Consider the following 72,089-nt stretch of genomic DNA (forward strand, 5'->3'; position numbering starts at 1 on the left):
CTTGCATCAGTGAATGAATGCATATTCTGCGACCATAACAGTTTTTCAATTAGGTGTGCAGAATACACATGCAATTTACATCCCAGTAATATATCATAGGACTTCTTGACCATTAAAGCAGTAGCTACTACACTCCTGAGGCAATGCACCATTCCTTATGAAACCATGTCAAGGATAGAACTGTTAAATGCAATAGCACTCAGATTTAACCCAAAATACGGTGCTAACATTCCAGAAGCAATGCCTTTTGCTTCATGGACATACAAATGGAATTCTTTCTTATAATCAGGTATTTCCAAAGCTGGAGCTAATAGAATAGCCCCTTTCAACTGTGACAAAGCATGCAAATGTTCCTTATTCAATTGTAATGGTTCTTTGATGTCTTTCTTTGTCAAATCAGTCAAGCATTTGGAAATATGAGAATACCACACTATGTGCTGCCTCGAGAAACCAGCAACCCCCCAAAAATCTCTAAGTTCTTTCTTAGTTATAGGGATAGCTAGCTTCTGTATGTCTGCTATCCTTTTATTAGAGATTTTCCTGGTGCCCCCCTCCTGGACAAATCCTAAATATTCAACTGTTGGTAGGACCCATTGAATCTTCTTTTTAGAAACTTCTGAGTTAAAACACCTGAAGCTACTCCTCTTCACTCATGTACATACAGGTGGCACTGACTCTGTCTCTAGAGGAGATGATCGAGCAGATGCCGCTGCAAAGCTAGCAACCATAGAAGGACCTGAATTAATTTTAACATTAACAACAACTGATGATTTAAATTTATCACTTTCCTATAATGAAAAGGAAGTGGAAAAATGGAAGAAAAAATTCAAAGCAAAACAGATAAATGGAGTATGGGTGTCATCTGAAGGAAAACCCCTGCTCCCTAGAAGTTTTTATCACCAAATTTGCCAATCTATTCATAAAAATGGTCACTTTGGCACCCAGGGCATCGTGGACTCTGTCAAGAGAGCATAGATAGCCCCTGGTATAACTACTATAGCCTCTAAAGTATGTTCAGCCTGTTCTATATGTCAAGCATATAACCAACATGCATTTCGTGGAAAAGCCTTTGGTAGACGTCCTCTGGCTTACACACCTTTCGAATGTCTACAGATAGATTTCATAACAATGTCAAAGTCTGGATGTCATAAATTTCGCCTAGTCATTGTAGATCAACTGACCAGATGTCCGGAAGCATTTCCTGTGACCCAAGCCACAATGGATTTTGTTGCTAAGATACTTTTAAAAGAAATTATTCCTCGCTTTGGACTGCCAGCATGTATTGATTCAGATAGAGGAATTCATCTTACTGATTCTGTCCTAAACCAGATATATTCTTTCTTGGAGATAACTCCCAAATTTCATGTTCCATATCATCCCCAGAGCTCAGGCCAATTTGAGAGCATGAACAAAGAACTTAAAACTATAATGGGAAAATTATGCACTGAGACCCATTTAAAATGTCCTGAAATTCTCCCTCTGACCCTATTTTATCTTAGAAGCAGGCCTAGAGAAGACCTACACATCTCACCATTCGAGATGCTTTTTGGACATCCATCTATACAGGCTAAACCTTTTCCCCCTGAATATACATAACTATTAGGAGGAGATACTTCTATTGCTTCCTATATACAGGAATTACAGCACAAACTATGTGAACTTCATGCGTCCGGAGCTGCAGTACAAGCCAGACCACTAGACTTTTCTCTTCATGATCTGAACCCAGGAGACAAAGTGTATATTAAGAATTTCAAGCATACTGGAGCAAATCAGCCTTTGTGGGAAGGACCATTCCAAATATTGTTAACTACTCCAACATCTATAAAGGTTGGAGAAAAGGACTCTTGGATTCATTGCTCACATGTGAAGAAAGCATCTTATGTTGGGACTGATTGACCGTACCCTATCATATGCTTTGGAGATAATAATCCATTGACAAATGGATGCTGTTTTTCGAAGATACATTGAATTACTGGTTTTTTCCCTTATTTTTATTATTGCTTTTCTTTTATTTTGATTAGAATAATTGATTTTTTCTTCTTTTTTCATATCTTGTACTAAAGGTAAATATTATTAATATTATTTTTTCTGCAGTAATAGAAGTTTAATACATATATATACTTGCTATAATGGCAATGCATTCCCAAAAGCTTTAAACTATGGGAAACTGCCATTTATTGATAAAAATGTTATGAGACTGAGATTAATGTTTGTGTATGATTCCAGGAAATGGGATAAAAACAAGGACCACAGACTTAACCTGAATAGTGCCAAAAAGAACACACAGGTCAAAATGAAACCAATCCATGTGGGATTTATGAACTTCTACACCAATATGGAAGGAGTTGAAATTATGTGGACTTGAGGTTGCGATGCTTGAGACTTCCTTGTATCTACACTCTTTGTGAAGTACTCATACAAGTACAAAATTTGACTATTATTCTGGCTCCCTATATCCATGAGAATGTAAAAAATCAGACAAGGGAATGACACTTCCCTATCAAGATAGAATTCTAGTTCTTTTTCTTCTTATAGTATGACAACTTCCTGTGGTCTTGGCTACAAATGGGTAAGTGAAATATCACTGCATTCTGTCCTACAGACTTGTGGGATAGAATTACTTTAAATTGGACCTGTACAAAGGTCTATTTTTAATTTTTTTTCTTTATGTTTTTGATTGTTTTTCAATTCTTTTGATAATTGACTCATATATCCCCATAACTCAACATTGCATCCTGAGCTGAACTGGATGTTTTTTTTTTTTTAACACCTACTTCAGGAGGGATTGTATTTTAATTTAAAATCCAGGATTTTTTTTTTTTTGTTTGAGATTGTATTTTTATAAAAATCCAAGATTTTGATTTTGCTTGAGAAAAGATCTTCAAGGAAGAAGCTTGATAACTCCTAAATCTAGAGAATGAATTGTTGCAGAAAGATGCTGGAAAATCCACACTACATCAAGAAGATCAAGAATGAACTTTGGATATGGTTGATTGAACTGAAGTTTGATTGAACATTTATTGTAAATGTACACATTTATGCCAAAAGGGACTGCCCCTAATTTGGTTTTCTATCAATGTGCCTAGCAAAACATTGGTTTTGCTTTCTTTCTTTTCTATTCCTCCATTAATACTCTAATTTCCTCTTAGAAAATTGAATATTGTATATATCTATAGTTAGAAGTGCATCTAGGACTACAAAATGATTATGTTAAATGATCAATGGGGAGACTAGTCTCCCAATGATCATCAGGGGGGATTGTGGATCTTAAAATTTCTCAGAACTGTGAATCTTAAAAATTCTCAGACTCTACTTCAGAAGATTTGATTAAGCTAAACCCATTTTAAACAATGAAGGTACTTGATCAGGAATGTGGAGACTTCTAACATTACTCCACCCATTCTTAAGCATACTTTAGGGGAAGATAAAGATGTAAAACTCCTGATTGACCAATGAAAAGTCCCCAACCCATACTTAAAGTGAAGCAAACACCCTTAAGCTAGGTCTATTTTTAGATCTAATACAAAGGGGTGCTAAGTACCTATGAAGATCAAATTAATCAGGCAACTTGCAAAGGACAAGATTAGTCTACTCAGGTGTGAATTACTCAAAAGTTTTAGTCTACTCAGGTGTGAATTAAGAATGGTCAGTCTTTTGGAAAACATCTACTGTGATTGGTAGACATAAAAACTTAGGGGAGGTGACATAGGAGAAAATTCTCTTTAAAAGGAGGTCAAAAGGCCTCTGAAAGTTAATTCAGCTTTGGAGCTGAATTGAAGGCTGGTCTCTCTCTCGGTAGCTGAACTGGAGGGTCTCTCTGAACAGTAGAGTTTTGCTTGGGACAATCTTGTGGTGAGTGATTAAAGACTGACTTAGTCTCTCTTAAGGCTCAAGCCTAGGCCATGTTGGCCTAGGCCCTTCATATTATATTTCTCTTATTCTCTCTCCTTGTTCTTAATTCCTTTATTTGTATTAATTAAAATCTTTATAACACCCAGCTGACTTGGGTATTTAATAATATTTTGGGAATTTTCCCATGGCGACCACTTTATTTTTAATATAAAATCAAGACACTAAAAATTATCTTTACAGTTTTGGCAATTCAAAGTCTTGAAACCATATTTTCATGGTCACAGTTTATGGCAACCACTCTTTTGTCTGTAACATATTTTAAACCTTGTAATATGGAGATGAGATTTATAAATAAGAATAGATATAGTAAGGTAGATTTATAGATAGAATAGTTAAGTGTAGCCCTGATTTGTCAGGGGAGAAGACTTTCCTTGCAGTAAAGATTTGGGTGCTGGGATTTATTTAGAACTGATTAGTTATACAGAAACATTTCCTATCAATATTTATCTTTCCTTTTCCTTTCCATGCATCTTTTATAGTTTAACAAATAGGATTTTTTGTTATAACCAGTTTCTAGCCAATTCCATCAACTGCTAATCCAAACATCTCCTCAACTGTCAACAACTGAATCTCCATATTAGCTATATTTTATCAATATTTATTGCCATCTATAAATACTAGATCAATTTCCAACATAACAAGTGGCAAGCCAATAAGGACAAGAACATACAAAGAGATACAACTAAAAGGAATTAATAGTCAAAACAATATCCAATAACATGAGTTTAGGGAATATCATCCAGGCTTTTACAAAAAAAGATTCCTGGATATATTAGGGAGATCCCAGTCCTACAATCAATACTGGACATACTCTGTCTTACACTTTTGTATATTTTAAAATTAACACCATTAGGGGGCTGTAGAATATTCTTAATGTTTATGATTAGGATGTTTATTTATTACATCCTAAATCTAATAGCACTATGGAGAGAAAAACAACAAAAAGAAAAGCAAATTGACATGTCATTTGAATATCTAGAAAAGGTAATAAATAATGAGGCAAGGCAAATTAATGGAGCAATATTTTCAAGGTATATATCCTATATATATATACATATATATGTATATATATATATATATGTATTCTTGATAAAGACAAACATTAAGAAGGGAATAATGAGTTAGTTGAAGAACTGAGACAAGACATAAAAGATCTGAAAATAAAACAACAAAGTAGAAAAACAGGAAAAAAAACTATAGCTGCTGTCAGAGAATATAAATCACTGAGGCAGTTTAATGTTCTACAAATAAATTACAATGATCAGAGCCCTAGGTATTATATGTGTGGCTGAAGAGGACATTTAATGATGGATTGTAGATCCTGTGGACAAGTTTTCAGGCAAAATGGAGGATATTTCCTCAATAACCTTAGGAATAATGGCTATAATTGCAGGGGAAACCGATAGAACAATGGAGTTAGAAATGAAGGCAGGTACAACAACCAAGGCAATGGGTACAATGGATTTAGATATGGGTATCAAGATACAAGAAATGGCTTTGTAAATGGCTATCCAAACAGATATCCAAATCATATAATTACCAGGGTACTAATCAAAATGAGGCAATGCAAGTGTATATAAAGAATGGTGCATGCCCTAAATATTCAAAAGTTGTCAGTACCAATACCCAGAACCAAGAAACCTAGAAAGGTCAATTATGAAGATTTACTAGGGGAGATGGAATTGTAGATAGTGACAATGATAGAATTGGAACACAGACATTAGAAACTAAAGTAAATAATTTAGAGAGTGAAGGACAGACTGATGAATATAGGTTTCCTGATCTAGATATAATGACATCAATAATACTTGTTCACTGACCCCAGAACAGTACAGAACTGCATGTCACATTGAAAATTGGAAAAAAGTATTTATGATTGTTTACTGGACATGGGGACATCTAAATCTGTATTAATAAATTCCCCAGATGACCAATGCAATACAGTGGGATCTATAAAGGTTGAAGGAATTTATGAGACACCTTTTAAGGTGAAAAAGCTGCCACCCAAGATGTTTTCCATGGGACCATTGAGTGTAGAGCATTCATTTTTGTTAATGCCAAACTCTCCTGTCAATCTTTTGGGGAGTGATTTATTGTGCAGATTGAGGGCAATGATAGTGTATACCCCAGCTGGTGATATTTCTCTGGAACTGCCAGAGGAATCACTAAATTTGTTCCCAGTATTGTTCTTAGAAGATCAAGAAATACAAAAGACGCAGATTTATGAAATTCCTACAGATATCCCAGAAGCATCGTGGGTCACATCTCTATAGATGTGGGATTACTAAAATCATCTGTGCCAATGACCAGCTCTATCAGCAAGACAGTATCTCTTGTCAAAAGAGGCTAGAGGGAATAACACCAGTGATAGAGTCTTTGTTAAAGCAAAAGATTATAATCCCTTGCAAGTCTGAGTACAAGCCAATCCTGCCAATCAAGAAGCCTGAGTTAGATGCAAATAGGAAAACAGTTTACAGATTTGTGCAAGATCTCTGAGCCATAAACAACCATGTAGTATAGAGGCATCCAGTTGTACCAAGCCCATCAACAATAATTTCTCTGCATTCTTCTCTATTCCAATTACAAAGGTTCCCAGAATATCTTTGTGTTTACATGGAAGGGCTCTCATATACCTGGTGCTGTTTGCCCTAAGGATTCATGGAAAGTGCAATGAAAGCCTCTTCTCCCAAATTTTAACACAAGAACTTGCAAATATAGAATTTACAGAGAGCAGATATCCATTTTGTTGATGACTTTTTGTTGGTTTCTCCCTTGGCTAAAGCATGGCAAAGGGATAGTAAACATCTTCTGCTAGTTATTTAAAAGGGGACCCAAAATTTCAAAATAAAAAATACAATGGTGTCTTCCTAAAATAGAATACCTAGGATTTGTACTAGCAGAGGGGTCAAGATACATCTCAAAAAAAAAGAATTTCAGAAATTCAAAAATTAACCACACCAAAGATAAAGAAACAGCTGAGAGTTATATTGGGAACAGCTGGGTTTTTCAGGCAGTGGATACCATGCTATGGGGAAATCACCAAGCCCCTGACAGAATTAAAAAGAGATACAGTAACAGAGCCATTGAAACTAAGTGCTGAACATCTAGCAGCAATAGTAAAATTGAAACAAGCCATCTTGTCAGCACCTGCACTGGGAATACCAAATTATGACAAGCCATTTGTCTTGCATTTCCTTGAAAGGAAGGTGTTGCTTCTGGTATGCTTACACAAGCTTTAGGACCACTGTATAGACCAATCACTTATTATTCAGAACAACTAGATCTTATTGCAACAGGAGCTCCCCCATGCCTCACAGGAGTGGCTGACACTGTTCTGTTAGTCATCAAAGCTGTAGAACTGGTATTAGGATGTCCACTTACAATTATGTATCCTCATGAAATGGAAGCATTGCTACTGAGACATAGAACCCAAGCTTTCTTGGATCAGTGATTAGCCAAATATGAGATCACTTTCCTAAGCAATGAGAACATCACATTAAAGAGATGTAGTACCCCTAACCCTAATCCTGCCTTATTTTTGCCAGATTTGCCCACTAATGGAGAACCTCTATATGACTTTGAAAAAGTGGTAGAAATTGCAGAAAGACATTGGGAAAATTTCTCTGACACACCTTTAGACAATGCTGATCTTATACTTTTCACTAATCTTATCTTATACTTTTCACTAATGGCTTATCTTTCATCAGGGATGGCATAAAATACACTGGAGCTGCTGCAGTTACAGAGTTTGAAACAGTTTGGTATGCAGCACTTTCACCAAATCTGAGCGCTCAAACAGATGAGTCAATTGCATTGAAGCAAACTTGTTTAATATCAAAGGACAGAGATAGTACGATCTACACAGACTCTAAGTATGCATTTGGCATATGTTAAGCAGTTGGAAGTCTATGGTTACAGTATGAATTCTTAACATCTTCAGGAAAAACTATAGCTGATGCAAAGATCATCAATGAACTTTTAGTTGCTCTGCAATTACCAAGGTGGTTATCTGTGGTTCACTGTCCAGCACATACTGGGAGTGCTGACTTTGTAGCACGGGGAAACCATAGAGCAGACACAATAGCAAAAATGGCAGCTACAGAAGGTCCTTCAATGATTTTAAATCTCTCTATCATAAATAAAACAGACTTGGCAAAAGCCAAATAATAAGAAGGAAGTTAAAAAGTGAAGACAAAATTTTAAAGTATAGATGATAAATAAATTTTGGATAGCATCTTATGGAAAGCCAATATTTCCAAGAGCTTTTTATAACCAAATATGTCAAGTTATATACAGAAAGGGTTATTTTGGCACACAAGGCATAGTGAATTCAATGAAGAAATCATGGATAGCCCCTGGTATAATACAGCTTCTAAGACCTATTCATCTTGTCAAGTATGCCAACAGTAGAACCAGTCTGTTTTCAGGCAAAAAATATTTGGAAGAAGACCACGAACTTTTATCACTTTTGAGCATTTGCAGAGAGATTTCATATCAATTCCAAAAGCAGGAAATTATAAATACTGCTTGATCATAGTAGATCATGGAAAATTTAAATTCCACAAGGAATGTATAATGATGTTTTTAATCCAAGGAATAAATATAACAAACTCTCAGAGTTTTAATTTCTATACTTCCACCTTCTTAAAATGAGTAGGATTTGTTTATTTCATAAACAATCACCTCATAACCTTGACATCAAAAATTAACTAGTTATTTCACTATATAGGGATATGGCTATAAAAGGCAAACATTATCAGAATAAATACAATAACTTATTTTTAAAAGAGTTTCTGAATTTTTAAGTATAATTGTTTGCCAAGTAATTTTTGCCAAGTAATTACTCTTGATGACAAAGGTCTTTCTGTTGAAACATTAATCTAATTTCATAATGAAGTTAATAAGAAAATATGACACAGTAGAATTGTGCATTTAATAAATTATGCTCCAAGTCATATGTTATATTAACAATCTAAAAGAAGTACTTAACTGCTAGACCAAGGAGTTTGAACTTTATTGAACAGGAATCAAACTTCCACTGGAAAAAGTGAGATATGACTAACAACACAGTTTGTCATTAAGATACACAATTCAAGTAACAGATTCATCAGTAGATAAATGGTACAGGGATATTAACTGGATTCTGTGCAAGAGAGAAATGCTGAAGTAAATGCAAGGACTGGATTTGCAAAGTTATCTCATGAAAAAAAAAGAGGTAGAACTCTGGATGCCAACAGGGGATGGGAATGGAACATTCAGCTAAGAAAAGGAGTGGAGACACACAAACAGTAAAAGAAAGAGGAGATTGTGGGAAATGTAGTCTCTAGGGTTCAAGATTCTAAATCAACACAGTAACAATGGATGTAACTTGCCTTAGGGGCTCTAAGCAGTATTTTCTATAGGATAATAAATCAATCACATGTCAGCATATCAATATATGACTCGATACAGTATGTTCTTAGAACTCCTGTATTATTTTATTGGCTGGACATCTAGTATATGGGGAGGGGAGAAAATTCACTTTTCTCATGCTGAGGAGCATACTACATGCTTTGTGATTTCTAGATGTCAATATTGAGAGTATAGGAAAGGATTTCTGGCAAGGAATAGCAATGCAGGCTAGCAGCTAAGAAGATCAAGATTCCACAGACTTGGCTGGGTGAGGATTCTAAGGCAGTTGGAAACCTCTCTCACTCTGCAGCCCGTCAGAAAAAGATGTGCCTAGTGGTCTCTCTGAAGAACCACTTGAGGAGCCGCCAAGGACTTTTGGATTATCAAAAGGTTGAGTGAGTGTTCCCCTTCACAGTGGTCGACATTGTGAATGGTGAGAACTTTCTCCCTTTTTGGACCTTGTGAAGACTCTACAACTTGATCCTACTGTCAGACCCTACCATCTGATTCTGGCCTTGTGGACATTGATAATCCCTTATTAATTTGTATAATTTAGTTTAGTTTGGGGTGTATGGGGTGCTCAGGGAGGAGTAATATCTTTGGTATGGAGGGCTTGTCATGCCCTCCTAAGGCAGCTCTCCAGCCTCTGACACTCACCTGACACTTAGCTCTCACTTGTGATTCCTAGTAGCTGCTAGCATGTGGCAGCAGCCACATCCCGGGCAACGGCTTCGACAGGCCGACTAAACCTTGTAAGGGTAGCCATTGGGTCGTCGACCCCTGGTGAACTAGGGCTTTGCTCACCCAACATGTGAAGACTATTTTGGTGGAACAGGCGGAAGAAACCAACAAGAAGGTTCAATGGCTGAGATGGCAACAGAGCAAGGCACTGTGGAGTGCTTAGGGCATGATGAAGCACAAAAGACAACACGGCCATCCAATGCAGCTGAGGAAGTCTCCAGACATAACAATTTTTCATGCCACTGGACCCAGGCTTCCAACGTCGAGAGAGTGGGACTGTCTGTGCATCAACTTTTCCACTTAAATCTTCACGCAAAAGTGTCTGCACAAAAACACACAAAGAGAATTGTCATCCTCAGTTACCGAGAGACTACTACTATTACTTAGTTTAGTTTAGTTTAGTTAAATTTATTTTATTACTTGGGTGAGTTATCATTATTAGTAGACACTCCTAATACCCTTTACCATTTAAATTAAATATATCCTGTTTTATATATATTATTTTTATCATCTGTTACTCTTTCCCTAAAACCATCACCAAATCCATTACTTTAACAATTTGGCTGAGCCAGGTAGGTTAGAGAGCAAAGGGGTAGTTAAGCTGTCTGGAAGATTCCATTTTCACTCCCAGCACTTGGTACCTTCTAGAGGAGTGGCCACAGAATTCACTGACTCTTGCTGAGGTCTGAGGGGTGTTTAAACTATAAAAGGCCCAATGGCACATGTACTAGGTGGCCATTTTGAATTGTTTTAATTGAATTTTTTTGTTGTTCTTTTGTTGAGTGTCACTAAATATAATCAGAGTGGATAATATTACATATTCTGGGTTATGTAGAAACATTGTATATAATATTAACATAATGTCTGCTGATATGGTTAAAGCTGATTTGATATTTATATGGGAGTATATATTGTATATACTGTATGCAATTTTTATTCTTTCCCCCCAATGTTGTTTTATGTTGCTGGAATATGAGTAGATGATGCCATTTATGAAAATTACTATACAATCTATTATAGCTCATGTACCTTTAATTTGTTTATGCTTGTTTGTATTATATAAGTATAAATTTGTGGTTTTGGTGTTGGAGATAGAGTAAAAACTATTATATTATGGTTTAATAAGGATTCTGAAATGAAATCAATGATGATGATTATGAAGAAAAAGATTGAGGCTATGGAGATATGCATGAAAGAAAGAATGATTTTAAGAAATTATTTTGAAAATGATGTAAAGGATAATGATAGCAAAAATATGAACTTATCTAGATTACAACAGGAGGAGGCAGAACACAATAAAAATCAGGCATCATTGTTTCCATTAAGGGATATACTGGTTGTAAATGATGATGAAATTTATAAAGTAAAGACTCATAAATTGTTTACACCAGAGAATTTAGATTCGATTAAGTGTAGGACTCCAACATTTTCTGAAGAACCAAATAAAGTGAGAGAATTTTAAAGAGCAATAGATATATTTAACCTGGATTATAGTGATTTTAATATATTAATGAAAGAATTATTGACAAAACCTGAGAGAAATAAGTTTTTTCAGTTGATGAGAAATTATACCTTATTGACTCCATGTACAGAAACATTTCAAAATATTGATGTGAATAATACTGATGATTATGAACATGTGAAAGAGGCCAGAAAGTCAATCATGAATGTCATGAAGAGGCACACAAAAAGACAAAATGCCTGGGCTAAATTTGAAAACATCAAACAAAAAATTAATGAAATACCTACTAACTTTTTAGAACAAATCATGAATGCAGCTGAAATCTTTTTAGGTTTAGATGTTTTAGAGGAAGGAACTATTTGTCATATTAAGAGAATTTTTGTGAAAATGCAATTCCTAAGATCAGATTGTTTTTCAGAAATAATTGTCCTGGTTGGGAGGAGATGGAATTAGAGGAATTGAGAAAAAAAGCAATGTATTTACATATTGATAATGAGGATAAATATGATGAAAGAGATAATGTAGTAGAAGATTTGAAAAGAAAATTGAGAGAAGCTTAATTGAAAGCAAAGGAAAGTGAGATTAAGAAGGTAAAAGCAGTAGCTGCTTTGAGATCTATGCAGTCTAGAAATAACAACAATAACTATAGACCTAGTGAAAGAAGATCAGGGCCTAGAAGGTGTTTCCTTTGTGATAGAATTGGACATCTGTACAGGGATTTAAGGTTCAGAAACCAATTCAGAAGGCAATCACATAGAAATGGAGATAAGGACAATACAATAATAACAACAGGAACAATAATAGACAGTATAACAATAATAACAACCAGAATAGAGGTTTTCAATGCCAAAATGCCTGCTGGCAAGGCCAACAAGCACCAGATCTTGCAACTATGCAAAATTGGGTAAATTCAGGAACTAAACCAAAATACAGTCAGGTAGTAAAAGGTGACCAGAGTAAGGGAGCTTGTAGCTTATGGAGATTTACACTAAGTCCATATGAAAATGAATCAGGTAATAATGAGTGTGGTGTAAATGAAAATGAGTTGAGGATAAATGAAAAGTGTATTGAATATAAGATAGATGGTGATTCAAATGAATTAATTCATTCAAAAATAATATAATTAGTGTAAATAATTGTACAGAGAAAGAATATTATAATATGAATTTAATAGAAAATCCTAATGAAGGTATAATAATGGAAATTACTGAGGAATATAAACTGAATAATACTAATGAAATTGTAAATGAGAACAATGATACCAAGGTAGCAAATATAAGGACTAATGAGAGTAATATAAAAACTGATGATGAAAAATTCTGGGAACTTCATGTAATTCAAGCAGATGTAAGTTTGGATGGAGAAGAAATGGCTGAGCTTTGTACTGATGTTACTGTGCTTGCACCAGTTCTTGAAACCTTCCAACCTCCAAACAGTACTGAACCCTATGTTTCTGTAACTATAGGAGATCAGATATATGATCTTTTGGTGGATACTGGAGCCAGTAAATAAGTTTTGCAGAATCTTCCTAAAGATTGTAAAGCTGTTGGTACTATGGAAGTAATTGGAGCTACTGGAAAAGCAGAGAGAGTAGTAAATTTACAACCTAAAATGATAACTTTAGGCCCTTTATCTGTGGAGCATGCATTTCTTTATATGCTAGACTGCCCCATGAATCTTCTTCGTAGGGATTTACTGTGTAAATTGTGAGCAATGATTCAATGTACTGACACTGGGGATATATCATTACAACTCCCAGAAGAATCTCTGAAAGTTTTTCCATTGCTGTTCTTAGATTCAGTCAGTACATAGAATGAGTTGCATTCCATCTATCCTATTCCTGAGAATATCCCTGAAGACTTGTGGCCAAAGTCTTCCACAGATGTAGCTCTATTGAAATCAGCCACTCTAGTAAGGGTGAGAACCAAGGAAGGACCAGTTCCTTGTGTACCTCAATATCCCTTGAGTAAAGAAGTGATAGATGGTATCAGACCTATCATTGAGTCCCTAATTCAATAAGGGATCATAATACTGTCCTTCTCAGGATATAATACACCCTTACTTCTGATAAAAAAAAAGCCAAACCTAGATCAAAATTGCAGAGTCATCTACAGATTCATCCAGGATCTGAGAGCTGTAAATGATCATGTAATAAAGACTCATCCTATAGAATCAATCCCTACTGCTATAATCTTTTCAACCCCAAGCCAAGCAAGATATTTCACCATGGTAGATTTACGCTCAGCATTTTTCTTGATACCAATCCATGAGGATTCTCAAAAGATATTTGCTTTTATATGTGAGAAAACACAGAAACGTGGACACACCTGCCACAAGGATTCTGTGAGAGCCCAAGCCAATTTTCACAAATTTTTAACAAAGACCTTAAAACAACATTCAAAGTGAGTAAAATAGTACATTTTGCTGATGATATCCTCCTAGCATTTCCATCTGCTAAAGTGCGTTTAAGAGATAACAAGATTCTTTTGATTGAATTATAAAAATGTGGGCATAAAATCTCTAAAGCAAAACTACAGTGGGTATTGCCTCTCATTGAATATCTTGGATTTGTGTTGTCAGAGGGTTCCAGAAGTATCACTCAGAAATGAATAGATGATGAAACTGAGTGCACCTAAGACCAAGAAGCAACTCAGAACTGTTCTTAGAACAACTGGTTTCTGTAGACAATAGATACCTGGGTATACTGAAATTACTAAATGTTTAACAGATCTAACCAGGAACACAGACCCAGAACCTCTGAAACTCAAACCTGAACATCTGCAAGCCTTAAGTAAGCTTAAGGAAGTGATTTTATCTGCACCAGTCCTTGGAATCCCAGACTATGCTAAACCTTTCCAATTGTTTGTGAATGAGACCAAAGGAATTGCTTCTGATGTACTGACACAGATCTTAGGATGAAGTTATTGTCCAATTGGATACTATAGTTGTCAACTAGATCCAATTGCTGCTGGTACAGTTCCTTGTCTAAGGGGTGTAACAGCTGAAGCTGTGTTAGTCCAGAAGTCATCAGATTTAGTTTTGGGATGTCCATTGACTGTATATTGTTCACATCAAATAGAAGCACTAATGAGGAAATTTCATACTCAAGCATATTCAGAACAACAGATATCTAAGTATGAAATTATACTTCTAAGTAGTGAAAATATCGAGTTGAAGTGGTATGGTGTATTAAATCCAGCTACCCTTCTTCCTGATTTGCCAAAGAATGGTTTTACCATTACATAAATGTGTAGAAGTAGTAGATCTACTGGATATGCCGAAGATGGATTTAAAAGACACTCCAATCAAAAATCCGGATTTGGTTTTATTCACAGATGATTCTTCATATTTGTGTAATGGAATTTGATGTACAGGTTCTGCAGTTGTCACAGAATTTGAGACACTGTGATATGGATCATTACTTAGCAAGCTTAGTATTCAAGGCTCAGAATTGGTCCCTTTAAAGCAAGCATGTCTTCTGGCTGATGGTAAAAGTGCAAATGTTTATACAGACTCTTGTTATTCTTTTTCTGTTTGTCATGCTACAGGAATGATCTGGAAACAATGAGGTTTTATTACTGCATTGGGAAAATCAATTGCTCATGCAGAAATAATAACTGAGTTGTTGGATGCTATCCAGAAAGCTAAATAGCTAGTAGTGATCCATTGTAGAAGTCATACTTATGGCAGGGATTCAGTCTCTAAAGGAAATCATAGAGCTGATATAACTGCAAATTTTGCTGTTAAAAATTCTCTGGTGTATATCATGAACTTATCAATACAGAATCTTATGATCTAGAATAAGCTTATATAGACTCAGAAATATAAAAATTCAAGGAGAAGTTTGGAGCTAGAAAAGAAAATGGTATATAGGTTGCAGATACTGGAAAACCGCTGTTACTTAAAGACCTGTATGCCTATTTGTGTCAAGCCATCCACACAAAAGGTCATTTTGTTACTCAAGCTGTTATTGACACTGTAAAGAGACAATAGGTAGTGCCTGGAATAAGTACTGTAGCGAATAAGATCTGCTCAAGCTGTTCTGTTTGCCAAAAATTCAATCAAGGGGCATTCAGTCAGAAAGGTTTAGGTAGTAGACCTTTAGCATATTATCCATTTGAGAGTCTGCAAATTGATTACATCAGCATGCCATAGCAAAAGTTGGTAGATATAAGTTTTGTCTGGTCATTGTTGAAAGATTGACCAAATGACCTGAAGCTTTTCCATCAAATACAAATACAGCTAGTTTTGTGGTGAAAATGTTGATTAAGGAAATTATACCTAGATTTGGAGTACCACTAACCATAGACTCTGATAAGGGATCTTATTTCACCTAAGACATTCTGAAAAGAAAGAGTCTATGAGAATCTAGGAATAACACCAAAATATCATGTTCCTTATCACCCACAAAGTTCAGGTCAGGTGGAGCATGTAAATAGGGAACTCAAGACTATGGTGGGGAAGATCTGTGCTGAAACTCATCTCAAATGGCCAGAGATTCTTCACATAGCTCCTACATATGAAACCAAGTGCAGATTTACATATATCATTTTATGAAATGCTCTTTGGACATGCTCCACTACATGCAAAAACTTGTAAGACAGTCTATACATATCTCTTAGGAGATTGTCAACTTGCTTCTTAAGTGCTTTACAACAAAGATTCAAAGAATTACATAATATAGGAGTATTAATTCAAACTGGTTCTTTGGATTACTCTCTCCGTAATTACAAACTAGGAGATATGGTATATGTCAAAATTTTTGCTAAAACATCAGAAACACAAGAGAGTTGGTTAGGTCCTTATACTGTTATGTTAGTTTCTCCATCTTTCATAAAAGTTTTGGGTAGAGATTCATGGTATCAATGTTCACATATCAAATTAGCACATGGTATAAATAATGAAAATGTACAAATCATCGAAGAAGAAAATGAAGAAGAGACTGTAGAAAGTTAGAATCATCAGTAAAATTGAGTCTGCAGTAAAAAAGATCAGTGAGGAGAGGACCATTCCTGCAGAAGAGGATAGAAAAGGACAATGCAGATCAAGAAAAGAATTCAGGAATTAAAGGACATTGTTAAAAGACTGAAAATTTATAAATTTAAAGACTTTGAGAAATTTGCAATGAAGAGGATCACAGGATTAATGGACTAATGAATTGATACTTCGGGGTAATATATTATAGCACAAAATGACATATCACTTATTCACATACAAACACAAATATATTTATTACTATGGAATTGCAGGATTCTTCAAGTAAAAGATGAACAGAGAAGGAAAGATCTGAAGTAGTAGTAAGTATATATTGCATTCAACAGTAACATAACACTAACATAAGAGCAACACGGACATTACACTAGCAAAACAACATAACATAGCAAAGGTAACAACATAACAAAACATAAACATGTTTAGGTTACATTGAATCACTACTTAAGTGAGTGAAACACTGTATAGTTAGGGTTCTAACATTGTTATAATTAGCTATAGATAAGTTAGTTACTAACAAAATGTTGTTAGATACTTAGATTTAGTTTAATTATAGAAATCTAGTTAGAAGAATTTTGAAGATAGGGATTAGTTAAGTAGGATTAAGTAGATAAGAAAATTAGATGCTGACTTGCACTACATCATACATTACACAACACAAATAACATATGACATCACATAGCAAACAAAATTATAAATAGATATGTAAATATATATAAATAGTTTGTATAATATGATATTAAACTAATTGTATTACAGTGCATGTATATGTACATATGTAATATATGTAACACATGTACACATAAGAAGTACACATAAGTATACATGTACATATGTATAGCTTATGTGTTTATATTGTATGTACATACTATATTATATATGTATATATATGTAAATTATGTACATAGCTCACTTATATCTATTGTTACATGTATTTGAATAAGTGGGTTTAATGTTTAGTTTGATTTTCAATGTAAAACTTATTCATTGTTGTGTTTAGTGTAATTTTCAAAATTTTTCTCTAAGTATGATGTTAATGTAGTACAATAATAGTAGAATGTTCTGTATTAGTTAATGAGTTTGATGTTTGCATGTATTTGTATTTTGATTTGATGTTATTTGCTAGTTGTGCTTTTGCATATGCTTGATCTACATTTTGAACTTTGTAATTGTTCATTGTATATTTTCCCCTTTTTTCCTCCTTTCTTCCTTTCCTTGATTAAATCCCTAAAATAGGATAGTATTAGACAGGATAAGATAGTTGAGTGTAGGATGTTCATTATTTTGAGTAGATATTTTAGTTTAGGTTATATGTAAGTAAGTTAGTGCACAAATGCCAAAATTGTTTTTTTTAACACGATTTTCATTTTGTTCTAAGGGGGAATGTAGGAAAGAATTTCTAGCAGGGCATAGCAATGCAGGCTAGCAGCTTGCAAGATTAAGATTCCATAGACTTGGCTGAATGAGGATTCTAAAGCAGTTGGAAACCTCTCTCTCTGAAGCCAGTCAGACTTGAAGATGTGCCTAGTGGTCTCTCTGAAGAACCACTTGAGGAGCCACCAAGGACTTTTGGATTATCAAAAGGTTGAGTGAGTGTTCCCCTTCACAGTGGTGGACATTGTGAATGGCGAGAACTTTCTCCCTTTTTGGACCTTGTGAGGACACTACAACTTGATTCTGCTGTCAGACCCTACCATATGGAGTTTGTGAGAATCTGGCCCTATGGACATTGATAATCCCTTAGTGTTTTGTAGTTTATTTTAGTTTAGTTAAGTTTGTTTTATTTATTACTTGGGTGGGTTATCATTATTAGTAGACAATCCTAATTCCCTCCTAATACCCTTTACCATTTAAATTAAATATACCCTCTTTATATATTTTTTGTTATTATCTGTTACCCTTTCCCTAAAACCATCCCCAAATCCATTGTTTTTAAAAAGAGAGAACTGTGGGAGTAGAAATACAAAGGAAAAACATATGATTTATCACTTGTTTATATGGGTAAATTTGTTTAATAGCTACCAGAGAGAAGAAACAAAGAGAGACAGCTAAGACTAAACTTTGTAAATATGTTTATATAAGAAGAGGACAGATGGAAAACAGGACTCATATGTAAGACTGAGTGTGGCAAAATCATAAAACAAAATTAATTTTACATATTAGGGAAATAGCATGCAACACTATATAACTTGGAAGTTGCTCTCTCTCCCTGTCTCGGGATAGAAGTACCTCTATTCCTGATTTTCCCAACTCTTTGCTCTACCTGGATTCCTGTGATCATGTAATCAAACAAAAAGATTTCAGGGGAGCAGTTTAAAGTGTAAAGCCAGTCTTTAGGTGCATCGCCTCAAAGAGACAGGCAGAACCAGCTCTGAAGGTCAGAATCTTTTTTTTTCCCTTTTGCTGTCTACTGCTAAAGACTTTGAACTTGAGAAAACTAACATAGATTAGCATAGACAGGAATAAAAGAAACCCTCCACCAACCTACAAGGCTTGGCCTCAGGTCAAAAGTTGACCTTTGTCTGGGGTGGGAGGCTTGTCCCTCCTGGGCCTCTATGCTTATTTGCCCTGGGATATATTCAACATCATTCAGTAGAGAAGACACCCTTTCAGGTTATCATAGTTGGCCCATTTCTCAGGACCCCCATTTTTCAAAACAGCCTTTCAGCAGGAGGTATCTCTTTCCTTTTACTTTGCCAGCATCTATATTCCCTCTATCCATTCAACTCCTCCATTCCCTATTACAAAACCTTCCTTATCTCCTGTACTTGTTCAATCCTTTGCAATTCCTTTAATTATTACAATATGAGTATATGACTTGAGGTTTTGGTTTTAAAAGATTACTCTATTACCAAAATGAACAATATGGATAAAGGTTTATGAGGAATAATACTTGGAGCCATCAAAGATCATGCTGTTTAACACAGTCCACATGGAGACTGGGGACTGCAAAGCAGCCCCTAGGAAGGATGGAAACACCCACTGAAATCCACCTAAGTGACTTTCCTAATCAACATCCCCTTATTATTGGAATTGCTATGATTATTATTCTTACTTATCCCCAGGAAAATAGACAAGAGCAACATGCTTGCAGGGTTAATACAGATGTCCCACTCTGTCCCCCTAGGATATTATGAGGAGAACCTACTTACAAAATTAAACCTAAGGATTAATATATACCCACTTAGATAGGACCCTCTTTTCTAAGCATAAAAACTTCTGGCAAATCTATGCTCTGAATTCCCTAATCTATATCTGGGTCATGTTGATTCTACCCTCTGGCCCTGCACTTAGCAACAATGTTTTGTTGACTATCTCCCTAGGCTTCCCATATGTTGTTAGGTTCTATGGAAACATGTATGATGAGAATGAAAATGTGTGCCAAGTAGATGTGTGATCATGAGGGTATAAAATAAAGCCAGGCCTCAGCCAAGGCAGAGAAATTTATACTGTGAAATCAGTGCTGCAGGTTGAAAGCAAAAGCTTTGTCCCATCCATCATTTTGTCAACACCATCCCACTTCCAAGACCCTATCCCCTGTGGGAGGCTGGCCCACCCCAAAGCAGGATAATACATATATAACCCACTGGAATTGCTTGTCAACTCCAGGAGAAGGACAAGGGAAGAGAAGAGGGAGAGGACTTCAATCATGTAACCATGGAAAAATACTTTAAAATTAATAATTTTTTTAAAAAGAAGAGCTAAAGCCAAGAATATCAAAGGAAGTAATAAAAAATAACAAAGAGTTTAACTGTATTGAAACTCTTATAAAGCAGCAACCATCAAAATCATCCTACAATGGCAAAAAAAATAGAGTAGTAGATCAATTGGATAGATTAGGCACTCAACACACAAAAGTAAATAACGAAAATTAATCTAGTGTTTAACAAACTCAAAGATCCAAGTTTTTGGAAACAAAATTCACTCTCCAAAAAAAAAACTGCTGAGAAACTAGAAAACAGTATGGCAGAAATTAGGCACAAAAGAACTCCTCATTTCACAAGTCAAGACAAAGTTAAAATAGATAGATGGTTTAGAAGTAAAGAGTAATATCATAATCAAATCAGAGAAGCATAGAATAGTTTACCTGTCAGATCTATGGCTAAGGAAAGAATTTATCCTAACAAGACATAGAAGACAAAATAAAATGTAAAATAGATAACTTTGTAGCCCTTTAAATTAAAAAGGGGTTGCATAAAAAACCAATGCAACCAAGATTAAAAAGGATACAATAAAAATAATAAATGTTTATAATTATCTCTGACAAAGACCTTATTTCTCAAATGTATAGAGAACTCAGACAAATTTTGTGAGAATAGAAAGAATTCCCCAATTGACAAATGGCCAGAGAATAAGAACAGGTAATTCTCAGGTAAAGTAATTCAAACTAACTTTAGTCACATTTTTTTAAACATTATTTTATTTGGCAATTTTCAAACATTATTCATTAGAAACAAAGATAATTTTCTTCCCCCTCCACCCCCCTAATGGTAATGCGTGATTCCTCTGGGTATCAACATGTATCCTCAGTCCGAACTCTTTTCCATGTTGTTATTTTCATTAAGGTGTTCATTTCGAGTCTCTCCTCAATAGTATCCCCTCCATGTCTGTAATAGAGCTGTTGCCTTTCCTCTGTGTTTTTACTCCCCCTGTTTGTCTTCTGTTTGAGGGTAGTGTTTTTATTTTCTCCTTGATCCCAGCGGATTGTTCAGGGACATTGCATTGCCATTAATGGAGAAGTCCATTATGTTCAATTGTACCACAGTGTATCAGTTTCTGTGTACAATGTTCTCCTGGCTCTGCTCCTTTCACTCTGCATCACTTCCTGGAGGTTGTTCCAGTCTACATGGAATTTCTCCACTTTATTATTCCTTTTAGCACAATACTATTCCATCACCAACATGTACCACAATTTGTTCAGCCATTCACCAATTGAAGGCCATCCCTTCATTTTCCATTTTTTTGCCACCAAAAAGAGCTCAGCTATGAATATTTTTTCTACAGGTCTTTTTCCTTATTATCTCTTTGGGGTACAAACCCAGCAGTGCTATGGCTGGATGAAATGGCAGGCAGTCTTTTATCACCCTTTGGGCATAGTTCCATGTAGCCCTCCAGAATGCCTGGATCAATTCATAACTCCACCAACAATGAATTAATGTCTCAACTTTGCCATGTCCCCCCCAACATTCATTATTTTCCTTTGCTGTCATGTTAGCCAATCTGCTACGTGTGAGGTGATACCTCAGATTTGTTTTGATTTGTATCTCTCTGATTATCAGAGATTTAGAGCACTTTTTCATGTGCTTATTAATAGTTTTGATTTCTTTGGCTGAAAACTGCCTGTTCATGTCCCTTGCCCATTTATCAATTGGAGAATGGCTTAATTTTTTGTAAAATTGATTTCGCTCTTTATAAATTTGAGTAATTAGACCTTTGTCAGAGGTTTTTGTAATGAAGATTGTTTCCCAATTTGTTGCTTCCCTTCTAATTTTGGTTACATTGGTGTTGTTTGTACAAAAACTTTTTAATTTGATGTAATCAAAATAGTTGATTTTACATTTTGTGACTCTATGTCTTGCTTGGTTTTAAAGTCTTTCCCTTCCAAAAGGTCTGACATGTATACTATTCTGTGTTCACCTAATTTCCTTAGAGTTTCCTTCTTTATATTCAAGTCATTCCGCATTTTCAATTTATCTTGGTATAGGGTGTGAGGTGTTGATCCAAACCTAATGTCTCCCATACTGTCTTCCAGTTTTCCCAGCAGTTTTTGCCAATGAGTGGATTTTTGTCCCAAAAGCTGGGGTTGTTGGGTTTGTCATGGACTGTCTTGCTTAACTCACTTACCCCAAGACTATTCCACTAATCCTTCTTTCTATCTCTTAGCCATTACCAAATTGTTTTGATGACCACTGCATTATAATATAACTTGAGATCTGGGACTGCAAGGCCACCTTCCTTTCTATCTTTTTTCATTATATCCCTGGATATCCTTGATCCTTTGTTCTTCCAAATAAACTTTGTTATGTTTTTTTTTCTGATTCAGTAAAAAAAAATTAGAAGTTCAATGAGCATAGCACTATAAAGATAAGTCTGGGCAGGATGGTCATTTTTATTATGTTGGCTCGTCCTACCCATAAGCAGTTAATGTTTTTCCAGTTGCTCCTCTAGTTTTAGTTGTGTGTAGAGTGTTTTGTAGTTGTGTTCATATAGTCACTGTGTTTGTCTCAGGAGATAGATTCCTAAGTATTTTATTTTGTCTAAGGTGATTTTGAATGGGATTTATCTTTCTAGTTTTTGCTGCTGAGCTGTGTTGGAAATATATAGAAATGCTGATGACTTATGCTGGTTTATTTTGTATCCTGCAACTTTGCTAAAGTTGTTGATTATTTCCACTAGCTTTTTGGTTAATTCTCTAGGATTCTTTAAGTAGACCATCATATCATCAGCAAAGAATGATAACTTGATCTCCTCATTGCATATTTTAATGTCTTCAATTTCTTTTTCATCCCTGGGCACCCAGACAGCAGGGAAACAGGGGGGGGGGGGGAGCCTGTAGCCCCCTGACCAGATCCTTCCATCTGAGTCTCACTAAAGGTCCCTGCCTCAGGGCATACTCAGTCTGAGGTTAATCCTATCACCAGCTCTTGGAGCTCCAGGAAGCCATGGCCTTTCCCTCTCAGAGTGCAGGCTACTCTGGCCAGCAAAGGCATTGAAATACATCTGAGAGTGTCAAGCCAGGTGCAAAGCATAGAAGTAAGGCAACAGAGAAGCATCAAGAGGGAACTGAGGAGGGTAGTAACACCGAAACACCAAAACACCAGCAATTCCGGGCTTCCTGGGGAAGACAGACAATATGCCTGGGGCTAAAGCCACCAAACACCAGACAGATAACAGAAGAGCCAGCCCCCCTCACTCAAATAGAGATGGCAAGCAGCACAGAAGCAAAAACGCCTCAAAACAACAGGAAAAATAAGAAGGGGGCAACATTGGACACATTTTATGGAGCAAAAATACAAAATACAGAGGAGATAGAAGAGGAAACACAAGCAAATGCGCTAAACCCTTCCAAAGGAAATGGAAACTCTTCACAAACTTTTGAAGAATTTGAATCGAAAATGATCAAAAAGATGGAAGCCTTCTGGCAGGAAAAGTGGGAATTAATGCAAAAGAATTTCACGCAACTACAAAACCGGTTGGACCACTCTGAAAAGGAAAACCAGGCTTCAAAGGTCAGAATTAGGCAACTGGAAGACAACGAGCGGTAAAAGAGCAAGAATAAATAAAGCAAAGCCAAAACATCAAGAAATTAGAGGAGAACATAAAATATCTCACTGACAAGGTGACAGACTTGGAAAATAGAGGAAGAAGAGATAATTTAAGAATAATTGGACTACCAGAAAATCCAGAAATAAACAGCAAACTCAACATCGTAATACAAGATATAATTAAAGAAAATTGCCCAGAGATTCTAGAACAAGGGGATAATACAGCCACTGAAAGAGCTCACAGAACACCCTCTACACTAAACCCCCAAAAGACAACTCCCAGGAATGTAATTGCCAAATTCCAAAGCTCTCAAACAAAAGAAAAAATCCTACAAGAAGCCAGAAAAAGACAATTGAGATATAAAGGAATGCCAATCAAGGTCACACAAGACCTTGCAAGTTCCACTCTGAATGATCGTAAGGCATGGAACATGATCTTCAGAAAGGCAAGAGAGCTGGGTCTTCAACCAAGAATCAGCTATCCAGCAAAACTGACTATATACTTCCAAGGGAAAGTATGGGCATTCAACAAAATAGAAGATTTCCAAGTTTTTGCAATGAAAAGACTAGAGCTCTGAGGAAAGTTCGATATCGAAAACCAAAGAGCATGGAATACCTGAAAAGGTTAATATGAAGGAAAGGGAAAAGGAGAAAAATCTTATCTTCTTCTTTTACTCAAACTCTCTTCTATAAGGACTACATTTATATCAATCTATGTATACTAACATGTGGGGAAAATGTAATATGTAAATAGGGGGAAAAGAAAGACCAAATAGAATAATCTTTCTCACACAAAGATTCACACGGGAAGGGGAGGGAAAGAAAACTCCTATAAGAAGGAGAGGAAGAGAGGGTTTTTTTTACTTAAACCTTAATCTCAGGGAAATCAACTCTGAGAGGGAAGAACATCCAGATCCATTGGGATCTTGAATTCTATCATACCCAACAAGGGTAGGGAGAAGGGAAAACCAAGGAGGGAGGTGGAAGGGAAAACAAAAGGGGAGGGAAGGAGAAGGGGGGAAGGGGAGGAAACAAAAAGGGAGGGGATAGAAAGGGAAACATATCAAGGGAGGGGACAAGGAGGACTGATTTAAAGTAAATCACTGGATTAAAAGGTTACAGCTAAAGAAGAAAGGTTAGAATTAGGGAAGGATATCAAAATGCCAGAGAATTCACAAGTCACAATCATAACTTTGAACATGAATGGGATGAACTCACCCATAAAATGTAGACGAATAGTAGAATGTGTTAGAATCCTAAACCCTACCATATGTTGTCTTCAAGAAACACACATGAGGTCGGTAGACGCCCACAAGGTCAGAATTAAAGGATGGAGTAAGACGTTGTGGGCCTCAACTGACAGAAAGAAGGCAGGAGTGGTAATCATGATATCTGATAAAGCCAAAGCAAAAATAGACCTGGTCAAAAGGGATAGGGAAGGAAATTATATTTTCTTAAAGGGGACTTTAGATAATGAGGAAATATCACTAATCAACATGTATGCACCAAATAATATAGCACCCAAATTTCAAATGGAGAAACTAGGAGAATTAAAGGAAGAAATAGACAGTAAAACAATATTAGTGGGAGACTTAAACCAGCCATTATCAAATTTAGATAAATCAAATCAAAAAATAAATAAGAAAGAGGTAAAAGAAGTGAATGAAATCTTAGAAAAATTAGAATTAATAGACATATGGAGAAAAATAAATAGGGATAAAAAGGAATACACCTTCTTCTCAGCACCACATGGCATATTCACAAAGATTGACCATACACTAGGTCACAGAAACATGGCATACAAATGCAGAAAAGCAGAAATAATAAATGCAGCCTTTTCAGATCACAAGGCAATAAAAATAATGATCAGTAACGGTATGTGGAAAACCAAATCAAAATTTAATTGGAAATTAAACAGTACGATAGTCCAAAATCATATAGTTAGAGAAGAAATCACAGAAACAATTAATAATTTCATCAAGAAAAATGAAAACGGTGAGACATCCTTTCTAACCTTTTGGGATGCAGCCAAAGTCGTAATCAGAGGTAAATTCATATCCCTGAGTGTATATATTAACAAACTAGGGAGAGCAGAAATCAATCAATTGCAAATGCAAATAAAAAACTTGAAAGCGATCAAATTAAAACCCCCCAGCAGAAAACCAAACTTGAAATCCTAACAATTAAGGGAGAAATTAATAAAATAGATAGTGATAGAACTATTGATTTAATAAATAAGACTAGAAGCTGGTACTTTGAAAAAACAAACAAAATAGACAAAGTACTGGTCAATCTAATTAAAAAAAGGAAAGAAGAAAAGCAAATTAACAGCTTCAAAGATGAAAAGGGGTCATTACTTCCAATGAAGAGGAAATCAAGGCAATCATTAAAAATTACTTTGCCTAATTATCTGGCAATAAATATAGCAATCTAGGCGATATGGATGAATATATACAAAAATACAACTGCCTAGACTAACAGAAGAAGAAATAGAATTCTTAAATAATCCCATATCAGAAAATGAAATCCAACAGGCCATCAAAGAACTCCCTAAGAAAAAATCCCCAGGGCCCGACGGATTCACAAGTGAATTCTATCAAACATTCAGAGAACAGTTAATCCCAATACAATACAAACTATTTGACATAATAAGCAAAGAGGGAATTCTACCAAACTCCTTTTAGGACACAAACATGGTACTGATTCCAAAACCAGGCAGATCAAAAACAGAGAAAGAAAATTAGAGACCAATCTCCCTAATGAATATAGATGCAAAAATCTTAAATAGGATACTAGCAAAAAGACTCCAGCAAGTGATCAAAAGAGTCATCCACCGTGATCAAGTAGGATTTATAACAGGGATGCAGGGCTGGTTCAATATTAGGAAAACCATCCACATAATCAACCATATCAACAAGCAAACCAACAAAAATCACATTGTTATTTCAATAGACGCAGAAAAAGCCTTTGATAAAACAAAACATACATTCCTATTGAAAACACTAGAAAGCATAGGAATAACAGGGTCATTCCTAAAAATAATAAACAGTATATATCTGAAACCATCAGCCAATATCATCTGCAATGGGGATAAACTAAATGCATTCCCAATAAGATCAGGAGTGGAACAAGGATGCCCATTATCACCTCTACTATTTAACATTGTACTAGAAACACTAGCAGTAGAAATTAGATAAGAAAAAGAAATTGAAGGCATCAAAATAGGCAAGGAGGAGACTAAGCTATTGCTCTTTGCAGATGACATGATGGTCTACTTATAGAATCCTAGAGAATCAACCAAAAAGCTAGTGGAAATAATCAACAACTTTAGCAAAGTTGCAGGATACAAAATAAACCCACATAAGTCATCAGCATTTCTATACATCTCCAACATAGTTCAGCAGCAAAAACTAGAAAGAAAAATCCCATTCAAAATCACCTTAGACAAAATAAAATACCTAGGAATCTATCTCCCGAGACAAACACAGGGACTATATGAACACAACTACAAAACACTCTCCACACAACTAAAACTAGACTTGAGTAATTGGAAAAAATGTTAAAGGCTCATGGGTAGGACGAGTCAATATAGCAAAAATGACCATCCTACCCAAACTTTCTATCTATTTAGTGCCATACCCATAGAACTTCCAAAAAATTTCTTTACTGATTTAGAAAAAAACATAACAAAGTTCATTTGGAATAACAAAGGATCAAGGATATCCAGGGAAATAATGAAAAAAAAATACAAAGGAAGGGGGCCTTGCAGTCCCAGATCTCAAACTATATTACAAAGCAGCAGTCATCAAAACAATTTGGTACTGGCTAAGAGACAGAAAGGAGGATCAATGGAATAGACTTGGGTCAAGTGACCTCAGCAAGACAATATATGATAAACCCAAAGATCCCAGCTTTGGGGTCAAAACCCACTATTCAATAAAAACTGCTGGGAAAACTGGAAGACAGTGTGGGAGAGATTAGGATTAGATCAACACCTCACACCCCACATCAAGATAATTTCAAAATGGGTGACTGACATGAACCTAAAGAAGGAATCTATAAGTAAATTAGGTAACCACAGAATAGTATACATGTCAGACCTTTGGGAAGGGAAAGACTTTAAAACCAAGCAAGACATAGAAAGAGTCACAAAATGTAAAATAAATAATTTCGACTACATCAAATTAAAAAGCTTTTGTACAAACAAAACCAATGTAACCAAAATTAGAAGGGAAGCAACAAATTGGGAAGCAATCCTCATAAAAACCTCAGACAAAGGTTTAATTACTCAAATTTACAAAGAGCTAAATCAATTGTACAAAAAATCAAGCCATTCTTCAATTGATAAATGGGCAAGGGACATGAACAGGCAGTTCTCAGCCAAAGAAATCAAAACTATCAATAAGCACATGAAAAAGTCCTCTACATCTCTTATAATCAATGAGATGCAAATCAAAACAACTCTGAGGTTTCACCTCACACCTAGCAGATTGGCTAACATAACAGCTATGGAAAGTAATGAATGCTGGAGGGGATATGGCAAAGTAGGGACATTAATTCATTGCTGGTGGAGTTGTGAACTGATCCAACCATTCTGGAGGGCAATTTGGAACTATGCCCAAAGGGTGATAATAGACTTTCTGCTCTTTGATCCAGCCATAGCACTGCTGGGTTTGTACCCCAAAGAGATAATAAGGAAAAAGACCTGTATGAAAATATTCATAGCTGTGCTCTTTGTGGTGGCCAAAAATTGGAAAATGAGGGGATGCCCTTCAATTGGGGAATGTCTCAACAAATTGTGGTATATGTTGGTGATGGAATACTATTGTGCTAAAAGGAATAATAAAGTGGAGGAATTCCAGGGAGACTGGGACAACCTCCTTGAAGTGATGCAAAGTGAAAGGAGCAGAACCAGGAAAACATTGTACACAGAGACTGATACACTGTGGTACAATCGAAGGTAATGGACTTCTTTATTAGGGACAATGCAATCTCTCTGAACAATCTGCAAGGATCTAAAAAACACTATCCACAAGCAGAGGATAAACTGTGGGAGTAAAAACACAGATGAAAAGCAACTGCTTAACTACAGGAGGAACAGTGAGGAAATGACTGAGGAGAGCCTCTAAATGAACACTCTAGTGCAAATACAAACAACGTGGAAATGGGTTCGAACCAAGAACACATGTGAAACCCAGTGGAATTGTGTGGGAGAAGTGGTGGGAGGGGGGCAGGGGTAGGAAAAGATAATGATCATTGTTTCCAATGATTGTTTGTAAATAACCAAATAAAATAATGTTTAAAAAGTAAAAAAAAAAATAAAGAGAAACAAGTGACTAAGAAATGAAGCCTTAGTTTATACTTAGCAATGAATGTAGGACACTGATAGCCATTTTAGAAAGAAAGTAAATAAAAGGTGAATTTCCCCCAAAAAAATTATAAAATAGGTAATAATACCTATAACACCTACTCTTGGGAAGGAAGGTAGCATAGTGGGTAGAGTGCTGTTCAGGTAGACCTGAGTTCAAATGTGGCCTCTGACATTAACTGTCTGGGTAACCTTGGACAAGTTACTGAAGCCCAATTACTAAATATTTCTCATTCTTCTACCTTGGAACCAATATCTAGTATCTATTCTAAGATATAAGATAAAGAATTTCAAAAAAGAAAAGAAAAGCAGGACAAAAGGTAGATGAAAGACAGCTACAGGAGAGAAAGTCCAGAGATCCACAGAATTAATTTTCAAGATATATGGCTAATACTTGTGTATAGGGATGTGGTCTAGAGTGCAGAGCAACAGGACAGATTGTATAGTTCTGTGAGACAGTGTAGGGCAGGCTTTAGGCAGAATTATAACTCCTAACTCCTAATTCCTAGTATTATAAATGGATGTTTTCATCTTGTGGTTAAGTGGAATGGTGACAGGGTTGAGGGTTCATAGATTTGAAATGGAGGACAACTGAATTAAGGATGGGAGACTGGTATGTGCTATGTACCCCTCCCCATGGGGGCAGGAATAGTGATATTGGGATTCAGTTTACAAGCTAAAAGCTAAACATTTTGGTGGCAAGAAGTGTGGGGGAAAGGAGACATCCAAATAGAGATCTAGAAGAAAGTGCTCACACTGAGTAATTATTTAACATGAAGAAAGATACTCTTAGGACCAACTTTGTTATTACTCTAATACTGATATTACATGTTTTACAGTACTTGTGAGCAAAAAGTATTGTTATTAACAAAGTAAATTTGTTTAAATGAGAAGTACTGTGGTTTAGAGACAGAACATAGATATGGAAGTCATCTCTTTTTCAGATTCACTTCTGTTCTACTTTGGAGATAGTGGAGTCCTTTGATCTTCTCAAGTTATATCAGTAATTGATAATAATGCTGAGAGAAGAAGATAGGGGAACCAACAAATTCGGAGAAAGACTTAATGAGCCTATATCACAGTGGAACCTAATTTACAAAAGAAATATCATGAGACTCATCTCTGCCAGTGTGTTGTCTCTTCTCTAAAGTCTCAAAACACTGAAAGTCTAATTGCTCCCCTATGCTCAACTGATTCCTTTAGTTTGTGATATATCTGATTATGAGATCCCAAAGGGAGATTAAGGTCAGTTATAACCCCACCACCATTTCTGTGTAAATTTGTATCCTCCTGAAGTTTAGGAGGCAATTCTACAGTGAGTAGGGAAAGATTATTAGTCTAATCTGTATGATTTGTCCTGATAAGGAGAAGCCTTCAAATTTGCCCCCTACACTACTCTCCTACTTCATGACATCTAAAATAGAAGAAGCCATAGACAGAGATAGTCATATCTTCCATTCATAAGAAACTTGACGAAAAGAAAAAGATATTTTTCAGTCTCAGTTGAACATGCTTCCCCTTGGACATGTAAGTTCACCCAGTTTCAATCTGCTTTTATCAAGAACAGAATGAGGAGCCATCAATCAAGCGACAACATAGTCCTATAATATGAATAAGTGGATTCAAGAGTTTGGGGTTAATATAACCTCTGGATGGGCAGCTGAGCCATTTGAAGGAAGAGAATTGATGAGTTTTTACCAGGACACAGAGATACACAGACAGACATAAATACAAAGGCTTAAATATTGAATCACATTCTGTGAAACACTCAGCTCAGCTTTTTCTATGACAAGGTGTTGGCTGATTCTGAATTTGTATGTTTTAATAGACTTCTGGGCTTATAATAAGGAAGACCTTGATTCAGATAAGCATTTTATGTTTACTTTTGTGATGATTGATGAATCATTTTGATTTTTTGACACTCAGATTTCTTGATTGTAAATTAGAGACAATAAAATTTGTAGCATGGACATTGCAATATTTTGAGGTTCAAGTGAGATAATTTTGGAAAGCATATTATAAACTTTAATAGAATTTAAAATTATAAGTATGTATTTTTTATTCTAGATGATGTATTGATCACCAAAGCTTATTCTTGGAGGAAATAAGAACGCAGGGTCTATTAGAAATTTTTAATATTTTGAAGTTGGAGGTCAGCCTTCACACTTCAATTTGACTTTCATCTCCAGGTGTACTATTTGACATAGATGGAATAACTTTATCTTCTAACAAAAGACAATTCTTTGTCTTTCAAAATGAGGTCTTAATTTTCAAATTAGTTTCGGCACATTCCTCTAGGCATGACATTTCTAAATGTATTAAGTCCTATGCCCTGGTCTTGACTTTTATTACCGGAGGAGTTCCTGCCCTTCTAATCTTTTAGTTTTCTAGCATCAAAGATCCAAGGCTTCAGTTGCATATCTGAAAGTTCCTTGTTTTCAGCCTTTTTCATTTTTAACAGTGAACAATATTCCTTCAATTAATTTTAAAGTGTTTGCTGAATAGTATTTGTACTCCTGATGATGGTTATACCATTCCATTCCTTCTTTATAACTTTAATAATCATTTTTTTAAACCCTTGCCTTCCATCCTAGAATCACTACTATATATTGGTTCCAAGGCAGAAGGGTGGTAAGGGCTAGGCAATGGGGTTAAGTAACTTGCTCAGGATCACACAGCTAGAAAGTACCTGAGCTACCCAGCTGCTCCCTAATAATCAGTTTTTAACACTTTGGATTCCAGGTTATCTTCCTCTCCCCTCGCCAATAGACATTTCCTTTCTTGAGGTTTTGCGTTTTCTTATTCTATTTCTTTTTTTAAAAACTCTTTCCTTCTGTCTTAGAATTGATACTAAATGCTGATTATAAGGCACGGCACAAGAGCAACAGAAGCTTACATGACTTGTCCAGGGCCCCACAATTAAGAAGTGTCTGAGGTCAGATTTAAACCAAGGACCCCATATCTCTAGACCTGGCTTTCATTGAGCCACCTAACTGTCCCTCGATGTCTTTTCAATTCATTCTTTTGAACTGATTTTATCCAGGCAAGACATCCATTTGCTTTGCAACTATGACATATGTTAGTTGGAGGTGATAGTTTCTGTTAGGGAAGAAAGTATTTACTTCAAGGGTCTAACAGTATTCTCACTTCTTAGATTAAAAATATTTTTTCAACATAAAACAAAAATTCACCATCAAAAGTTGATTTACAACATACCAACCGAATTGAATATCTGATTTTTACATTCAAGTCTTTCTTTGTTATCTTCTGTCCTATCCCAGGGCTGACTACCTATCAAAGGTAAAGAACTATTCAGAAGTGACTGAGTTTATCCTACTCGGAATCCCCCATACAGAGGGTCTGGAGAAAGTGCTCTTTGGGATCTTCCTATTCATCTACATCTTCACCCTGCTGGGGAATTTCCTCATCCTTGTGGCCATCATCTCTTCCTCTCGTCTTCACACACCCATGTATTTCTTCTTGGGACTCCTATCTACTTTTGACCTGTTTTTTCCTTCAGTGAGTTCTCCCAAAATGCTGGTCTTTCTCTCAGGTAATAGCCGAGTCATCTCTTATAAGGGTTGTGCTTCCCAGCTCTTCTTCTATCATTTTATGGGATGCACTGAGGGCATTTTATACTCTGTGATGTCCTATGACCGTTTTGTTGCCATCTGTCACCCACTGCGCTACACAGTCATTATGAACCCCAGACTTTGTGTTTTCCTTGCTGCATGTACCACATTGATAGGCTGCATCCATGCCACTATACTGACATCACTCACCTTCCAGTTGCCTTACTGTGGCCCCAATGAAGTAGACTATTACTTCTGTGACATTCCTGCCATAATACCACTGGCTTGTGCTGACAACTCACTGGTCCAGAGGGTGGGTTTCACTAATGTTGGTCTTCTGACTGTAACATTACTTTTCACTATTCTTGTCTCCTATACCCACATTGGGATAGCCATTTTGAGAATCCGTTCAGCTGAAGGCAGGAGCAAAGCTTTTTCTACCTGCAGTGCCCACCTTGCTGCAATCATATGTGCCTTTGGACCAATTATTATCATCTATTTTCAGTCCACACCCAACCCTTTACTTGGTGCTGTAGTTCAAATTTTGAATAACATTGTCTCACCTATGTTGAACTCCTTAATCTATTCTCTCAGGAACAAGGAAGTAAAAAGAGCCTTGAAAAGAGTTTTATTGTGGAAGAGGACTTATTTCAGAGGCATAAATTAGGAGGCCTCATTTTCTCTGGTCAGTCTGTTTTTACATCCTTGTGCAGAATCTTGGTCACATTCCTATCCTGTCTCACACCAAGCCATTTTTCTGACCTCTTTCATAACTCACTGGATGATATACATTCTAGAAATGAGGCCAACAAGAAAAAAAGAAATTGGGACAAGTTTTTTCTTGTCTTGAAGATTCTTCCTATTGGGATTCACTTTCCTTTTGTAATTTATAAGGATACCAGACTTGGGCAGCAGTAATTCTAACATCACTGAAATGGTCAAATCAATGGAAATATGCTCTCTTTGAAATGTGTAAGTTTCTATGGGATAAAGGGAGATTGTTTACTTCTGCTATTTCATTGGTATGAGGATTTTCCAATACATAAATTCCCCCCAACAGTGTAGATCCACAACTTAACCTGTAACATAATCTTAGAAAGTTGCTTATGATATTGAGATGCTAACTTACTCACCCAAGGTTATATGTTCTCTAATTTCCCTTCCCTGTCTGAGCCCTGAGTAAGCACAGGTGGGATTTTTTTCTCCCTTGTAGGTGTGGCTGGCTTCAAAGTGTTTTTCCCTGAGACTATCTTCTCTGCCCCTGCTGTTCCCACCAAAAGTGCACTACCAACTCTACCACTGTGCTATCTCTACTCCCAGAATTGCATCTGGTGCTCTTAAGCTTCAGATTGCACTGCCCTGGCCTAAACTGGTCTCCAGTGGTATGTCTATGGTACTTTTAACCAGTCCCCTAGAATTTGGAGATTGTGCTGGTCCTAGCCCTGGCTGTGCTTCTGGGACAGCCTGCACTGTTCCTTGTTCAGTTTTGCCCCCTTATAGTGTGGAAATATCCTCTCAATGCCTACCTTTCATGCTGGGTCCAGTGAAAGCGCCCCTTTGCTCTTTCTGCTTTGATTTCTGTACTTTTGAGGCACTTTGTAATGATTAGTTTGGAAGGATGTTTTGAGTAGCTTAAAAAATTCCCAGCTACTATTTCATGTGATTCTTGTATTTGAAAATCAAATTTTCTATTCCGTTCTGATCTTTTTCATAAGAATATCTGAAAGTCCTTTAATGTCTGAAATCACCATTTTTTCCCTTTCATAAGAACACTCACCATTAATGGGTAAAATATACTTGGTTGCAAATTGAGTTCCTTTGTTCTGTGAAATATCATATTCTAGGCCCTGGAAATTCCTTAATCTATAACTGATTAGCCCTAATTTAAATGTGATGTCAGTACTATTCCTTGTCATTCTTCATCTACTACACTTTCTTATTTTTTTATTTTTTATTTATTTGTCTGCTTTTCAGGTGTATTCTCTAATTACTTAACATTAAATCCTGGCTACAGAGCTAAGTACTTCATTTGACCAAGGGGCAATTGGTCAAATTGATTTCAAAGACTTTCAAAAGTCAGTGTTGGAGATGGTAGATAATGGGAGACAGCACAGGCAAGTTTTGGAGGGGAAACATGATTTGGTGCAAGGCTGACAAGAGAGGCATATTACAGTAAGATTTTCTAGTGGGAAGAGAAGGAGGGTGGTGCTGATAGGAAAAAGGGCAAATTGGGGGAGTTGGAGGTCAGAAACTAAGAGATGAAAATAGGATGGAGAGTAATACACTAATAAAAAAGTGTGAAACATGTTTTACAGATTTCTAATAAAAGCCTCATTTCTCAAATATATAAAGAAATAAGTCAAATATATAAGAATACAAGTTATTCCTTAATTAATAAATGGTCTAAAGGTATGAATAGGTAGTTGTCAGCCAAAGTAATTAAAGCTCTCTATTGTATGCAAAAATACTCTAAATCATCATTAACTATAGAATTTCAAATTAAAGCAACTCTGAGCTACTACCCCATACCTATCAAATTGGTTATTATGACAGAAAAGGAAGATGACAAAACCTGGAAGGAATGTGGGAAAATAGAGATATTAATGCACTGTTGGGGAAGTTGTGAACTAATGTAATCCTTATGGAGAGGAATTTGGACCTATACCCAATGGACTATAAAACAGTACTTGCCCTTTGCCCAGCAATACCATTAGTAGATTTGATCCCCAAAGTGACAAAACACACACACACACACACACACACACACACACACACACACACACACACAAAGGGAAAGGACTTATATTTACAAAAATATTTAAAGTAGCTCTTTCTGTGGGGACAAAGAATTGGAAAGAAAAGGGATACCCATCAATTAGGGAGTGGCTGAGTAAATTAGAGTATATGATTGTAATGGAATACTATTATGCTATAAGAAATGAAGAGCAGGAGGAGCTCAGAAAAGCCTGGAAAGATTTACATGAATCAAAGAAAAGTGAAATGAAGAGAACCAGAACATTGTACATAGTGACAGGAATACTGTACAATGAATAACTGTGAATAACATAGCTATTTTCAGCAATACAATGATACAAAACAATCCCAAAGGGCTCATGAGAAAAAAAAATGCTATTTTCCTCCAAAGACAGAATTGATGGACTCTAAAACAATATCAAAACAAAGTGTTTTCACTTTCTTTCATAATTTCTTTTTCGAGTTTCCTTCCATAAAAGGATTAATATTAAAAATGTTTTATATAATTGCACATACAAAATCTACATGGGATTGCTTACTGTAATGTAGGTTGGTGGAAGTGGCGGTGGGGAGGCAGGGAGAGAATTTGAGACTCAAAATTATTTGAAAAATGTTGGAAAATGTTTAAAAATGTAATTGCGAGGAAATGAAAATTTTTTTTAAAAGACTTTTTTACTGGGGAAGAACCCTGATGATGTAAGTTTTTGGTAGTTGGGTAGGTGGAACAGTCAAGTCAAGATGGGAAATTGGCTAGGAAAAATATGTCTTTCATAGCCTCTGTCCACAATTGACTTGTGTCTGAAAGATAATAAAACACTAGTGTGAAGAAGCAGAAAACATAGTCACAATCTCAGTAACTTTTACTTTTGCTAATTGCACCAGGAACTATCCAGTCCTCCTTGATTTTTTTTAGTGCATCTTTCACATCCTTGTTCCTTAGATGATAGATGAAGGGGTTGAGCATGGGGATGACTGTGGTGTAGATCACTGAAGCCACATTCTGTAGAGTGATAGTGTTTCTTGATTCAGGCCAACAGTACATAAAAATGATGGAACCATACAGTACAGCAACAGTTACCATGGGGGATCTGCAGGTGATGAAGGCCTTGTACCTGCCCTTAACAGAATGAATGCTGAGGATACTGGAGAGGATGAAAGCAAAAGAGATGAAGATGGGTATAATGGCTACCAATGAATTGACCACAACAAGAAGCATCACCAAAAGCTCATTAATGTAGGTACTAGAGCAGGAGAGCTTCAGAAGGGGAGGAATGTCACAGAAATAATGACTAATAAAAATGTTTCCACAGAAACAGTTGCTGTTTCTGAAGAAGTGGAATAATCTGGTGGATAGATAACCAATTGGTAGTTAGGAAGACCTGGATTCAAATCATCCATTGATATGAACTGACTCTGTGACTATGCACAAACTACTTAACCTTTTTGAGCCTCAGTGTCCTTATTTGTAAAATGGAGTTAACAAAACCTGTAACACCTATTCTTGGGAAGCTAGGTAGCATAGTGGATAGAGTGCTGTGCAGGTAACCCTGAATTCAAATCTGGCCTCTGCCATTTACTAGCTGAGTAACCCTGGGAAAGTTACTTATGCCCAGTTGTCTAACATTTCTTGTTCTCCTACCTTGGAACAAATATTTAGTACCAAATCTAAGATATAAGATAAAGAATTTCAAAAAAGAAAAGAAAATCAAGACCAAAGGTAGATGAAGGACAGCTACAGGATGCCAGAATCCATCAAAGACCACACTGTTTGACACGGTCACACGTGGAAAGTGGGGAGTGCAAAGTAGCCCCTAGGAAGTATGGAAATATCCACTGAAACCCCCCCAAGTGACTTTCCTCATTAACATCCCCTTATTATTGGAGTTGCTATGATTATTTTTCTTACTTAGCCCCAGGGAAAATAGATAAGAACAATATGCTAGCATGGTTAATACAGATGTCCCGCTCTGTCCCCCCAGAATATTACCAGGAGATCCCATTTACAAAATTAAACCTAAGGATTCTTACATACCCACTTAGATAGGACCCCTCTTTTCTAAGCATAAAAACTTCTGGCAAATCTGTACTCTGAATTCCCCAACCTATATCTGGGTCATATTGATTCTCTCCTCTGACCCTGCACTTAGGAATGGTGGTTTATTGACTACCTTGTTATGCTTCATGTCTGTTGTTATGTTCTATGGAAACATGTCTGTTGAGAATGAGAAAAGGAGAAAAAAATACTGAGTGACACCTAAGCACAGGTCAGAGCACTCCATCATCTCACATCTCTTATTTGCCTGACTGCTCCACCTAGTCAGAAGGACACTCCTCTTTGAGAGACCTCAGTTTTGGCTCTGAAAAAGAGGAGAGAAAACAAAGCCCAGGGATCCATAGAATTAATTTGCAAGACATGTGGTTAATACTTGTGCATAGGGATGGGGTCTAGAGTGCTGAGCAGCAGGACAGATTGTATAGTTCTGTGAGACAGTGTAGGGCAGGCTTTAGGGCAGAATTATAACTCTTAACTCCTAGTTCCTAGTATTGTAAATGAATATTTCCAACTTGTGGTTAAGAGGAATGGTGACAAGGTTAAGCTCTCATAGATTTGAAATGGAGGACAACAGAATTAAGGATAGGAGACAGATATGTGCTATGTACCCCTTCCCATGTGGGCAGAGATGATGAGATTAGGACTCAGTTTGCAAGCTAACAGCTAAAAGTTTTGGTGCCAAGAAGTGTAGGAGAAAGGAGACATTCAAATAGAGATCGAGGCAGGGGCTGAATTTAGATTTGGTGGAAGAGCTCCTGTGGCTACTTACCAGGCCCTCTTAGAGCCAGTGTTAATTTTTTTTGTTTTCTGTTTTCTTAATTTTGCTTTTTAAGAAAATATGGTGTTGGAATTGGGGAGCAGAGAGAAGGGAGGAAAGGCACTGATTAGTGTGAGAAGGCAGGGAGCCAAAAGTTCTGACACAGTAGAAGTTCTATTTTTTTTTTTTTTAGTGAAGATATAACAATGTTTTCCTTACAGGATTTGAACTGGTCATGAGAAGACAACTCTTCCACTTAGTAATTATTCAACATGAAGAAAGACAGTCTTAGGAATACCTTTGTTACTCTAATACCAACATTAGGTGCTTTATAGTGCTCCTGAGGAAAAAGTATTATTATTAACAAAGTAAATTTGTTTAAATGAGAAGGTACTGTGGAATATAAAAAGAACACAGATCTGGAAGTAATTCCCTTTCAGACTCACTTCTGTTCTACTTTGGAGAGAGTAGAGTCCTTTGATCTTCTCATGTTATATCTACAACTGATAATAATGCTGAGGAGAAGAAGATGGGGAAAACAACAAATTCAGAGAAAGGCTTAATGAGCTTATACCACTGTAGAAACTGATTTACAGAAGAAATATCATGAGACTCATCTCTGCCAGTGTTGTCTCTTCTCTAAAGTCTCAAAGCACCTAAGGTCTAATTGCTTACATGCTCAAGAGATTCCTTTAGTTAATGATACATCTGGATATGAGATCCCATAGAGAGATTAAGGTCAGTTATAACCCCACCACCATTTCTGTGTAAATTTGTATCTTCCTGAAGTTTAGGAGATAATACTACAGTTAGTAGGGAAAGATTCATAATCTAATCTGGATAGTTTGGCCTGATGAGGAGAAGTATTCAAGGTTGCCTCCTACACAGTTCTCCTACTTCATGACATCTAAAATAGAATGAGCCATAGACGGAGATAGCCATATCTTCAATTCATAAGAAATTTGATGAAAAGAAAAAGATATCTTTCAGTATCAGTCGAACATGTTTCCCCTTGGACATGTAAGTTCACCCAGTTTCATTCTGCTTTTATTGAGAAAAGAATGGGGAGCCATCAATCAAGTGACAACATAGTCCAATAATATAAATAAGTGGATTTAAGAGTTTGGGGTTATTATAACCTCTGGATGGGCAAATGGACACTTTGAAAGAAGAGAATTAATGAGCTTTTACACAGAGATACACAGACACACATAAAAACAAAGGCTTACATACTGAATCACATTCTGTGAAACACTCAGCTCAGCTTTTTCTATGACAAGGTGTTGGCTGATTTAGAAGCTGTGTGTTATAAAATTCTGGGCTTATAATAAGGAAGACCTTGGTTCAAATAAAGAATTTGATATTTAGTTTTGTGAGGATTGACAAAGCATTTTGACTTTTTGACAGTGAGATTTCTTAACTATGACATAGAGACAATAAAATTTGTAGCATGGTCATGACAATATTTTGAGACTCGAGATAATTTTATAAACCATTTTATAAACTTTAATAGAACTTAAAATTATAAGTATGTGGAGGTAGCTGGATAACTCGGTGGATTGAAATCCAGGCCTAGAGATGGGAGGCCATAGGTTCAAATCTGGCCTCAGGCACTTCCTAACTGTGTAACCCTGGGCAGTTCTCTGGACCCCCATTGCCTAGCCCTTATCACTTTTCTGCCTTGGAACAAATACACAGTATTGATTCCAAGATAGAAGGGAAGGGTTTAAAAAAACAACAACAACCATAAGTATGCATTATTATTTGAGATGATGTATTGATCACAAAAGCTTATTATTGGAGGAAATACAAACACAAGGCCTATTAGAATTTTTTAATATTTTGAAGTTGGAGGTTAGCCCTCACACTTCAATTTGACTTTCCTCTCTAGGAGTACTATTTGACATGGCTGGAATAACTTTGTCTTCTAATAAACTATAATTCTTTTTCTATCAAAATGTGGTCTTAATTTTCAAATTAGCTTGGGCACATTTCTCTAGGCATGACACTTCTAAATGTATTAAGTCCTATGCCCTGGTTTTGACTTTTATTACCAGAGATGTTCCTACCCTTCTAATCTTTTAGTCGTCTAGCAGCAAAGATCCAAGGCCTTTAGGTGCATATGTGAAAGTTCTTTGTTTTGGGCCCTTTTAATTTTTAATAGAAAACAATATTCCTTCAATTAATTTTAAAGTGTTTACTGAATAGTATTATACTTTTGATGGTGGTTATTCCATTCCATTCCTTCTTTATAAATTTAATAATCATTTTTAAACCCTTACCTTCCATCTTAGAATCACTACTGTATCTAGGAAATGAGAGTTAAGCGACTTGCTCAGGAATCTGAGCCACTCAGGTGCTCCCTATCATTTAAAAATTATTTAATCCATTTTGAACAATATTCCTTAGTTAAAAGAATAATATTCTATCCCTCCTTCCCCTAGCACAACCTTTCCTGTTGCCCACATGCAATTCCACTGTGTTTTACATGTGTCCTTGATCAGAACCTGTTTTCATGTTATTGATGTTTGCACTGGGCTGTTGATTTACAGTCTATATCCCCAATCATATCCCCCTTGATCAATGTAGTCAACCAGTTGTTTTTCTTTGGTGTTTCTACTCCCACAGTTTTTCTTCTGAATATGGATAATGTTCTTTCTCATAGATTTTTCTGGGTTATTCAGGATCACTGCATTGCCACTAATGGAGAAGTCAGTTACATTTGATTTTCCACAGTGTATCAGTCTCTGTGTACAATGTCCTCATGCTTCAACTCCTTTCACTCTGCATCAATTCCTAGAGATCATTCCAGTTCCCATGGAATTCCTTCAGTTTATTATTCCTTTGAGCACAATAATATTCCATCACCAACATATACCACAATTTGTTCAGCCATTCCCCAATTGAAGGGTATCCCCTCATTTTTCAATTTTTTGCCACCACAAAGAGAGCAGCTATGAATATTCTTGTATATGTCTTTTTCCTTATTATCTCTTTGGGGTACAAACCTAACAGTGCTATGGATGGATCAAAGGGCAGACAGTCTTTTAGCGCCCTTTGGGCATAGTTCCAAATTGCCCTCCAGAATGTTTGGATCAATTCACAACTCCACCAGCAATGCTTTAATGTCCCAACTTTGCCACATCCCCTCCAGCATTCATTATTTTTCATTGCTGTCACATTAGCCAATCTGCTAGGTGTGAGGTGATACCTCAGAGTTGTTTTGATTTGCATCTCTGATTATAAGAGATTTAGAACACTTTTTCATGTGCTTATTGATAGTTTTGATTTCTTTGGCTGAGAACTGCCTGTTCATGTCCCTTGCCCATTTATCAATTGGAGAATGGCTTGATTTTTTGTACAATTGACTTAGCTCTTTGTAAATTTGAGTAATTAGACTTTTGTCAGAGGTTTTTGTTATGAAGATTATTTCCCAATGTGTTGCTACTACTTCAAATTTTGGTTGCATTGACTTTGTTTGTACAAAAACATTTAAATTCGATGTAATCAAAATTATTGATTTTATATTTTGTCATTTTTTTCTAAGTCTTGCTTGGTTTTAAAATCTTTCCTTTCCCAAAAATCTGACATGTATACTATTCTGTGTTCACCTAATTTACTTATAGTTCCCTTCTTTATGTTTGGATCATTCACTCATTCTGAGTTTATCTTGGTGTAGGGAGTGAGATATTGATCCAAACCTAATCTCTCCTATACTGTCGTCCAATTTTCCCAGTAGTTTTAATCAAATAGTGGATTTTGGTCCCAAAAGGTGGGATTTTGGGGTTTATTATAGACTGTCTTACTGAGGTCCCTTACCCCAAGTCCATTCCACTGATCGTCCTTTCTTTCTCTTAGCCAGTACCATATTGCTTTGATGGCCACTGCTTTATAGTGTAGTTTGAGATCTGGGACTGCAAGGCCACCTTCCTTTGCATTTTTTAAAAATGATTTCCCAGCATATCCTTGATATTTTGTTCTTCCAAATGAACTTTGTTACAGTTTTTTTTAATCCAATAAAAAAAAGTTTTTTGGTAGTTCGATGGGTATGGCACTAAATAAGTAAATTCATTTGGGTTGGATGATCATTTTTATTAAGTTAGCTCATACTACCCATGAGAAGTTAATGTTTTTCCAATTGTTTAGATCTAGTTTTAATTGTGTGGAGAGTGTTTTGTAGTTGTGTTCATATAGTTCCTGTGTTTGTCTCACCAGATAGATTCCTAAGTGTTTTATATTGTCTAGGGTGATTTTAAATGGAATTTCTCTTTCTAGTTCTTGCTGCTGAGATATGTTGGAGATATATAGAAATGCTGATGACTTATGTGGGTTTATTTTGTATCCTGCAACTTTGCTAAAGTTGTCGATTATTTCACTCACTTTTTAGTTGATGCTCTAGGATTCTTTAAGTAGATCATCATATCTTCCGCAAAGAGTTATAGTTTGGTTTCCTCAATGCCTATTTTAATACCTCCAATTTCTTTTTCTTCTCTAATTGCAACTGCTAGAGTTTCTAGTTCAATGTTAAATAATAGAATTTATAACGGGCATCCTTGTTTCACTCATGATCTTATTGGGAATTAATCTAGTTTATATCCATTGCAGATGACGTTGGCTGATAGTTTTAGATAAATAGTGTTTATTATTTTTAGGAAAGGCCCTTCTATCTCTATATTCCTAGTGTTTTCAATAAGAATGAATTTTGCATATTGTCAAAGGCTTTTTCTGCATATATTGAAATAATCATGTGATTTTTGTTGGTTTGCTTGTTAATATGGTCAATTATGTGGATGGTTTTCCTATTATTCAACCATCCTTGCATTCTTGGTATAAATCTCACCTGATTATAGTGAATAACCCTCCTGATAACTTGCTGGAGCCTTTTTGCTAGTATCCTATTTAAGATTTTTGCATCTATGTTCATTAAGGACATTGGTCTATAGTTTTATTTCTCTGTTTTTGATCTGCCTGGCTTTGGAATCAGTATCATATTTGTGTCATAAAGGGAATTTGGTAGAACTCCCTCTTTGCTTATTATGCCAAATAGTTTGTATAATATTGGGATTAGTTATCCTTTGAATGTTTTATGGAATTACTTGTGAATCCATCAGGCCCTGGGGATTTTTTCTTAGGGAGTTCTTTGATATATTGTTCAATTCATTTTTCTGATATGCGATTACTTAAGAATTCTATATCTTCTTCTGTTAATCTAGGCAATTTATGTTTTTGTAAATATTCATCCATATCACCTAGATTGCCATATCTGTTGCCATATAATTGGGCAAAATATTTTTTAATGATTGCCATAATTTCCTCTTCAATGGAGGTGAGGTCTCCCTTTTCATCTATGATTCTATTAATTTAGTTTTCTTCTTTCCTTTTTTTATTAGATTGACCAGTACTTTGTCTATTTTATTTGTTTTTTTTTTCAAAATACCAGCTTCTAGTCTTATTTATTAGTTCAATAGTTCTTTCACTTTCGATTTTATTAATTTCTCCCCTAATTGTTAGGGTCTCTAATTTAGTTTTTACCTGGGGATTTGTGATCTGTTCACTCTCAAGTTTTTTGATTTGCATGTCATATTCATTGACCTCTGTCTTCCCTATTTGCTAATATATGCATTCAAGGATATAAATTTTCCCCTCAATACTACTTTGACTACATCCCATAGATTTTGAAAGGATGTCTCATCCTTGTCATTTTCTTCAATGAAAGTATTAATTGTTTCTATGATTTGTTCTTTTATAGATTTTGGAGAATCATATTATTTAATTTCCAATTAATTTTTTATTTGCCTTTCCATGTTCCTTTACTGATTATTATTTTTATTGCATTATGATCTGAAAAGGTTGCATTTATTGTTTCTGCTTTTCTGCATTTGTTTGCCATGTTTTTATGCCCTAGTACATGGTCAGTCTTTGTGAATGTACCATGTGATGCTGAAAAGAAGGTGTATTCATTTTTGTCCCTATTTATTTTTGTCCATATATCTATTAACTCTATTTTTTCTAAGATTTCATTCACATCTCTTACTTCTTTCTTATTTATTTTTTATTTGATTTATTTAAATTTGAGAGTGTAAGTTCAGGTCTCACATTAGTATAGTTTTACTATCTATTTCCTCCTTAAACTCCACTAGTTTCTCCTTTAGAACTTTAGATGCTATACCATTTGGTGCATACATGTTCATTACTGATATTTCCTCATTATCTATACTGCCTTTTATCAGGATGTAGTTACCTTCCCTATCCTTTTTAATAAGATCTATTTTTACTTTGGCTTTGTCAGATATCATAATTGCAACTCCTCCCTTCTTCCTATCAGTTAAGGCCCAATAGGATTTGCTCCAAACTTTAATTCTAACCATGTTAGTATCTACCTGCCTCAAGTGTGTTTTTTGCAGACAACATATGGTAGGATTTTGATTTCTAATCCACTCTTCTATTTGTTTTCATTTTATGGGTGAGTTCACCCCATTCACATTCAAAGTTATGATTGCCACTTGTGTATTCCCTAGCATTTTGATATCCTCTCCTAGTTCTATTATTTCTTCTTTTGCTATATCCTTTTAAACCATTTATTTGCTTTTGATCAATCCCTCTAATCCCCACCCTTAATAAGCTTCCCTTTATTCCCCCTCCCTTTTTGTTCCCTTCTTATTTTTTAGGGTCTAGGTTAAGTTCCCTCTCCCCTCTCTTTCTTTCCCTTTTTGTACTCCATGCCCCCTACCCCCTTACTTTTTACTTCTTACTTTCCCTGCAGGGTAAGATAGAACTTAATACCCCAATGGATCTAGATTCTCTTCCTTCTCAGAATTTATTTCACTGAGAGCCCCTCTCCTTCACATGTGTATCTTTGTGTGATAAAGATTAACTTATTTATTTTATGTCTTCAAGTATCTCTTGGTGCCATTTTTATTCCCCTCACTCTTTCCCCCTTTTTGCATATCATCTTATAGCATTTATTACCCCAATCTCTTCCTGTGAATGATTCCTCTAATTACTATAATAATGAATAAAATTTTTGAGAGTTATAAATAACATTTCCCCCATATACTAATATAAATAATTTGACCTTATTGAAGCCCTTAAAGAAGAAAGTTTGAATTAAAAAAAACATTTTCCCCCTTTTCCCTCTCTTTCTCATTTACCTTTTCATGCTTCTCTTGATCTTTGTGTTTGGATAGTAAATTTTCCACTTAGTTCTGATTTTTTCTTTACAAATACTTGGAAATCTTCCATTTTGTTGAATGCCCATACTTTCCCCTGGAAGTATATAGTCAGTTTTGATGGATATATGATACTTGGTTGAAGACCAAATTCACTTGCCTTTCTGAATATCATATTCCAAGCCTTGTGCTACTTTAATGTGGAAGCTGTCAGGTCTTGTGTGATCCTGATTTGAGCTCCTTGGTATCTGAATTGTCTCTTTTTGGCTTCTTGTAGAATTTTCTCCTTAGATTGGAAGCTCTTTAATTTGGCAATTACATTCCTGAGAGTTGTCTTTTGAGGATTTAGTGTACAGGGTGTTCTATGAAATCTTTCAATGTCTATTTTGCCCCCTGGTCCAAGAACATCTGGACAGTTTTCTTGGATAATTTCTTGTAGTATGATGTCAAGATTTCTGTTTATTTCTGAGTTTTCAGGTAGACCAATGATTCTCAAATTGTCTCTTCATGCTCTGTTTTCCTGATCCATCATCTTTTCAGTAAGATATCTTATATTTTCTTCTATTTTGTCAGTCTTTTTACTTTGCTTTATTAATTCTTGCTCTTTTTCAAGATCATTGGCTTCCAGTTGCCTAATTCGGGTCTTTAAGCACTGATTTTCTTCTATAATCTTTTGATTTTCCTTTTTGGTTTGGTCTATTCTGCTTTTTGTGGCTTCCAGATGTTTCTCCAATTGAGAGTTCTTGTCCTTTAAAGTGTTATTTTCTTTTTGAACTATCTCCCACTTTTTTTGCCAGAACGCTTCCATCTTTTTGATAAACTCCAATGTAAATTCTTCAAGAGCTTGCAATTTCCATTTTTTTGGAAAGTTTTGGTGCATTTATTTGTATTTTCTATTCTATTTCCTCTGTAGCCTGAGTTTTTCCTCCATAAAAATTATCCTGGGTCAAATTCTTCTTCTTGTTTTTCTTGGTGTTCAGAAGTTGTTGTTCCTGGGCACTATTCACCATTATCGTGGTGGTTTTTCCTTCCCTTTCCAGTTAGAAATATGAGTGATATGGGCAGGCTCTCTGTGTATGGAGCTAAGGAGCAAGGATTTTGGCTGAGGACAGCTCTCAAGTCCCTGAAGCTTCTTCTGTTTCCTGCCCCTGCCAGCACCCATGGTCTGAGCTCCTCAGCCTGCTGGGACCTCGGGTCTAGCTTCTCTCAGGAGTAGGTCCTAGGTGGTCTCAGTCAGCTGCCAAGGACCCAAAGGTGCCCCTCACTAGTTCCAGAGGTGCCACTCTCTCACTCACTGGTTCTAATGGGTGCTGGCTCTGACTCTGGCTCTGTAGGTGGGGTGGAGGAGGGTGGATAACCTCTTTGGTGGAAGCCTTTTCACCCCCTTATTGTGTGGAAATGCCCAAATGTCATGTACCTTCAATGCTGTGCCCTACTGAAGAGTCTCTTCGTTCATATGAATTTGTTTTTTGGGTTTTTTTTTTTGGCTTTTTGAGGTAGTCTGTATTGGTAGGTGGCAAGGAGACAAAGAGTCCTGCTTCTAGGCTGCTGCCATGTTTACCTGGAAGTGCTCCCTATCATTTTATGATACTTTGGATTCCATGTTTTTTTCCTCTCTCCTCCCCAACATCCATTTTCTTTCATGAGGTTTTGTATTTTCTTATTCTATTTCTTTAAAAAAAAAACCTTTTTCCTTCTGTCTTAGAATTGATACTAAATACTCATCATAAGGCACAAGAGCAATAAAAGCTTATGTGACTTGCCCAGGGTGCCACGACTGAGAAATGTCTGTGGCCAAATTTAAATCAAAGACCTCACATCTCCAGAATTCCCAGACCTGGCTCTCATTGAGCCATCTAACTGTCCCTCTATTTCTTTTCAATTCATTCTTTTGAACTGATTTTATCCAGGTAAGACATCCATTTGCTTTGCAACTAGGACATATGTTAGTTGGAGGTGATAGTTTCTGCTAGGAAAGAAAGTATTTACTTCAAGGGTCTAACAGTATTCCCACTCCTTAGATTAAAAAACATTGTTTTCAAGGTAAAACAAAAATTGGCAATCAAAAGTTGATTCTCAACATGCCAACTGAATTGAATATCTGATTTTTACATTCAAGTCTTTCTTTGTTATCCTCTGTCTTCTCCCAGGGCTGTCTCCCTATCAAAAATAAAGAACTATTCAGAGGTGACTGAGTTTATCCTCCTGGGAATCCCCCATACAGAGGGTCTGGAGAAAGTGCTCTTTGTCATGTTCCTATTCATCTACATCTTCACCCTGCTCGGGAACTTCCTCATCCTTGTGGCCATCATCTCTTCCTCTCGCCTTCACACACCCATGTATTTCTTCTTGGGACTCCTATCTACTTTTGACCTGTTTTTTCCTTCAGTGAGTTCTCCCAAAATGCTGGTCTTTCTCTCAGGTAATAGCCGAGTCATCTCTTATAAGGGTTGTGCCTCTCAACTTTTCTTCTATCATTTTATGGGGTGCACTGAGAGCATTTTATACTCTGTGATGTCCTATGACCGTTTTGTTGCCATCTGTCACCCACTGCGCTACACAGTCATTATGAACCCCAGACTTTATTTTGGCCTTGCTGCATGTACCACATTGATAGGCTGTATCCATGCCACTATACTGACATCACTCACCTTCCAGTTGCCTTACTGTGGCCCCAATGAAGTAGATTATTACTTCTGTGACATTCCTGCCATAATACCACTGGCTTGTGCTGACAACTCACTGGTCCAGAGGGTGGGTTTCACTAATGTTGGTCTTTTGATTGTAACATTACTTTTCACTATTCTTGTCTTCTATACCCGCATTGGGATAGCCATTTTGAGAATCCGTTCAGCTGAAGGCAGGAGCAAAGCTTTTTCTACCTGCAGTGCCCACCTTGCTGCAATCATGTGTGCCTTTGGACCAGTTATGATCATCTATTTTCAGTCCACACCCAACCCTTTGCTTGGTGCTGTAGTTCAAATTTTGAATAACATTGTCTCACCTATGCTGAACTCCTTAATTTATTCTCTCAGGAACAAGGAAGTAAAAAGAGCCTTGAAAAGAGTTTTATTGTGGAAGAGGACTTATTTCAGAGGCCTACAGTAGGAGACCTCATGTTCTCTGATCAGTCTGTTTTTCCATCCTTGTAAGGGTCACATTCCTATCCTGTCTCTCAGTAACTAAGCCATTTTTCTGACCCACCTTTGGTCATAATTCACTTTTCCTGGATGGTATACATTCTAGAAATGAGGCCAACAAGAGAAAAAGAAATTAGGACAAGTTCTTTCTTGTCTTGAAGATCCTTCTTATTGGGATTAACTTTCCTTTTGGAATTTGGAAGAATGCCAGACTTGGGCAGCAGTAACTCTAACATCACTGAAATGATCAAATCAATGGAAATATGCTCTCTTTGAAATGTGTATGCTTCTTTGGGATAAAGAGAGATAAATTACTCCTGCTATTTCATTGTTATGAGGATTTTCTAGTACATAAATTCCCCCCAACAGTGTAGATCCACAACTTAAACTTTAACATAATCCTAGGAAATTACTTATGATATTGAGAAGCAGAATTACTTATCCAAAATTATGTGTTCTATAGTTTTCTTCAACTTAAGCCCATGTCTTCCTGACTTCAAACTAGGTCATTTACTGTAAACAAAAAGCAACACATTTTGATTGTGGACAAGTGAGGGATGGATGAGCTTTATTGTAGTTTTCCTTTTAACCTGATATTTTAGGGGTAAGATTCAATTTCAAGTGCCTACCTCCAAGGAGCTTTTGGGAATAGTCTATTCATTCCTACTTAAGGGCTTTGTATATCAGGGTAAACAGACAATATCTAAAATAACCGTCTTTCAGGAAGTGAGGTAATAATTCATGATAATGTTTAATAAAAAAATATTTCTTGATTTAATAAAAGATGTAATTCTCTTCTAATGGAGCTGAATTGTCCAGAGAACAATGTTATACTTTATGAAAAATTCAACTTCTGTTTTTTTGCCTAATAACAAACTTAAGAGGCCACTTTTAATTAAAAAGTACTAACCAGGACATAACTCATGCATACTTTGGAGTTAAATATATCAATTTCTCTCAACCATCCTTTAAGATAAATAGTACAAGTAGTATTATTCCTATTTTACCAATGTAGAAACAAGCCCTGACAAATTTAATAACATAACATGATAATAAGCAACTGAAGTGGATCTTGAACTTTGGTTTCCTCATATTATGTCCAATGATTTATTCATTACCACCATTACCACCCCTCTCTTCATCTTAAAAAATTACAGATTCCCTTTGTTGTCATAATAAAATCCCTCCCTTTGTGTTCATTTCTTAGCCTCCCAATAATCCAACTTTTTCAGACTAGGCATCTTTTCAATTTTTTTAATTGGAAAGAATCCTCACATCTAGTTGAAGCTCTTACAAAGAGTAATCAATTTAAAATATTTTCAAAGACTTGAATTATTGAATTCTTACATTTGCTACTACTACAATGAACCTCTCTATTGAATGTTCCACTGTGTTTTTTTGTTTTATAATCCTACTTCCTGGACATCATCTTAGACTGAAGACTTTTTCCTGGATCTCCTATCTGGATTTAAGGTGGCCTTAAACCAATCATTTATGTTCTTCTTTTCAACCTTCTAATAATCACAAACTGGTGGAATTGCAGAATGTGAAGGTAACTCAGTGACCATCGATTCAAACCTATGGTTTTCTAAAACAGGAAAAGAAACTTCCTACAACATATTCAACAAGAGTTCATACTGTTTTTATTTGAAGACTACTATAATGTTGTATAAGAAAGAAAATAGGAAAAATTTGCTGCAGAGCTAGAGTAGCTGGGACTGCTGAGCTGTCACTCAAGGAGAACATTCTATTTGGAATGATGACCAGAAAAGACTGTTGAGAAAGGAGGAGACAAACTGAAATCTGGGTCTCTTTGCCTTGGAGGTAGAAAGGAAGAAGGGTCTCTTGGCTTGGGGACAGGAAGAAAGGACAAAAGTCCAGCTCTCTCTGATTTCTCTGCTGTGCTATAGTGACTGAATTTCCAGACCTGTTAACCAATTTTCCCCAATCTGAACTATATTCCACCATCCTCTGGCCTAGGAACTATTCTAGTGTCAGGAAAACCCTAAACCCTCTTCCCTCCATTTTCTTATCTTTCCCTTCCTCCCCAATAAAACCCTTACTTAATCTTAGAAAAGAGAAAAAGTATTTCATTTGAGACATCATAAAACTCACCCTGAGTTGATTTAGAGAGACCAACAGAGGAATCAACTGGACGGGGAGGGAATAAGAAAGGGTAAAGGGAGGATGGAGGAAGGTAGGAAGAAGAGAGGAAGGGAGGAGATTGGCAGCTCTGATCTTAGTTATCATTTATCACTCAAATAATATCCTATTACAATTTGGCACCCTGAACAGACTGTATTCACAATCCTAAACAGATTGTACTCACATATAATATATAGGAAGCCAATAAGAAGACAAGATGTTTAAGCAAATTATCTATGGGATGGTAGTGTTGGCAGCCATTGCAGGATATTGGATATACAATATCCAGTATAGTACAATGACAACTATGATTGTAGATTCTATGGGGTATATAACTAACACCACAATGTTCATATTAAACATGCCTTTTCAAAAAAGACACTATACTATGGCAAATATTGACATAGGTTTACATTATTGTTATGGATGTAATACAAACTATTACCTACCTGAAGAATATTTATAGATGTGTAATTCCAAAGACAGCACAGATCATGGTGGTTGATACCAATCTGGAAATACTGGTGAAGAACACGTTTGAGAAATTCTTAAAGTCAAAAGGGCTAGATCAGATAAAGGATAAGGGAAATGGTAAGGCACATAATGCATCTAAGGATAAAGAAATGAAGGCCAAGAAAGCAAAGTCAGGTACACAGGTAAATGACAATGACAAGGCAATTAAGGCAAAGAGGCTGAAAAATTTTTTCCACTAAAATATATTACTAAGATCTCTGATTCAACTGAGTATTGCACTCCAAAGTTCATAAGTAATTTACTACTCAAGAATTAGATTCCATAAAGTAAAGGTTTCCAAAGTTCATATATAGATAGATCATAGATCACACAAGGAATTAAAATGTGCTTTCTGAATTTTTGACCCCACTTTTGAAGAGGTTGAATTTTTTCTGGCAGAACTTTTTAGCCCCCATGAACATTGCCAATTTATTGATAGATCAAGATTAGAAAGCACCCTGAAAAGCTGGCCAACAGAGGAGCAAAGAGAGGACTTTGACTTCTCTAATCCCATTAGCATGACCTACCTGAGGAAATGCATGGAGGACTTGCTCCAAGCCATTAAAATGTGTTGCTCCAAGCCAAATGCTTGGGGAAAATTTGATAAGATGGTGTAAGGCAAGCTTCATTTGTTGATCACCTTTCTGAAACAGCTAGAGCTATCAGGAGCATAGAAAAAGATACAGATGGCCCATGTTAGAAGATAATTTCTTAAAGGATGCACATCACACTTTAGGAATTTTTTTAAACATTACTTTCCAAGATATGATGCAGTAAATTTGACAGAGCTGAGAGCCTCTGCATTATACATTTTTAACAGTCACACAGTGCAAAATAGACAGGTGACCAAATTACAGAAGAAGTTACATGAATCAGAGCAAAATCTAAAAGACAAGGAGATTGAAGAAATTAAAATTTTGAACATTGTTAAAACATACTCAAAATCTGTCTATCAACAAAGTAAAGCACATAGAGAACAGGCAATATTTTTTTTCTGTCATAAAATTGGATACCTAATAAAAGACTGTTTTCTCAAGAAGTATGAGGTTAATAATAACAATAAGAAAACACAAAGAAAATATAACAAGCAGAAACCTACATGTTGTAACCACTGCTCTCTAAACTCAAGTCAACAGGCAACAATCTTCAGGAAATGAGAGAAGCTATAAATGCAAGGACTAAGCCCAAATATGTAGATATGGTTAGGAGAGAATTATGAAGCCAAGATTATGGTGTATTTAGTTTGGTGCAAGGAGATACACATGTGAAAAATAGCAAAACACAAGCTACTATAAACCTAAAGAGAAAAAAGAAAAGAGACAATGAACAGGTGATGCGAAAAAATTGAATCTTTGAGTGCTGAAAAGTTCAAATCAAGTAAAAGATCAATTGAAAGGCAGAGACAAGTGAAAGCAGTTGATGAAGAAGTTTAAAAAATCATTACTCAAATAAAGACTGAGACAGGAGACTTAGAGAGAAACTGTATAGTAACCACTCATGAAAAAGTAGAAAACAAATTAAAACATACTTAGAAACCTTTTTCAGTGCAAATTGGGCACAAGGATTGAATTTTGTACAAGAAAAAGTAAAGAGAATTCACTTAAACTCAAACAGGATCTAGTGAGAGACTCGGAGAAACAAAATTTCAACTCCTTGCAGCAAAATTACTGTAGCAGAAAATCGAAGCACAAGTTTACTATTACCGATGAGGTTACTGTTAATGGAGCTTATTTGAAGACACTCACCGATTTACATAAAAACCCACAAGAAACAGTTAATTCTTCAAATAATTATATGGCATAGATCTCCTTAGAAAAAACATTTAGTTTGAATACAGAAGCTAAAAGTTTTCATCCTACAATGACTAATTTAGAAAATACAAAATTTAATGAAAATGAAGCCAAAATTACATTTAAAAATAATAATCATATTCAAAGTAATAGAGGTGGAATAGCAGTTAAATTTGAACAGATGAATAGAATGCAAAACTTAGCAAATGTTATAACAGCCAAGGATTCAAATGACAAGCATGAAACCAACATTCCATATGGAGGGGGGTCTGGTCAAGTAAAACTATATGAGATTAACCATAGCTATGATTTAAATTCATTTTCCAATGAAGTAGAAGATATAGTACAATCAAACTTGGATGAAGATCTCATGGGAAATTATTTAAATCAAGAAGATTTAACTAGTTCAACCATACAAATGGCACAAAGTAGCAAAGCAGTGCAGAGTGATTCAATAACAATAAATATCATATATATACAGAAGCCAGAAACATATGTATGGAATACTGTGGGGAAGAATGAATGCACACATCCCAGTGATACAGGGGAAAATGCAGCTGTACTAAACTTATTCCCAGAAAATAACATCATAGAGGGAAAATTTTCTATTTCTACACAGTCAAAAGATAGTGAAGATGAACAAAAACTTCAGGCTGATGATAGGGTAGAACCTATGAATTTTAGTAACAGCAATGCATAGCTTCAAGAAGCAGTTAACCACATAACATCAAGTTTATCACCTCAAAACATAAACCTAAAGCTTATTAATGAGAAACAAGCAGAAACAGATTTGGGGAAGATAAAAACCAGTGACATAGGGATAAATCAACACAGAAAACCAGAGTTAACAACATCTGACATAAGTTTACATGGTACTGAACAAAATCCAATGAAAAACATAAGGATTACAGAATTCAGTGGCCCAGAATCAGAATAAGATATAGAAGAAATACCAGATGGTGTAATGATAATAGACCAAAACAGTGATCAAGAATAAGAACCCTATGAATTTTACAAGCTTTATGAGGAAGTCGACAGGGATTGGGATGATGATGATGATGATGATCTCTTTGGGAACAGAAGAAGTCCTTTATCAATGAAGGAACTGTTTCCTAGGTTAGGAGCTAATAGTTATGAAGAATTTCTACAGTAATTGAATTACATGGATTAAACACATAGTGATTATGAATGTGAAGAAACATATTAAAGAACAAACTGAAGGGGAGACATATACATTTTCACATTTATTCTCTAACTTCAAAAACATGACAAATACCATCTGTTGAGAAAGATTGAAACCAAGATTAATTTGAGTTCCATAGGATAATATATAACACAAAACCTTGTGAGAATAAAGACTAGTCTTAGGTATAAAAAGAAAAAATATTCTGGCAAAATAAAACAACTAAGGAATTTAATCACAACAAGAAAACCTCTAACTTTTAGTAGCAAACTCCAACTTCATAACTATGACAAATACAAACACATGGTAATGGAAGATGGGAAACACCTATAATGCTATTGAAACATCTATTCACATTGGATGAATTTGTTATCAAAGACCTTAACATCAAGTTATAGATGAGACCTGAAACAGATTGCCCGTATGTCTCAACATTTATCCTAAAACCAAATCTCTACTGGGGGAAGGAAAAGAGGAAGGGTATACTATGAAAATATTACCTCATGGTTTCAGATATTTCACAAGAAACAACAATGTGGTCATGTAATCAATGAAGATACATGAATATTACATCTGAAACAAAAAAGCCATAGTCATAATCAACAACACAAATAGCCCTAGTAATAACCAACAACTGTCTCTATGAATGGAAAGTTATTAAAGAAAAAAACAGAAAGAACAGAGAAGAGAGCAATGCACATGTTAAAAATGAAACAGAAAAGCACTACTAAAGCAAATTAAACAGCTATGGATAGGAACATAGACAATAAAACAGACAGAAAAGAAAAACAGACATTTTAAAAATTAAAAAGAAAAAAGTCTCTACATATTCTATGCAAAGTCTCTGCCAACAATAGTAACAACCAAGAAAGTAACAAAGTTATTTCACATGAAAACATAACTTCATGACCAAATGAAATACATTATATCAAAATGCTATTTCCAAGAAACTGTCAACATATCTTAACATGAACATCAAAGAGAAAACAATAAATCCCCTTGTGAAAATTCAAATATCAAAAGATAAGAAAACTTCATATTCATAAGCATAACATAAACCTAAGAATGTATACTAAAACATACTATATACACTCACTTATGAAGATGATCATATGAAAATCTTACTTCCACCCATGAAAAATAACTCATGAAAACTGACAAGCACTCATGAAGAATTCATACCTTACTTCCATGCACAATGAAAAATTTCAATCTTACATATATGCACATGTAAAACCTTACATGCATGCATGTTCCTGAATGTTCTGATATGTTCCTGAATATTAAAGAACACAGGGATTCAATCAAGAGTTGACGACAGACAACACATTGTATGCAGCACAGATGAAAAACCAAGACACATCTCTTTCTACAATCAACATAAAAGACATGGAAAGACTTTGAAATTTTGGACTTGTGGTTATGAGGTCATGTAAGAAAACAACATACATGTAACTTCACATATGTACATGTACATGTTAAACATAAATACAACATGGAAGATAATCTCATGGACTGGGTAAGTATAACATATGCATAAATACAACACTCAAAATTCATTCTGATATATAAATTTCTATAGAAAATTCAAAAAAAGAAATTTCTTATCTGCATGAGTTTGCACAGAAATCAGAACAATGTATTATATTTGTACATATGTAAACATGTAGTGATAAAAACCTGTGTATATATGTAAATACTAATATATTAACAAAATAACTATATTGGAATAATTTATTAATGTTCTAATGACTAATAATAGGGACAGCTTAGAATATTTGTTAAAAGTCTTAGAGAATGTAGGGACAGTGTCACATTTAAAATGGTGAATGCCATAAACTGTAAGAGTTAAAATAGTTGAATGCCATAAACTGTAGTAGATATAAGAGTGGGTGAGTAAATTGTGACAGCAGAAAATATGTTTCACTACAGTTTCTTGTATCAAATCAAATATGAGGTGGTCACCAGGGAAATATTTCCAATTATGAAATATATCCAAGTTAACTGGGTTTTATATAAAATTTAATTAATACAATGAGGAATTAAAGTAAGAGAGAAAGAGTAAGAAGGAATAAGTATAAAGGGCCTTAAGCCAACATAGCCTAGACCTGAGTCTTAAGAGAGAGAGATCAGTCAGTCCTTTATCACTCACCACAAGATCTGTCTAAGCAAGGATTCTAGTGACACCAGGCCAGCTCCATCTCAGCTGACTCCACCAGCTCAGTGCCTGAATCTGAATGTGTCTAATGTCCTCGAGAGAGTCCCGAGAGAGAGAGACCCTTCAAGACAGCCTTGGCCAGCTGCCTCCTTCAATTCAGCCTTTCCCAGCTGACTGTACTCGAAATCAGCCTTTCCCAGCTGACTCTTCAATCTGAATGTTTCAGACTGAGTCCTTTGAGCTCCTATCTGAGCTCCTATTTAAAGGGCAATTTCTCCTATGTCACCTCCCCTAAGTCCTTACATCTACCAATCACAGTAGACGTTTTCCAAAAGACTGGCCATTCTTAATTCACATTTTGTTTTCACCTTCTTAATTCACATCTTGCTCTCACCTTTTCTGGGTAGACTAAAACTTCTGAGTAATTCACATCAGGAAAGCTCTAAGTAAATTTTCACCTCTTTGCTCCTTGTAAGTTCACAAGTTGCCTGACCTTTATAGGTTCTTAGCACCCCTTTCTAAAAATAGGCATGGCTTAAGTATGGGTTTAAGTACTTTCCATTGTTCAGCAAGGAGTTTTGTCCCCTAAAGCAGTCTTAAGTATGGGTGGAGTAGAGGTCTTCCCATTTCTGATCTAAGTAGAGTTCTCACTTTCCAAATGGGGAATGGTCCCAGTAGGGAATTGTCCCAATGAAAAATTCCCCAATGGGGAATTTTTTAACATTCACAAGTCTGAGAAATTTCAAGATTCACAACAGACATAAAACTTAAGTATAGAAGTTAGATTGCATTATGACTTTTAGGTTAACATTTGTTAGTAATAGAAATTTTACTTAGTTAAATTTATATACATAAGGAGATAAGACAGTCATATTTCAAAATACTGTTGAAATTGTTTAAAATTGTCACATGGTTTGCTATTATGTTAAAAAACTATATTCATGTAAAATCCTTACTTACCTAAACCATTTTCCTATACCCAAATTTAGCATGGAATTAGGTAGACAGAATAGTTAAGATAGATTAGGATTTATTGTTTGGGAGGGTAAAGGAATATTAAAATAGTATAGAGTTAAAAATTAGATAGCTAGAAATGTGACAAGATATATCTAAAAGGTAAGTAACATCAATACAGAATGCTGGTTTTATCCTTTACAAAGACTAAAGAGGGATTTGTAATGTTGTGGAAGAAAGAAAATAGGAAAAGTTTGCAGCAGAGCTGGAGTAGCTGGGACTGCTGAGCTGTCACTCAAGGAGAACATTCTAATTGGAATGATGACCAGAAAAGACTGTTGAGAAAGGAGGAGACAAACTGAAATCTGGGTCTCTTTGCCTTGGAGGTAGAAAGGAAGAAGGGTCTCTTGGCTTGGGGACAGGAAGAAAGGACAAAAGTCCAGCTCTCTCTGATTTCTCTGCTGTGCTATAGTGACTGAATTTCCAGACCTGTTAACCAATTTTCCCAATCTGAACTATATTCCACCATCCTCTGGCCTAGGAATTATTCTAGTGTTAGGGAAACCGTAAACCCTCTTCCCTCCATTTCCTTAGCTTTCCCTTCCTCCCCAATAAAACCCTTATTTAATCTTAGAAAAGAGAAAAAGTATTTCATTTGAGACATCATAAAACTCACCCTGAGTTGATTTAGAAAGACCAACAAAGGAATTAACTAGAGGGGAAGGGAATAAAGGAGGGTGAAGGGAGGAAGGATAGAGGAAGGGAGGAGATTGGCGACTCTGATCTTAGATATAATTTATCACTCAAATAATCCCCTATTATACTACCAATAAGGTGGAAGTCATACCTCTCAAGGTAAAGGCAATTCTGATTTTGGATAGTCCTAAATTATCAGGAAGTTTCCTCTTTTTTATGAAGCCTAGTTTATTCTTTTTACAACCCATTGCTCCTAGTTTTTTCTTTTCTGTTTTATGTATTGATATTTATTTTTTAAATAATATTTTATTTGATCATTTCCAAGCATTATTCATTAAAGAAAAAGATCATTTTCTTTTCCTCCCCCCAAGCCCCCATAGCCGACGCGTGATTCCACTGGGTGTCACATGTGTTCTTGATTCGAACCCATTTCTATGTTGTCAATATTTGCATTAGAGTTTTGTTTACAGTCTCTCCTCTGTCATGTCCCCTCAACCTCTATAGTCAGGCAGTTGCTTTTCCTCGGTGTTTCCACACCCATAGTTTATCCTTTGCTTATGCATAGTGTTTTTTCTCCTAGATCCCTGCAGATTGCTCAGGGACATTACACCACTACTAATGGAGGAGTCCATTACGTTCGATTATACAACAGTGTATTAGTCTCTGTGTACAATGTTCTCCTGGTTCTGCTCCTCTCGCTCTGCATCACTTCCTGGAGGTTGTTCCAGTCTCCATGGAATTCCTCCACTTTATTATTCCTTTTAGCACAATAGTATTCCATCACCAACATATACGACAATTTGCTCAGCCATTCCCCAATTGATGGGCATCCCCTCACTTTCCAGTTTTTGGCCACCACAAAGAGCACAGCTATGAATATGTTTGTACAAGTCTTTATGTCCATTGTCTCTTTGGGGGTACAGACCCAGCAGTGCTATGGCTTGATCAAAGGGTAGACATTCTTTTGTTGCCCTTTCGGCATAGTTCCAAATTGCCCTCCAGAATGGTTGGATCAATTCACAACTCCACCAGCAATGAATTAATGTCCCTACTTCTCAACATCCACTCCAGCATTCATTCCTTTCCTTTGCTATCATGCTAGCCAGTCTACTTGGTGTGAGTTGATACCTCAGGGTTGTTTTGATTTGCATCTCTCTGATTATAAGAGATTTAGAACACTTCTTCATGTGCTTATTAATAGTTTTGATTTCTTTATCTGAGAACTGCCTATCCATGTCCCTTGCCCATTTATCAATTGGAGAATGGCTTGATTTTTTGTACAATTGATTTAGCTCTTTATAAATTTGAGTAATTAAACCTTTGTCAGAGGTTTCGATGAAGATTTTTTTCCCAATTTGTTGTTTCCCTTCTGATTTTAGTTACATTGGTTTTGTTTGAACAAAAACTTTTTAATTTGATGTAGTCAAAATTATTTATTTTACATTTTGTGATTCTTTCTATATCTTGCTTGGTTTTAAAGCCTTTCCCCTCCCAAAGGTCTGACATGTATACTATTCTGTGTTTACCCAATTTACTTATGGTTTCCTACTTTATGTTTAAGTCACTCACCCATTTTGAATTTATCTTGGTGTAGAGTGTGAGGTATTGATCTATTCCTAGTCTCTCCCACACTGTCTTCCAATTTTCCCAGCAGATTTTATCGAATAGTGGATTTTTGTCCCAAAAGCTGGGATCTTTGGGTTTATCGTATACTGTCTTGCTGAGGTCGCTTTACCCCAGTCTATTCCACTGATCTTGCTTTCTGTTTCTTAGCCAGTACCAAATTGTTTTGATGACTGCTGCTTTGTAATATAGTTTAAGGTCAGGGACTACAAGGCCCCCATCATATGTGTTTTTTTTTTCATTATTTCCCTGGATATCCTTGATCTTTTGTTCTTCCAAATGAACTTTGTTATGGTTTTTTCTAAATCGGTGAAGAAGTATTTTGGTAGTTCAATGGGTATGGCACTAAATAGATAAATAAGTTTGGGTAGGATGGTCATTTTATTATATTGGCTCGTCCTATCCATGAGCAGTTAATGTTTTTCCATTTGCTCAAGTCTAGTTTTAGTTGTGTGGCGAGTGTTTTGTAGTTGTGTTCATATAGTTCCTGTGTTTTTGTCTTGGGAGGTAGATTCCTAGGTATTTTATTTTGTCTAAGGTGATTTTGAATGGGATTTCTCTTTCTAGTTTTTGCTGCTGAGCTGTGTTGGAGATATATAGAAAAGCTGATGATTTATGTGGGTTTATTTTGTATCCTGCAACTTTGCTAAAGTTGTTGATTATTTCAATTAGCTTTTTGGTTGAATCTCTAGGATTCTTTAAGTAGACCATCATGTCATCCACAAAGAGTGATAACTTGGTCTCCTCCTTGCCTATTTTAATACCTTCAATTTCTTTTTCTTCTCTAATTGCTACTGCTAGTGTTTCTAGTACAATGTTAAATAATAGAGGTGATAATGGGCATCCTTGTTTTACTCCTGATCTTATTGGAAAGGCTTCTAATTTATCCCCATTGCAGATGATATTAGCTGATGGTTTTAGATATATTCTGTTTATTATTTTTAGGAACGACCCTTCTATTCCTATGCTTTCTAGTGTTTTTAATAGGAATAGGTGTTGTATTTTATCAAAGGCTTTTTCTGCATCTATTGAAATAATCATGTGGTTCTTGTTGGTTTGCTTGTTGGTGTGGTCAATTTGTGGATGGTTTTCCTAATATTGAACCAGCCCTGCATCCCTGGGATAAATCCTACTTGATCATGGTGGATGGCCCTTCTGATCACTTGCTGGAATCTTTTTGCTAGTATCATATTTAAGATTTTTGCGTCTATATTCATTAGGGAGATTGGTCTATAGTTTTCTTTCTCTGTTTTTGACCTGCCTGGTTTTAGAATCAGTACCATGTTTGTGTCATAAAAGGAGTTTGGTAGAACTCCCTCTTTGCTTATTATGTCAAATAGTTTGTATTGTATTGGGATTAACTGTTCTCTGAATGTTTGATAGAATTCACTGGTGAATCCATCAGGCCCTGGGGATTTTTTCTTAGTAAGTTCTTTGATGGCTTGTTGGATTTCATTTTCTGATATGGGATTATTTAAGAATTCTATTTTCTCTTCTGTTAGTCTAGGCAGTTTGTATTTTTGTATATATTCATCCATATCATCTAAATTGGTGTATTTATTGCCATATAATTGGGCAAAGAAATTTCTAATGATTGCATTAATTTCCTCTTCATCGGAGGTGCTCTCCCCCTTTTCATCTTTGATGCTGTTAGTTTGCTTTTGTTCCTTCCTTTTTTTAATTAGATTGACCAGTACTTTGTCTATTTTGTTTGTTTTTTTCAAAGTACCAGCTTCTAGTCTTATTTATTAAATCAATAGTTCTTTGACTTTCAATTTTATTAATTTCTCCTTTGAGTTTTAGGATCTCTAATTTAGTCTTCATCTGAGGATTTTTAATTTGTTCTCTTTCTAGTTTTTTTATTTGCATTTCCAATTGATTGATCTCTGCTCTCCCTAGTTTGTTGATATATGCACTCAGGGATATGAATTTACCTCTGATTACCGCTTTGGCTGCATCTGAAAAAGGTTTGAAAGGATGTCTCGCCATTATCATTTTCCTCGATAAAATTATTAATTGTTTCTATGATTTCTTCTCTAACTAAACGATTTTGGAGTATCATATTGTTTAATTTCCAATTAGTTTTCGATTTGGTTTTCCATATACCTTTACTGATCATTACTTTTATTGCCTTGTGATCTGAGAAGGCTGCATTTATTATTTCTGCTTTTCTGCATTTGTGTGCTATGTTTCTGTGACCTAATGTATGGTCAATTTTTGTGAATGTGCCATGTGGTGCTGAGAAGAAGGTGTATTCCTTTTTATCCCTATTTATTTTTCTCCATATGTCTATTAATTCTAATTGTTCTAAGATTTCATTCACTTCTTTCACCTCTTTCTTATTTATTTTTTGGTTTGATTTATCTAAATTTGATAATGGTTGGTTTAAGTCTCCCACTAATATAGTTTTACTGTCTATTTCTTCCTTCAATTCTCCTAGTTTCTCCATTAGAAATTTGGGTGCTATATTATTTGGTACATACATGTTGATTAGTGATATTTCCTCATTATCTAATGTCCCTTTTAACAAAATATAATTACCTTCCCTATCCCTTTTGGTCAGGTCTATTTTTGCTTTGGCTTTATCAGATATCATGATTACCACTCCTGCCTTCTTTCTGTCAGTTGAGGCCCAGAAGGTCTTACTCCATCCTTTAATTCTGACCTTGTGGGTATCAACCCACCTCATGTGTGCTTCTTGAAGACAACATATGGTAAGGTCTTGGATTCTAATCCATTCTGCTATTCATCTACTTTTTATGGGTGAGTTCATCCCATTCACATTCATAGTTATGATTGTCATTTGTGGACTCCCTGGCATTTTGATATCCTTCCCTGGTCCAGTGATTTACTTTAAATTGGTCCCCCTTGTCCCTTCCCTTGATATGTTTTCCTTTTTAGTCCCTCCCTTTTTGTTTCCTCTCCTTCCCCCCCTCTCTTTCCCTCCCCTTTTGTTTTCCCTCTCACCCTCCCCCCCTTGGTTTTCCCTTCTCCCTACCCTTATTGGGTAAGATAGAATTCAAGATCCCAATGGATCTGGATGTTTTTCCCTCTTAGAGTTGATTTCCCTGAGAGTAAGATTTAAGTAAAAACTCTCTTCTTCTCCTTCTTATAGGAGTTTTCTTCCCCTCCCCTTCCCATGTGAATCTTTGTGTGAGAATGATTATTCTATTTGGTCTTTCTTTTATCCCTATTTACACATTACATTTTCCCCACCTGTTCCTATACATAGATTGATATAAATGTAGTCCTTATAGAAGAGAGTTTGAGTAAAAGAAGAAGATAAGATTTTTCTCCTTTTCCCTTTCCTTCATATTTACCTTTTCAGGTATTCCATGCTCTTTGATTTTCGATATCAAACTTTCCACAGAGCTCTGGTCTTTTCATTGCAAAAAGTTGGAAATCTTCTATTTTATTGAATGCCCATACTTTCCCTTGGAAGTATATAGTTAGTTTTGCTGGATTGCTGATTCTTGGTTGGAGACCCAGCTCTCTTACCTTTCTGAAGATCATGTTCCATGCCTCACGATCATTCAGAGTAGAACTTGCAAGGTCTTGTGTGACCCTGATTGGCATTCCTTTATATCTAAATTGTCTTTTTCTGGCTTGCAGGATTTTTTCTTTTGTTTGAGAGTTTTGGAATTTGGCAATTACATTCCTGGGAGTTGTCTTTTGGGGGTTTAGTGTAGAGGGTGTTCTGTGAGCTCTTTCAGTGGCTGTATTGCCCCCTTGTTCTAGAATCTCTGGGCAATTTTCTTTGATTATATCTTGTATCACCATGTCGAGTTTGCTGTTTATTTCTGGCTTTTCTGGAAGTCCAATTATTCTTAAATTATCTCTTCTCCCTCTATTTTCCAAATCTGTCACTTTGTCAGTGAGATATTTTATGTTCCCTTCTAATTTCTTGGTCTTTTGGTTTTGCTTTATTAGTTCTTGCTTTAAAGCCTGGTTTTACTTTTCACTTTTGTCAAACTGGTTTTGTAGATGCGTGAATTTCTTTTGCATTATTTCCCACTTTTCCTCCCAGAAGGCTTCCATCTTTTTGATCATTTCAGATTCAAATTCTTCATGGGTGTGTGGAGAGTTTCCATTTCCTTTGGAAGGTTTCGGAGCATTTGGTTGTGTTTCCTCTTCTATCTCCCATGTGTTTTGTATTTTTGCTCCATAAAATGTGTCCAAAGTCGCCCCTTTCTTTTTTTTTTTTTAATTTTGGGACTTTTGTGCTTCTGTGGAGTTTGCCATCTCTATCTGAGTGGGGGGGATGGATTACCTTTTCTTATCTCTGTCTGGTGTTCAGAGGTTTTAGCCCTAGGCAGATTGTCCGTTCTATGCAGTTGTTGTTCTGTTTTCCCAGGAAGCCAGGAGTTGCTGGTGTGTCCCTGTTACTGCCCTTCTCTCCTCGGCACCCTCCTGATGCTTCTCCATTGCCTTACTTCCACACTCTAAGCCTAGCTTGGCCCTTGTTCCTGTGCCTTAACTGGCCAGTGCCTGCACTCTGTGTGGGGAGGGGCTGTGGCTTCCAGGAGCTCTGAGGGCTCCTAATGAGATTAGCTTTCCCTGGGTTGAATTTAGTAAAGTCTTGAGGCAGGGACTTTTTTTGTGAGACTCCAATGGAAGGATCCAGCCAGTGGGTTTCCATGCTCTAAGCCTAGTTTGGCCCTTGTTCCTGTGCCTTGGCTGGCCAGGGCCTGCTCTCTTGGGGGCGGGGGGGGTGGGGACGTGGCTTCCTATAGCTCTGGGCGAGGGCTCCTGATAAGAAGATTAGCTTTCCCTGGATTGAATTGAGTGTGCCCTGAGGCAGGAACTTGAGACCTGGTTGGAGGGATCCATCCAGGGGGTTACAAGCTCCCCCTGTCTCTCTGTTTCCCTGCTGTCTGGGTGCCCCCTCAACTGGGTCAGGTTGTTTCAGGAAGCAGCCTTCAGAATATCCAGCCCTGGGGTCCTTTTGCCAGCCCTGAGGGTTACTGTTGTTTCAGGAGACCCTGCTCTCTGAGGGGGAGGGGCTGTGGCTTCCTGGAGCTCTGGGCGAGGGCTCCTGATAAGAAGATTAGCTTTCCCTGGATTGAATTGAGTGTGCCCTGAGGCAGGGACTTGAGACTTGGATGGAGGGATCCAGCCAGGGGGTTACAAGCTCCCCCCATCTCTCTGTTTCTCTGCTGTCTGGGTGCCCCCTCGACTGGGTTAGGTTGTTTTCAGGAAGTGGCCTTCAGAATAGCAGGCTGTTCTGTTTCGGAGCAGGGCTCCGAGGTTGCCTCTGCTGCCTCTGACTCGGACTCAGTGCTCTGGGTTGGGGGGAATGGGTCCTAGGACCTTCCTTCTGCCTACCCCTTAGGTCCGAGTGGTCTCGGGTTCTGGCTTTTTGGGGGGGCCGTACCTTTTGATCCAGGTCCAGGTCCAGGAGGAGGACTCCTGTGGTCTATGCTGTTGATCGTTTTGAATTTCGGTGTCCTAGGAGCATTTGGTTTGAGATCAGTAAGGAAGGGTTTCAGGAGATCTGACCTTTAGCTTTCTCTAAGCTGCCATCTTGACCGAAAGTCCCATTGCTCCTAGTTTTAAAAAATATATTTATAATTTAGGTTTTTTTTTTCTGTCTCCCACGCACATAAAACCTAGAAATAAAGAAAGAAATATAGAAATAAAGAAGGTGGGGAAAGTGGATGGGAATAAAATTGGTATTTTAATGTAATAAATTAATGTTTTCAAAAAATAAAAGTATTTATTAGACATTTTATTGCCAGGTACTGTACTAGGTCCTGAAGAAACAAACAAAAAAAAGAGTTATTGGCCTCAAGAAATATAGGAAACCAAGCCTGCAGTCTCTCAAGGTTCAGGGTCCTCTGTCTATGTGTGGTGTTCTGTCGAATAAGAGGTGAGAGACACTGTATGCTCAATTCTGTGTTTAGGCGTCACATAGAGTTCTGCCATGCACAGGATTTGTGTTATCTTATAGGTTCAGTGAATACATACTTTTCTGGCACACAATCATTTCTCAACATACATGTTTCCATAGAACCTAAAAACAGACATGGAGCTCAAGTAGATAGTCAAAAAAACAAAACAAAACATTGTTGCTATAATAGAAATAGATGGATAACATAAACAGGGTGATCTGGAGGTTAGTTCCCCCTGACCTATGGGATGACCAGCTAGGAGAATCATTGTTCCTTTTGATCAGCTTTCACAGTTAATCACAATTACTTAGGAGACAGGTAACAAAACATTTCATATCTAGGTATGGGGTTAGAGGGTAGCTTAAAGTAGACCAGAATTGGAATTTTCCTCAATTTCCAAGTTGCATTTTTCTTGTGTTTGATTCAAGCACCTGGCAAAGTTTCTTGGATATGGTAAACATAACAAACCAGCAAAGTGTGCCTGTAACTTGTATTTCAGAGGAATGATTGATGTATCTGTCATGCTTAGCCTGCAATGGGTGTGAGGCCTCTGAATGTATCTCTGCAAAGAGAAAGAAAGGAGGGCTAATGGGGAGTGATTTGGGGGGTTTTATTCTGTGAATGTAATCTTTTTGAGGTACAATTCTAAGAGGGTTAAAGTGGGACATATTTGTTTTTGCCCTATAAGTATTTGCTCTCATATAATTTCTCCTGTATTTGGGAGAGAACAATAATCATAACAATTCCATTAGTAAGGGAAGTTAGAGAGAGAAGTCCTATACAGGGGGTTCTGTGGGTGCCTTATTTTCTGGGGGATGCTTTGCAGTCTCCATTTCCCCAGACTGTGTCTCTGTCAGATAACAGGGGTAAGATGGCTCCCCACAAAGAAGCTTACAATCTAGAGAATGGAAACATTTTATATACAAATAAGTTTAAAAATACAATATCTAAACAAGATATTGGCATACCTTATTTTATTACACTTTGCTTTTGTGATAACCCCCTGCCTGGAAAATCTATTGCCATCTGTCTTCCAATAGCATGTATTCACACTGTGTTTCTGTGTCATATTTTGCTGATTTTCACAATAGTGGTCCTTTGTCAGTATTGACTCTCCTGTAATCCCAAAATACAGTCTCCTCACCCTGATTCAGTGACTCATGAGCTTTCTGCTGAAGCTAGCACCTATCCCCAATAAATATGGCCATTCTTGCCTCTCTGAACTGATTCTATTGAGAACAAAGTTTAAGTATTACCTGTCACCACCCTAATTCTCCCCTTCTTATATTAGTATTATTCCCACCTCTCATATGCCTCTTTATGCGGTATGTTAAATTTATGTGAGGAAGTGACTCCCTGATGGCAATGAACTATACTGAACATTCTGCATGTAATGCTAATGCCACATCTGATTCTGTGAGATAAGGTTTGCTTGCTTTTGACAAAAAAACCCTATAAGGAAAAGTATGTGCAGTATTGTGTAATCCCACCCTGTATCTTGTACATCTAAAATTCTATAGAAGCTGCCTGTAACTTCAGCTCAGTGCATCTTTCAGTTGGAAAGATTGCCCTGGCCAGTAGTATTAATCTGTAGATTAATAAATAAATATAGGTTCCATTGAATTGAACCTCTGGGTGTCTAGACTTGTTGTATGAAGTGCCCCAGAGGCCCCAGTGAGATATCTAGCATAGAACTGGGGAAAGACTTAGGAGAGGGCTTTTGTTGTGTATGAGTGTATGTGGGGAAGGGAGGTCTCTGGGGACTGCAATATACGTCTTTCTAGCTGGGTTTGTAAACCCAATTATACTGGGGCAGCCTACTGCTAGGCTGGAATCCTGCGAAGGATCTTCATACCCAGTCTGAGTCTGTGATCTACCTTGGAGGTGTGACTTGAGTGAGGACCCAGAAAGCACGCAGTTCCTATTGTCCTGGGAAGTGAATGGTTCTAGTGATTGAAAACTGTTCTGTTCTGGTAAGTCAGTTCTGTTCTGTTCTGAATCACGAATAGGCTGTTGGTATTTGAACAAGTGTGTATGTTGTAGATTTCTTTTGGGTCTTTGTTTTATCCTAGTGTGGTCAGCTATAATGAATCAGTCATCATCATCATGCTCTCTGACCCAGTTATCCTGCATCCTTAAGAATTTCCAGTTTTTCAAAAAGGAAGCAGTTGATTATGGAATCCAAGTTTCTCCTGGTACCCTCAGTACCTTATGTGAGCTAGAGTGGCCCACCTTTGAGGTTGAACCACTCTTAGAAAGGACCACAGACCTCTCTGTGGCCTCTGCTGTCTGGACAATAATATATGAGAAACCAGGGCATCCCCTATGTTAATATTTGGATTGACTTACTTACTGATACCCCAAAGAAATTAAAAGCTTGTTTTACAGGACAAAATTTCTCTGCCCAAATAGAGCCTGCCTTCCTAGTACAATCTCTCTCTGACTCCTGAAGTGAAAAAAAAAAACTCCTTCCATACTCCAGGGAGATCCTGAGGAGCCTCCCCCATATGTCAGGGGGGAACCTTTATCCCCACCATTGGCACCCCCATCAAGTTTTCTTTTTCCCCCTCTCCCCGCTGTGACCCCACCTATTACCAGCCTATCCCATACTCAGCAGGATACCCATTATCAGTATGCCCAAGATCCAGGTCAAGCTTCTGGGAAAATAGGTGCCAAGTCCCAACTGCCTTTATGTCAGGCAGGACCTGGGGTTGGTGAAGATTTACGACCTTTCTTGGTGTATGCCCCTTTTTTCCCATAGACCTTTACAATGGGAAGAACCAGAATCCTTTTTCTGAAAACCTCAAGAGCTGATTTTCTTACTTGAAACTATTTTCTTTACCCATAACCCTACTTGGGATGATTATCAGCAAATTTTATGGTTCTATTCACCTTTGAGGAAAGGGATCATATCAAGTAGGAAGCTATCAAAACTATCTTAGTCTGGGATGGCTAACCAACTACCAATCCACACCACATAGAGACTATCTTCCCATCCAGTAGGCCAGATTGGGATTTTAATTCCAATCAAGGTAAGGAGGCTCTTGATCAGTATCACCAGACTCTATTGAGAGAACTCCGGACTACAGTCAGGAAGCCAACTAATTTATCCAAAGTAAGTGAAGTTGTCCAAGGGCCAGATGAGTTACCTTCAGCCTTCCTTGAGCGCTTCATGGAAGCTTAAAGGATCTATACTCCAGTAGACAAGGTTCTCAAAAACTATAGGACAGTAAATATAGTTTTTTGTGGCTCAATCTGCATAGTATATACACTGGAAGTTACAGAAGCTGGATGAGTTTGGAGAGTTTGATGAGTTTGGAGTTACAGAGCTGCATGATGGAAGTAGCTCAAAAGATTTTTACTAGGGATGGGGCTGAAACCCATAAAACTAAGACAGCAGCTAGAGAACTTCTGGAAGCATTCACAGATGGAAGGAACAGCCAGCCCAATAGGGTACAGGACAAAAGGGAGGGAAGAGTTGGGGATAGTAGGGAAAAAGGAAAGGGGAGTGACAAAAGACCACTCTGGTTGCAAAGACCCCAGTGTGCCTATTGAAAGGAAAGAGGTCATTGGAAGAATAAGTTCCGAAGGTGGATGGCAGTTAGGGAAGTCTCCCCTCAGCTGCTGGACTGACAGTGCCAGGGCTCATTCAGTCCCTGAGAGCCCATGGTTAAGTTAAAAATAGGGGGCAACATGGTGGACTTCCTAGCCAACACAGGGGTCACCTATTTTGCCTTGTGCGCTGATCCCTATTCATACTCTTCCCAGAACACCCTTATTGAAGGCAGTAGTGGCCACATTGACTCCTATCCCTGGACTACATTACACACAATGGTCCTAGGGACAGGGACTGTAACACACTCCTTTTTGGTTATGCCCAACTTCTCCTACCTCATTCTGGGCACAAACTAAAGGCCACCATCTCGTTCAAGGGTGGGGGGAAACTAGACATCACTTTACTAACATGTCCCAGACTCTCCTCATGTCTTTTCTGCTCTCAGAAGACTATCTCCTAATAGTGCAGGCTAGGCAGTCATGTGTGTCTCCATTACTGTGAGAATTTCAAACCAAGGTCCCAGGCATATGGGAAGAGTCTAATCCCCCTGGCTTGACCACCCACCAGCCGACTGTGGTAGTACAGCTTCTTAGCTCTGCTATGTCTGTCCAAGAAAGGCAGTATAATATCAGTAGACAAGCTAAGGAGGGGATTACAGTTACATAAAAGACTTTTGAAGGAAAGAATCCTGATTCCTTGTCAATCCCCTTGGAACATGCCCCTGCTGCCTGTAAAAAAGCCTATAGAGGGCGGAGTCAAGATGGCAGCTTAGCAAGCAGCAAAAGTTCAGACCTCGTGGAAGACCCTTCCATAACCGATACAGACTGAATGTTCCTAGGGCACCGAAATTCAATCTGAACAACAGGACAGAAATGGGGAACCCTCCTTCTGGACTCAAATCAAAAGGTATTCCCCCCAAAAGCCGGAATCCAAGAATACTCAGGGCTAACAGGAAGGCAGAGGGTAGGTCCCAGGACCCCTCCCCCACAACCCAGAGGGCTGAGCCCCAAGCAGCAGCAGGAACCGCTGAGCGGGCAAAGGTGAAGGTTTGCAGGGTCTACCTTGTGTGCAGAGGGGAGCCAGGCTCAGAGCATCCAGTTTGGACAGCAGGGAGGAAGCCAGGGAGAAACGGGCCGTGGCTGGGTCCCTCCATCAGGCTCCAGTCTAACCATTGCCTCGGGGCACATCCAGACCAATCCAGTTAAATCTAATCCCATAAGAACTCCTCAGAGTTTAGGGAGGCGGGCAAAGGCACTTGTGGAGAGTGGAGAAGCAGCTGGAGAGAACTGGAGAGAGCCTGGGCAGCCCAGCCTTTCAGGAGTCTTCAGAGCCTCAGAGCTTCATACCACATACAGCCCAGCCCAGTTGAACTTAATCCAATCAAAAGCCTCCAGAGGACAGGGAAGCTAACATTCCTCCCCTAGAGACTGTACCAAGAGATCTGACAAAGCTCCAAGAGGGGAGACTGACATCCCCAAAACCAAAACAAAATGAGAGGAGCAAGAGCACAACCAAATATGGGGAGCAAAGAAGTGGTAAACTCGAGCAAACAACAGAAAAAGAAGAAAGAAATTACAATAGACAGCTTCTGCACAGGTAATGAGCAAAGAGCGAATGAAACAGAGGGGGAGGACCCAGCAAAGGAAAAATCAGAAATCCCAGTGAATTGGATACAGTCTTTGGAAGAACTCAAAATGCAATTCAAAACACAATTAAGAGAGGCTGAAGACAATTGGGAAAAGAACTTAGAAACTAAGATAAGTCATCTGGAAACAGAAAATAGTGTCTTGAAAGCCAAAATCAACCAGCTGGAAAATGAGGCAAAGGAGATGAAAGATGAGGCAAAGCAGATGAAAGATGAGGTGAAGAAGATGAAAGATGACCTCCAAAGAAAATCCGACCAAAAGGAAAAGGACGACCAAAAAATAAGGATGAAATCCAGTCTTCAAGAACCAGAATACAACAACTAGAATCGAGCGACCTCACAAGGCAGCAGGACACTATAAAACAAAACCAAAAGAATGAAAAAATTGAGAAAAACATGAAACATCTCATTCACAAAACAGAGGATTTAGAAAATCATTTAAGGAGAGACAATTTAAGAATTATTGGCCTACCAGAAGACCACGACAAAAGAAAAAGCCTAGACATTATATTATAGGAAATTATTAAAGAAAACTGCCCTGAAATCCTTGAACAAGAGGGAAAAGTGGAGATTGATAGAATCCACAGATCACCTCCTGTACTTAATTCCCAACTGACAACACCCAGGAATTTTATAGCCAAATTCAAGAACTATCAGACCAAAGAAAAGATATTACAAGCTGCCAAGAAGAAGTCATTCAGATACCAAGGAACCACAGTGAGGATAACTCAGGATATGGCTGCATCCACACTGAAAAAAAAGAAAGGAATGGAATACGATATTCCGGAAAGCAAGGGAACTAGGTCTACAACCAAGAATCAACTACCCAGTAAAACTGACTATATTCTTACAGGGGAAAGTATGGTCACTTAACAAAATAGAAGATTTTCAAGAATTCTTAAAGAAAAGACCAGACCTGAACAGAAAATTTGATGTCCAAGCACAGAACTCAAGAGAATCATCAAAAGGTAATTAAAAAAGAGGGGGAAAAAGAAAAACAAAAACAAAAAGAAATTTTAAGAGATTCAATAAGTTAAAATGATATGTATCCCTATAAGAAAAGAGGTCATTGGTAACTCTTAAAAACTGTTGTTATTACCTGGGCAGCAAAAAGAAGTATACTTAGAGGGAACAGCAACAAACTGTATAGAATGAAAGGACAAGACATAAATAGGTATATAGATATATGCATGCAAAAATACAAACGCATGAGTATGCATATATATATATATGTATATAACTAGAGCTTAAAATAGGTTAATATTAAAAGAAATGGGAAAAGAAACAAATGGGGGTAAATTTATATGTCATAAAGAAGCTCATGGTGGGAGGGGGAGAACATCAATACACTGGAAGGGT

General features: G+C 36.7%; 2 protein-coding genes across 2 annotated transcripts; both read left to right on the plus strand.

The window, feature by feature from the left end:
• Positions 1 to 12,357: 12,357 nt before the first annotated feature.
• On the plus strand, positions 12,358 to 39,891 carry LOC100030080 (olfactory receptor 148-like). Its single transcript, XM_007494931.3, has 3 exons — positions 12,358 to 12,410; positions 32,413 to 33,336; positions 39,241 to 39,891. Exons 1-3 carry the CDS (start codon positions 12,358 to 12,360, stop codon positions 39,365 to 39,367), a joined length of 1,104 nt encoding a protein of 367 aa, XP_007494993.3. The 3' UTR covers positions 39,368 to 39,891.
• A 2,981-nt stretch (positions 39,892 to 42,872) lies between these two features.
• On the plus strand, positions 42,873 to 48,554 carry LOC130458967 (olfactory receptor 148-like). The gene is made up of 2 exons (XM_056826111.1): positions 42,873 to 42,877; positions 47,587 to 48,554. Exons 1-2 carry the CDS (start codon positions 42,873 to 42,875, stop codon positions 48,542 to 48,544), a joined length of 963 nt encoding a protein of 320 aa, XP_056682089.1. The 3' UTR covers positions 48,545 to 48,554.
• Positions 48,555 to 72,089: the final 23,535 nt, after the last annotated feature.

This window comes from Monodelphis domestica, chromosome 4 (genome assembly GCF_027887165.1).
Source record: "Monodelphis domestica isolate mMonDom1 chromosome 4, mMonDom1.pri, whole genome shotgun sequence".
NCBI lineage: Eukaryota > Metazoa > Chordata > Mammalia > Didelphimorphia > Didelphidae > Monodelphis > Monodelphis domestica.

Bases quoted from the DNA above. Each gene is read 5' to 3' on its own strand.
- LOC100030080 (XM_007494931.3), top strand. From the start codon at position 12,358: ATGCCTGCTGGCAAGGCCAACAAGCACCAGATCTTGCAACTATGCAAA. The intron at 12,411-32,412 runs GTAAATTCAGGA...GTCCTATCCCAG, and splicing joins TTGCAACTATGCAAAATTGG to GGCTGACTACCTATCAAAGG. The intron at 33,337-39,240 runs GTGGAAGAGGAC...TTTGATGAAAAG, and splicing joins GCCTTGAAAAGAGTTTTATT to AAAAAGATATCTTTCAGTAT.